Raw genomic sequence first — 72,089 nt, forward strand, 5'->3', positions numbered from 1 at the left:
CCATTGTGTAGTTTGTCTTTTTATTCTGTTCTTGTTGTCTTTAGCTGTGCAAAAGCTTTTTAGTATGATATAGTCCCATTTGTTTATCCTGTCTTTTATTTCACTTCTCTGTGGAGATAAATCAGCAAATATATTGCTCCGAGAGATGTCCGAGAGCTTACTGCCTATGTTTTCTTCTAAGATGCTTATGGTTTCACGGCCTACATTCAAGTCTTTTATCCATTTTGAGTTTATTTTTGTGAGTCTCACCTTTAATTCTTATAATGCTCTTCCACAATGCCACCTCAAATTCCAACACTTTTTGGTGCTAGCATGGCAATCATTCTATCTGAATTACTTTTTAAGTTTTTCCTCTAGGGATGCCACAATCTTAACATTAGTTGATAAAATTTTAAATCTTTCATTTTATGAATGGTACATATTCATTATTGAGAAAAATAAGTCTCAAAAGTCATAGGTAAACACTTATAACCCTACCATCTAAAGATGATATAATTTAGTAAATTAAAAAAGTGATTTTTATATGATTAAATTATATATCTTGATTTCTAATCTGCTCTTTAATTTTTTTTCACGTAAAAAGCTCATAATTTTTTTTTTTTTTGTATTTTTCTGAAGCTGGAAATGGGGAGAGACAGTCAGACAGACTCCTGCATGCGCCCGACCGGGATCCACCCGGCACGCCCACCAGGGGCTACGCTCTGCCCACCAGGAGGCGATGCTCTGCCCCTCCGGGGCATCACTCTGTTGCGACCAGAGCCACTCTAGCGCCTGGGGCAGAGGTCAAGGAGCCGTCCCCAGCGCCCGGGCCATCTTTGCTCCAATGGAGCCTTGGCTGTGGGAGGGGAAGACAGAGACAGAGAGGAAGGAGAGGGGGAGGGGTGGAGAAGCAAATGGGCACTTCTCCTGTGTGCCCTGGCCGGGAATCAAACCCAGGACTTCTGCATGCCAGGCCGACACTCTACCACTGAGCCAACCGGCCAGGGCCAAGCTCATAAATGTTTGATGTATCTTTTTTCTTTTCCTTCCTTTTTAATTACATTTTGTTACCAGTTTGGTTTGAATTTTTTCTTTTTCCTTTTAATAAATAAAGTATAGTTAACATAAAATATTATCTTAGTTTCAGGTGTACAACATAGTGATTTGATATTTAAATTCCTTACAATGTGACCACTATATGTCTAGTAGCCATCTATCAGCATACAAAGTTATTATGGTATTATTGACTATACCTCTTGTACTGTATATTAAATCCCTATGAGTTATTTATTTAATAATTGGGAGTTGGTAGCTCTTAATTCCCTTCACCATTTCCACCAATCTCTACCCTTTACCCTTTGGCAACCATGAGTATGTTCTTTATTTCCTTTTAAAGGACAATCTCAAAATGCCTTCACTCATCTTTCCATTGTCTTTCCTTGCCTGATTCATTTGCTATGACTTTTCTACTTAGACAAAGAAATAAACAAACAAACAAAAAGACCACAGACACACAGACATACCCACACACCACTCCAGACCAGAGAAAGACTCCATCGTGATGCTCTGACTCCATCTGCTTTTTTTTTTTTTTTTTTTGTATTTTTTTCTGAAGCTGGAAACGGGGAGAGACAGTCAGACAGACTCCCGCATGCGCCCGACCCGGATCCACCTGGCACGCCCACCAGGGGCAATGCTCTGCCCCTCCGGGCGTCGCTCTGCCGCGACCAGCGCCACTCTAGTGCCTGGGGCAGAGGTCAAGGAGCCATCCCCAGCGCCCGGGCCATCTTTGCTCCAATGGAGCCTTGGCTGCAGAAGGGGAAGAGAGAGACAGAGAGGAAGGAGGGGGGGGTGGAGAAGCAAATGGGCGCTTCTCCTATGTGCCCTGGCTGGGAATCGAATCCGGGTCCCCCGCACGCCAGGCCGATGCTCTACCGCTGAGCCAACCGGCCAGGGCCTCCATCTGCTTTTTTAGCTGCATCTTTCACTTCCTCTGTGTGTGTACCTCTCGGCCACATGGGATTGTTCTCTGTTTATTGAATGTGTCACATGCCCTTTCTTGTCAGAACCTTTGTTTGTCCTGTCTCTGTCATGCAGGGAGAACCTTTCCTTCCATCTCCTCTTGTCAAAAATTCTTTATGGTTCAGCTTAAAAGCCACCTTAACTTTGAAATGTCCCCTGGGTCTTCCAGCTCAATTACTTCTCTCCTTGCTTTTCTTTTAGGTCCTTTTCAGAGGAGACATTATGTGTCCTTGATTACAAGTTACCTGAGGGCAGTACTCCATCTGCATCACCATGTATCTACCGAGCAGGACTTTGGTGTGTCGTTCCATGATTGCTGACACATTAGATAACTGAAGAGCCAGCTAGCTGGATGGATAAATGGAAGGATGGATGGATAGGCAGACAGACATAGGGGGACATTGATGGTGAATACAAAATTTACTTAATGCTAAAAATTCCGTAAAAAGAAAGCAATGATTTCTTGATTCTAGGCCTCCTTACATTTCTAAGGTGTGGGATAATAAAGCAATGTAAATTGAATGAAAATGCCATTCAGGAAAATTTTTAATCAATTATTTCTACCTTTAGACTGAAAAGGATCTGACCCGATTGTTAAGTTGGCATTAAAATGATTTAAATGTTATGACACAATAATACTCAGAGAAAGTGGGAAAATAAAAACATTCATAATGGTTTGAGTGGAATTTAGATTGATAGTGACTAAAAATATTGCCCTAGAAGATGTTAAAGGCATATTATATCACTTTAATTTGACTTTTGAGAAAGACTGGGAGGTGGTTGAGGAATTAAAAATAGCAGAACAAAATAAAACAGAATATAACTGTGCCAGACTCATTCTGGGGGAAGCTTGGACCCAGCACAGGGCTGCATCCCATCTCAATCCAGAGACTCTTAGGGCCTTGCAGTGTTTCCCTCTTCAAAACCCTGTGCAAACACGAATGAAGTTAATCTAATTAACTTATTAGCTTTTTAAGCTAGTGGTACCAATTAGTCACCTCATCAGACTCTGGCTCGGGTCTCATTCACAGTGCTTAGCTATAAAGGGGCTTTCATCAAAAACCCCAGGAGTGCAAAGCATGGCATTTGCGTGTGATTTCCAGAGAATGGCAAAAAGAACCATGTGCAGGGCAATTATGGGGAACCCTCTCTGGGAAAACCTTAATCACAGGGACCATTCTCATCACCTCTTTCTAGTAGAAAGGAAATCGCATATTAGGTTTCATTCCCAGAAGTATGAATATGAACCCTTCCCTTAACCTGGGAGCAGAGAGTCATGATAAATCTTAGACTTAAATTTCTGGATGCCCCGGGGGAGAAAGCCCCACCAGCAACAGGGAATCAGAGAAGGCCTAGCAGTTTGGGTGGTATTTATATATATACCAAAAATAAAGGGGGATTCAAGCAAAGTGCAATGAGAATAGTGATCACAAAATACAGCCCCGAAGGAAGACTTCCAGAGAAACAATGGGGAAGGAACAAATAAAAAGAAAGTTATAAATTCATCTATTTGCTCTTCCCTGACCCTTGCTTTTACTCCTCTTCACTGCAACTACCCTGGGAAAGGCACAATACTTTGCCCTGTCACAATATTGAGAAAAATTGAAACGGGGAAGAAAGACCACCAGATGCTTTATTGTCTTAGACGTTTCCACGTAATTAGCTGGGGATAAAGGGCCTCTGCATGGTTTCATTGCATTGAATGAACTTGGATATTGCTACACAGTAGTGTGTTTTATGATTCATGCTCTGTTATCCTATGGCTTTTTGAAAACGGCCAGCTACTTTATCACTGCCGGCCAAGCCTGGGCCCACCACTTAAAATGCAGCAATGCAAAGTTAACTGTGCATGACAGATGTCCATGAAATTGTTTAACACACACATACACGCTCACACAGAGCACAAAGCTGGCTCCGGCCCTCTTACGAGTCTTGCTGGCTCAATGTCCTTGTTAAACATAAATAAAAAGTATAGGGCTAGGAGAGAAAGAAAAAAAAATCGTGAGACAATAAAAAAAAAGAGAGCACATTTTGGACTCGGGTTACATTGGATGCATTTAGAATTTCAAAAGGCCCTTGAAAAAGTAAGAAATAATGAAGTCATGAGAAAAGCAAAAGACTGGGGTACTCAGGGGGTAGGTTGGGAAATTAAGAATTTGAGGACATCTTCTTTTCTCTCTAAATTGATATCACCAAAGTGTTGATGCTCTCTCTTCCTGCCGTCTCCACTCCCATGTCCCATGTGCCGTGGAAAACAATGTCTTAATCTGGCCCCTCCTCTGGTTTATACCTTGACATCCCACATTCTAACCTTCCCCGTCTTTAAGTTCACGCATCTTATATTTTACTGCACTGAACACCCCTCTTTTGAGTCAGTATACCAAGTTCATTTATACTTTTGCAAAAAGAATGCCCTTTTACAGAAGAAAGTCACTCTTTACCTTACTTTTGTAGAACAAATTTTATACTGTGGCATACTGAATTGTAACATATAATGTAAGCGCCTGTCTATTACCAGATCTGAAGCTCTCTGAGTGCTGAGCCTGGGGCTGGTAGAGCAGCAGACATAGTAGATGCTCCACCAATGCTCAGTGGTTGGTGGAGGTGAATAAAAACCATGTGCAGGGTAGGTGGTGGAAGCGCAAACTTCCGGTAATTTCCTTGAGTAGGCTTCCTTCACCTTGATGTTCTGTGTGTGTTACCTCTGGCAGTGAGATGTTTTAGTTCTCAGAAACCCTGATGAGTTACATTTCAGGAGTGGAAATTGCTCAGAGGGGGTAAGGGGCTCAAAGGGTCAGGAAGTTTGTAAGAGCTAAAGTGAATTGGCATAGAGGAAAAATCCCAACCCCAAACATCCCTGTTCCAGGACTGGCTGTGAGGGAACACCCCATGTGCTATGCTTCTATGTTTTACCCTTTCTTTCGGAACCTTTCAGTCACACTTACCCCACCTAGGGGTGTGTCTTAGTCTGTTCTAGCTGCCCTCACATCATACCACAGGCTGGGTGGCTTAAACCCCTTTGTTTCATTCAGTTATGAGTGGCTGGCTATACCTCACTCGTGTGATTATTGGTGAACATAAATGCTAGAAACTATTTTTAAGTGTACCCAGGGGTTATAGATTTGCATTTTTGTTATGTACTTTTGGGATAACAGCGTATAACACTCTCTAGAGGAGGGAATCCAATGATGGAAATCTTAAGCACCATAACAGGCCTGTCTATAAGTTTGTTAGAGACGGGGAGGCGAAGAGAAGAATGATCCCAGGAGGCAGCCACCGTGTCCATGCATGGGGCTCTGCTCTTTTCTAAAACTCTTGGCATTCACAACCAACCAGCAACAGCCAAAAAATAGAAACAGGCAAGAGGCTCTATCTACTCATAGCACAGGAGTAGAAACAGGAAAATATAAGTAGAGACCTAATATACAACGAAGAGGCTACATTCAGAATTTCTAGAACTTTCGGAAACAAAAAGCAAAGAACACACTATAAAACTGAGAAAACTTTAGCGCAACTTTTATTGTGAGGATTTTGACTTTTTATTCCCCATTTTCCCTCCCTCTTGTTCCTTAACTTATGGCATTATGGAGAAAGGCAACTTCTCTTCAGCTGGCTGGCGGCCAGCAGGCAGGCCCAATTCAATCAGTGGGGCGCTGGGTGACAGGGAGGTAGAACCCCAGCTCCCTCCTTCCTGAACGCTGAGTCTCAGCACCGCTTTGCAAAGCCCTTTCGTCCTTTGTGCTCTGCCAGGCTAATCCGCGATTTACAAAGAGCCTCTTGACAAGTTGGAATACTCCTGTACCCAAGAACCACAACTTGAGGGCAGGGGCTCATGGACGCCTTCCTCCAAACCCGTGAGGTTAATTTTTATGTTTTTGTTGACATGTTATCCTATGTTTATACATTTTTTAAATGAGAGATTAATAATGTCTCAAAAGAGTGAATATGTAATGTTGTTCTTTTTATCTGAAGTAGTTTAATTTGCCTTGTAAAGTACTTTCTGGTATGTTTTTAAGATTTTATATTAAGGATTGTTAATATTAATATATGATTAGGAACACTCAAGGAAAAAAGAAAAAAGCTGAAGTCTTTCTTTAGCTTCCATAACATTAAACAACGCCCCACTTAATATTTTCCTTACCATTATTAACTAAATCAAACCCTATGGCCCCTTAGAAAACTGTCTACCCCTCTGAAGGAGCATAAATTATCTCACTAGTGACAATTAAATCTGGGGGAGAAGAAAGTGTGTGAGGGCCCTAGATGTGCCTATGTTTGTGTTTATGTTGTAAGTGAAAATTGTGTGGGGGTGTGACTGCATATTATACGTGACTTGTGAGTGTGTGTGGCTGCATTTTGTGGACTGAGTATGTGTTTGGGCTGGGTGAGAGTGTAGGGACTGTGGTGTGTGTGTGTGTGTGTCTATGTGTGTGGACTGTGGTTGTATATGGGCTGGGTGCAAGTGTAGGGACTGTGTGATATGGGTGTGTGTGGACTGTGGGTGTGTGTGGGCTGGATGCAAGTGTGGGGACTGTGTGATGTGAGTGTGTGAGTGAGTGTGTGTGGGTGTCTGTGTGTGTGTGGACTGTGGGTGGCCTGCTCAACATTTTGGTGGATGTTTCATTCCCACCCCTTTTACTACGACCCTGGTCAGGCCACTTTTATGCCCGTGACAGCTTCATGAAGCACAAAACATGGACCAATACATGGCATGAAATTGGCAACAAAGCCGAGCAAAAGGAGGAACAATTCTCTGGCAGGATGTGTTCACAATATGGCTGATTGGATCTGGAAGCAGATGCCAGCAGCGGGTATTGTCCTGGTGACTGAAAAGACATGACCCCTGAGAAACCGAAGACAAGGAGGCTCTCCTCCTGAACCAAGGGGGAGGGGAGAAGAGGTGAAACCAATGAATAAATCAGGCAATGAAAACCGGGGAGAAAAGAAAATGCTAACGAGGACTTTTTATGGGGAAAAGGGGGCAGTTCAGTATGCAATTGCTCCCGCTCCCCAGCTAGCTGAACACTTTCTCAGACAATGGCTTTTTAACAGATGGGAGACCCAGTGAAAGAAGCCAACTTTTGCGCAGTGGAGAATCCCTGTTTGTTTAGTCTGCTGCTGGGCAGGTGTCTGGAGAAAGGCGGGCGATCCAGCAGGTTAAGTGTCCAGTGCCAGTTTAATGCAGAGCAGCCGGGATGTCAGAGGCGGCTGGTTTTAATGGGGGAGACTGGGCTCCTTGAATGGTTTGTGAAATTCTGAAGGAAGTGGACTGGAAGCGGCCTCCTGGAGTGCCAGCCCGTCCCCTCCCCCCTGCGTGCTCCCTCACCTCTCTCACCAGCCCAGGGGCCAAACACCCTGTTAAGAGCTAGCTGTCCATCAAGGAAACGATGAAGGAAGGATGGGAACAAGGCACAGCCTGCATTCTCAACCCAAGCTTCATGTTTCCAAACACTTTTTTAACACATGATAAGGGCAATGAAGTGGGCTTAAAAGTGAGATGTAATCACATTTGCATCCAACTGGTTTTCTGAAATTTTCAGTGTACTAGGAAAGCCTCTGCACTGTCCGACGGATTCTGAAGCTGTGGCTACTCGATCACTGCCTCCGAGTTCCGGTCTGGGCGTCCACAGGTGAGCCCGGCCGCCCGGGGCAAGCGAACCTGAGCCTGCTGGGGGAGCGTGGGGACCAGGCGGGGCTGTGGCGCGGAGTCAGCACACCCGGCCTTCCTCCCGCCCGCTGGCCTTGCTCTTCCCGAGAGTCTCAAGAGGGTGCTTTTCCAGAGATGAAATAACACCTGCAGAGGAAGAGTGGGAGGTGTTACACTTTGCAAAAAGGAAGTGTTTCCTCCGTCACTATAGCACGTACATGTAACGGAGCCTGGAGGAATACCCAGGTTAGGAGCCTGGGGCTCCAGCCTTAATCAAATCATGAAGGGTCACTAGTGTGTGTTCAAGGACGCAAGGAGGGACCTAATGGGTGGCGGGGATTTTAATCCCTGTTATATGTGAGATGTGAGTTTATAAGATGAGAACACAAACTCCACCTCCTTTACTACTTACTACTAGATAATTCTCATAAAGCGGTATGTAATTCACTGTTTTCAATCACTTTATTCTTCACTTACCATGTGTGCCAGGCAATATCATGTGGGCCAGTATTTGCATCACTCTGAAGCAGGATTCACTAGGATTGGAAGCTTGTAACTGCAGCTGCTCCGGTCACAGGCCTCCAGAAGGCAGGGCTGGACCATTCATAAGACAAAGGACACTTTGAAAAGGCTGGAGAGAACAACCACTGCATTAGAAAATTGTAAAGGAAATAAACTCTTCATTTCATGTAATAAGAGTTTAAGACTTTGTTTCTGTGCTTGCTTCTGAAATTCATCTTGTTTTTATAAGATTTAAAAACATATCAGCTTCTTTTGTGTAAAGTTATTAGTTTTACTATTAACAATTTTTAAATATGTTGAAGGTGTCTGACATAAAAATCAAGTACCTCGCTGTCATTGTTATTAAAGATATTTGGGAAGCATCTCCCCTGGGCAAAGAGCTGGGCTTGAAGAATCACAGGACACAGCCCTGTTCCAAGGATCTTTGACAGTCTATCTCAATATATACAGCATTCTTTCACATTTTCTTTTGCAGTGGTTCAGATATCACAAGAAAGCATGATTCAAGGTGGTTGGGTTATACACAAGGGATAAGAATACTAGGACATTTTGCTGCAATATTTTGTGCATCTCTAAATGCTATCCTTAAATAACAACAAGAACAACAACAAAGTTACAATTGCCATTTATCAGGAACATACAGTGTCAAAGCACTGTGCATGTGCTTTAAATGACCATAAAAGTCTCCCTGCTGCTCTATGAGGTTGCTGCTCAGATGAGTCTCATTTTATAGATGGAGTCTGAGTTTACAAAGTTTAAGAAACTACTAGTCTCTTAATAAGTGGCAGAGCTTGGATTAAAAGTTTAGTTCTGTCTGACTTCAAAAGCCATACTCTTCACCATTTTATCCTGCTGTGTGCAAATAAGGATGTTATTATCTGTTTAAAATTTATTTATTGTGTACCCACTGTGTGAAAAACAAAGCAAGTAAAATCACAGACATGGTTTTAATTAAGCAACAAATTTTAAGAGGGTCTGTGGCGAAACACAAAATGACCAAATCTTTATGTATTTTGTCAAACATGTGAACCTTGGATAATAAGAGACAAAAACATGGATAAATATATATGCCAGTTCCTATGTCTAGACAGATATGTATGTCTAAGAGTTTCACAAGTTATGTCAGAAGGTTCAAAGTGTGTGCTTTTACAATCTCCTTTATCAACAAAGCAATGGCATACAAGTGTATTTTATTCTTTGGTTATTCTTTTAAAGACTACTCACAAGCGATTTAGAGTCAAAGTTATTAGTGGTTGAAATGCCAAAACTGAACTAATACTGCAATCCTCCAGGTAGGCCCTGTCATCAAGCACCAGCCTGACTCTGCATTAATAAAAGGGTTTTCAGCAGAGAGGGGAGGTTTCAGGGAGAACATGCCATTCTTATTAAGCTCCCTAGTCACTGGCCTCTCCATGGTTTCTGTACCTCATCTGACATGCAGAATCAGTGGAAACATAATTCAACTTGAATGAAAAAAATTATTTTAGATTTCCATAAAGAAAACAGAAATGATTTTAATCAAAATCCAGTTTGAGAAGGAACTCTATTCTGTTACATAGCCGAGATTTGCACAAATGTTTCTACCAGTGCTTTGTAAGTACTTATTAAATATTTGTTGAAAGAATTAATGCACACCCATCTTTTTTTCCCCTGCTAGTCTATATGCTACTTCAAAGCATGGGCCGGCCAGCTTACTCCTCTTTTTGGTTTCAACCATCTGCTGTATAGTACCTGCTCAATAAGTATTTGTTGAATGAATAGTTTAATCTCCATTTTATTATAGACAAGGAAACCAAGACAGACAAAGATTAAGTAAGCCTTGTTTTGTTGCACTAGCAGGTGGTGGAGAGCCAGGATTGGAATCATGGTTCCAGAGTGCAAGTTCTTAACCATAACAGTAATGCATGGCAGGTGAAAGATGTCCACAAATTCCTCTGACATCCTCTCATCTAGAGGTGTCATCTTGGCCTCCTTCCTCTTGAATCTGGATCAGTTCTGTGACTCCTTGGATCAAAAGAATAAAGAGGAGATAATATTGTGACAGTTTCTGGGCCCAGGATTTACAAGATTGGCTGCTTTTACCTCCTGTCTTTTTAGGCTACCTGAGCCGCCACATGAAAAGTCTAAATACCTTGAGACTGCCATGTTGGAAAGTGCGCTTAAGTGCCCAGCCCGCTACCCATCTCCACTAAGGCACAGACATTCACCCACTATAGCCCCTCTGGCAGCTGAATATCAGCAAGTGACCTCAGTCAATGCCATGTGAAAAACAGAAGACACTTCCAGCTGAATCTGGGATTTCTGATGAAGTTGTGAGATACTAAAAATCAGTAACAATGAGGATGGTGATACCACCACCACTACCATGGATAGTGTTGAAGCCATTAAGCTTTGGGGTACTTAGTTACATATAACAATAAGTAACGAGTAAGGAAGTATATAATTGAATGGAAAGGTATGGAAATCCACAGACCTCAAGGTGGAAGAATACCTCTGTGAGGAAAGAAAGAAATAAAGTTATTATCCTTGTTGGAAGTTACTATATACTGCTTAGTCGCATGAGTTGATTTACACCATGCTTTCTTAACACAGGCAAATACAGTGAATATGAGTGATTTATCTTGCTAAGAGTTGAGCATGTGAGTAAATCTGGACTCATTTTGCAAATAATTGATTGCTTAAGTGATAGAGGCTGTAACAGAGAACTGATCCTCAATTTTAAGTTTCTAGATGGGTGTATAATGATGTCTCAATTTACCTGCAATTTTATCTATTTTACCCTCAAATTACAGTGATTTCATGGGATGACATCAGGTTTTGTTTGAAGAAAAGAGTCCCATGTTCAATGATATTTAAAAACTTGAGAATTTTTTTATTGTACAATAAAAAAACAAAACAAAACACAGCCATCACAATTTAGGATAATAGGCTTTATGACTCAGACAATGTTTCCCCCCCCCACCAAAATTATTTGACCAGAATAGTATTATATAGAACAAACTTAAGGAAAAGCTGCAAAGCTGCTTTAGACATCATATATTCTGTATTCAATAAAGTATTCTAGACATTTATTCCAAGAAGACATAAAGATGAACAACAGATTGAAAAAAGATGCTCAATGACACTTACCATCAGGGAAATGCAAATCAAAACCACAATGAGATATCACCTCATACCTGTTAGGATGGCTGTCATTCAAAAGTCAACAAACAACAAGTGTTGGAGAGGATGTGAAAGAAAGGGAACACTTGAACACTATTGGTGGAAGTATAAGTTGGTATAGCCACTAGGGAAAATAAGAGAGAAGGTCCTCAAAAAGTTGATTAACAGTTTTAATCACCAGATTAAATAGCAATATGGAAGCTTAGTGAATTTGTGGATGCTAACGAAGTTAGAAGAACTAGCTGGATAGATTCAAAATCTTTTCTTAAAATTGGAATGTTGAACTGCAGGCATTGAGATGATACTATGCAGATATAAGTAGAAATAATCTATATGCTTAATTTCCCAGAAAACTATATTGACTAACTGTAAGATTGGGGTAGACTTGGCTTGACAGTAGGTAAAAGATAACTTTATAATTTGCAAAATTTGTTTATGCAATATTATTTTGCATTTATAAAGAAGTCCAGATAAACAGATCTGATAAATATATGTGCACATATCATAAATTTAAGTAAATTGAGGCAAGAGTTTAAGTTATTTGTTAATTCCAGAAATTTCATCAGCTGTAGTCAATCATGGTATTTTTGTTTGTCTCAGGTGAACAACCTCCCAATCTCAAGCCTTGCCATTTTCTCCCTCCGCGAGTCCGTCTCTCAGAATAAGAACTAGTTACTCTTTTTCTGTCTTAGCATGTATCAACTGCTGTCAAAGTTCCACAAATTTTTGTGTTGATCAGTGTAGATTTTGGTTATAATTTAAAAAACCAAAATTTCAGTGGATTAAAATAATATGAGGTCATTTTTTTTTCACTCACGCAATAACTTAAGGCATGTATTCCTTGTTGGGTAGATCTCCTATTTCTTTTTCTAGCTTCTGACCCCAATACTTCTAGCAAAATTCTGGAATGAATTATTGAGCAGATAATTCAGAGAGTACATTTATTTTTATATTTCTAACATCCAGCAAAGTGACTGGCCTTTATTCATTGACTTAGATATTTACTGAGTGTCAACTTTGTGTTAGCCATTTTTCTAGGCCCTAATAAAACAGACAAACAAGACAAAAAATGTTACTGTTTTTTTCAAAGTTGGTGTTGTAGTGGGGAGAGACCGATAATGAACACACTATCAATGAGTGAAATAATTTTTGATAATAAAAGTCCTACAAAGAAAATACAACTGAGCAATGTGGTAAAGATTGAACTTGTGGGAGCCACTTTAGATTGGTAGCCTCTTTTGGAAAGATGAGATTTGAACTGAAACCTGTTAGTATGAGGCTGGTCGTACAAAAATTTGGTGAGAGATGTACCCAGCGGAGACAGCAGTAGGTGCAAAGGAGCCATGCAGGAATGAGCTTGGTATGCTCAAGAGACATGAAAAGGATAGGAGGTGAATTTGTAGAGGGTTGAGGTCTTACAGGGTCATATAGACCGTGCTAAGAAGTGTGGATTTTATTCTCAATGCAATAAGAAATTAATAGAGGGTTTTCATCAAGGAATGGCATCATCTGATTTACTTTCTTTCAAAGCTGGCTCTGGCTGGTGCACAGAGGATAGGTTTTGAAAGGGTTGAGAGGGAAGAGAGGGGTTGCAATATTACAGGCAAGAGACCCTGGACTTGATTGAGGATAGTGACAGTGGAAATGCTTAGAAATGGACAAAAGTGGGGTTTCTGGAGGGAGCATTGACAGGACTTGTTGACAGATTTGGATTTGGCAGTGAACATCTAAATGAACGATGGTGACACTGAGGGGGGAAGACTAGTACAAGTTAAGGTAGAGTGGGGTGATAGAGCCCTAATTTCAATATGTCAATTTTGAGATGCCAATTAAATATCTAAATGGAACTTTCAAACAGACAGATAGATACACATCTCTCAAGTACAGTGGGAAAATTAGAACTGGAGGTATCAGGTTTGGAGTCATTGACCTATTTGTAAGGTGGTTACAGCAGTCTCTAGCATCCCATTCAAATAGGCAGAAAAGAGCCTTCAGTGCCTTTTCTCTTTCCAAGATACAGGAAAGTCTGTCACACTTCTTATGCTCATTGGCTAAAATTGCATTACATGACTGGGCCTAAACTAGTCATTGGCAAAAAATAAATAAATAAATAAATCACCATGGCTGGCTTCGTTTAATCAGAACTGTCCCTAGGCTGGGCCTGGGGCCACACTCCCCATCATGTAAGGCAGTGATTTTCAACCTTTGTTTCTCATGCACTCATAAACTAATTACTAAAGAAAAAGGGGCCCTGACCTCTTCTTTAGTAACTAATTTATTTGTGCCATGAGATGAAAATGGTTGTATTTAGTCAGGGGCACTGACCTTAGTAATTAGTATGTGTTTGTGCCAGGAAAAAAAAAAAGGTTGAAAATCACTGATGTAAGGTGATAAGCGGAAGGATAGAGGTGTGATCAGAATCAAAGGAAGGAGGAAAAAGGGCATGGATATTAGGGAGGCGACCAACATTCTAGTTAAAGCCCAGTTCGGTTTTCTCATCATTGAATGGGGCATTGCATTGCCTCAGAGAGTGTCTGCGAGATCAATGGAGACAATGATGTGGAAACCATAAACCAGTATAAAATAGTTAAGTTAGCCTGAACCAGACTATTTCTAACATTTCTCGATTTCTCTATTTTACTCAAGGGCTGCCAATGCTCTGGTGATATTTGTTATTATGTTACTTAAATATTTTTTCAAAGCTTTAAGAAAGAAATTGAAGATGATTAAAATAGTACAGTTGCCCTTGGCCCATTTTCTTCCCATCAATAGATTCACATATGTTTTTCCTTTACCATGCATTGTTTATGTTTTGCTCTTTTCTTGTATCCACAAACTTCTATTCATGAAATATGGTATCATTTCAAAACTAGGTATTTATGGGAAAGAAATGTTCATTAATAAATGCTTGCTGAACTCTCAGAAGCATTCATTTGTCCATTGATAGACAGCAACATGTAAGAAAGTGATTTACCTGAGGTCAGCTGCTGGCAGAGCTGAAATGATGATTTCATAGTTATTAAGGACCTATAAGGTGGTATGTGCTGATTAGAACATATGATAAATGTCATCCTTGACCTAGAATACAGGAATCACTAGTTCCGATGATAAGTGTAACGCACATTGTATTCTATTGTACTTGCGTTTAGATGTGTAACTAGGCTTTTTAATCTAACTTTTACATTTACAGTAAGACAATGCAGTTTTTCCAAAGAAAGTTTTATTCCATTTTGCTAGGCCTATATTTGACCCAATTTAAAAAGATAAGTGTTGAGAAAATTAAAACTGTGAATAAAATTATAATGAACCAAAGTGTGGGGTGGATGAGGTTGGGGTTTGGGGTCTGCTTGTCAGGATGGAGGACAAAGCTCTTATATTGTTCTTGTATCATCTTCTTTAACTCTTCAGCAACTATCAGAAATGACTGGTGTGAGTCCTTAATAGAAAACTCCTTGGAATCTGTTGATGGTGAAGGAGAAATCACTGACTTTAGGCTCAAGGTACACTGACTTCCAGTGTCAAAGGCTGTCCCTCAATTTTTACGTTTCTCTTTATCATAAGTGCTTTTAGGGCAAGGCACATGGCTATATTGTTTACCACCACTTTGCTTTTAGACCATTGTTCATTTCACAAGTATTTAATGTGTGCCTAACATGTGCTAGGCTCTATATAAAGGTTTTAAGTAAGTAAATATGATATTTCACTTTATGGAGTATATTTGTTGGCAAGGAAGACAGTCATTCAACTAATAATCAAGTCTGCATGTAAAATCTATGGGGCCTGGGGCAAGAAGGCAAATGGAAACCACATACCAAATATTTAAATATTTAAAAGTGATAAGCCATGCCATTGGCCCTGTTCACAATCCCATCCAGAGCCTGAAGCTCACACCCTGGTGATGACCCTTTGACCTACAGACTGAAGAAACCTTCTCTCTCTCAGTTCAGCCCTGGCACCCGTGACTCTGACTGGTAACAAGGAGCTTCTGGAATAGGACAGGAAAGAAGGTGGGATGGGTCCTGGCATCCTGGGTGGTGACCGTACCCGAGACTGGTGTACAAACGGACATTGTCCCGCTGCCCAGGGAGGTAGGCCAGGAAGTCCTATCTCTCATGCGTCACTTATTCATCTCTTTTCAGAAAGTTCTAAGCATCCCTCTGCTAGAGACAGGAGAAGGAGGGAAATCCTGAGTACAGTCGTTTGGGAAATCCTGTCTGCTTTGGGGGTTCTGGGGCTGACAAAATCAAACAAAGGTGGCCCCTCCCTCTCCACTTCCCTGGGCCAAGGCTGAGGTTTCCTTTTCATTTGTCCTCAGCCCAGATGCCCTGGATTTCATGGTTTAGTTTGCTCAGCACATCTTTCTTCCATAATTCACTCAAAAAATAGACCGAACCCTCAGTAGTCTTTCTTTGGAGGCCAAAAAGGAAAACAGTAAGTGTATTTTGTTATATGTTGTGTGTGGTTCTCTAAAGTAAGGGGCCTAAGGACAGAATCCCTGTTACCTGGGTTTAGGCAGGGTTGCCATTAACCTTTCACATACACGTGTAGTTACAAGCTACGATACACGCTATGAAGGAAGAAGACAGAGTGCAGGGGATGAGTCTGGAGAGGAACCCATTTTGAGGAGTGGTGTGTATGTATAGGCATCAGGGAAGGCCTCCTGGAGGAAGTTAGAAGCTTAGACTGGCACGTATGCCAACACTGATGCCTAATAGGAGTGATGTTCTCAATTCAACTAACATATTTCACGAAAAGTTAAGGAGATTACAACTTAGGTCTTTACCAAATGTGGTCATGTTTTGTTTCTTTTTATAAAAATGACAAGTGTTCATTACATAAAGAATCAAGTAATAGAGACATGTAAGGTAAAAAAAATGACTATTTCCTATTTGTCTACCTTGCCATTAATTTGAAATTAACAATGAGATTTAATTTTCTCCTGGATTTTCTATATGTACATAAAAATAACCACTGATTATATTATAATCTATACTGTTCCAAGGTGAGGTTCATTTCATCTCTATGAAAATTAATTATAAATGCCAGTTGACTAATCACCTACATTCTAACACCCCACAATGGGCTCTGTAAAGGACTGAACATGTCTAACTTATATTCCTTCCCATCGGGGTAGATAAAAACTGGATAATTAACTGTCTTTGGCTATGGTGCAAAAATGATTGCAATTTAGTTATTGTTCCCTTCTCTGATTTATTATTATTACTTTTATTGCTATTATTTTCTTTTTCCCATTTTTCAAATGATGTCTGAGTTTACTATACTTATCCCCTTCTAATGCCTGGGAACCTTGTGTTTTTTCCTTTTTCATTTGTAAACATACTTCAGTCCATTTATGGAGGGTTGAGTCACACCAAATAATGAACTCTCTCTTGGTCTTATAAGGTATTGTTACAGCCTTATGTTGGCCCCAGGACTGAATTCAGAGAGTCTTAAGCTTACATTCAATTTTTGATTCAGTCATTTACTGATGGTGTGAACGTGAACAGGCAACTTTATTTCTCAGTGTCTTTGGAACATAGGACATCAAAATTTGCTCTGTACTCCCTTTAGTGGTACTATGAGATTATATTGAGATAATGTGTGAAGGAACTTTGAGTGTAAAGTTTGTATTAGTACTTGCTAAAAAAGTTTTCATTTAACTGACAAAGTACTGTTCTCTCTGTTCTTTTTTTTTAATATTAATATTTTTTTATTAAATTTAATGCAGTGACATTGATAAATCAGGGTACATATGTTGAGAGAAAATATCTCTAGATTATTTTGACATTTGATTGTGCTGTATACCCCTCCCGCAAAGTTAAATTGTCTTCTGTCACCTTCTATCTGGTTTTCTTTGTGCCCCTCCCCTCCCCTAACCCCTCTCTCCTTCTTCACCCCCTCCCCCCTCCCCCAACCCCCCCGCCCCTGTTGCCATCACATTCTTGTTCATGTCTCTGAGTCTCATTTTTATGTCCCTTCTATGTATGGATTCATCTCAGTTTTTTTTCTGATTTACTTATTTTACTCCGTATAATGTTATCAAGGTCCATCCATGTTATTGTAAATGATCCAATGTCATCATTTCTTATGGCTGAGTAGTATTCCATAGTATATATGTACCAAAGTTTTTTAATCCACTCGTCCTCTGACGGACACTTGGGCTGTTTCCAGATCTTCGCTATTGTGAACAATGCTGCCACAAACATGCGGGTGCATTTCTCCTTTTCGAGCCGTTCTATGGTGTCCTTGGGGTATATTCCTAAAAGTGGGATAGCTGGGTCAAAAGGCGGTTCGATTTTCAGTTTTTTGAGGAATCTCCATACTGTTTTCCACAGTGGCTGCACCAGTCTGCATTCCCACCAGCAGTGCAGGAGGGTCCCCTTTTCTCCACATCCTCGCCAGCACTTATTCTCTGTTGTTTTGTTGATAAGCGCCATTCTGACTGGTGTAAGGTGATATTTCATTGTGGTTTTAATTTGCATTTCTCTAATGATTAGTGATGTTGAGCATTTTTTCATATGCCTATTGGCCATCTGTATGTCCTCTTTGGAGAAGTGTCTATTCATCTCTTTTGTCCATTTTTGGATTGGGTTGTTTGTCTTCCTGGTGTTGAGTTTTACAAGTTCTTTATAAATTTTGGTTATTAACCCCTTATCAGACGTATTGTCAAATATGTTCTCCCATTGTGTAGTTTGTCTTTTTATTCTGTTCTTGTTGTCTTTAGCTGTGCAAAAGCTTTTTAGTTTGATATAGTCCCATTTGTTTATCCTGTCTTTTATTTCACTTCCCTGTGGAGATAAATCAGCAAATATATTGCTCCGAGAGATGCCGGAGAGCTTACTGCCTATGTTTTCTTCTAAGATGCTTATGGTTTCACGGCCTACATTCAAGTCTTTTATCCATTTTGAGTTTATTTTTGTGAGTGGTGTAAGCTGGTGATCTAGTTTCATTTTTTTGCAGGTAGCTGTCCAATTTTCCCAACACCATTTGTTAAAGAGGCTGTCTTTACTCCATTGTATTTCCTTACCTCCTTTGTCAAATATCAATTGTCCATAGAACTGTGGGTTTATTTCTGGGTTCTCTGTTCTATTCCATTGATCTATATGCCTGTTCTTATGCCAGTACCAGGCTGTTTTGAGTACAATGGCCTTGTAGTATAACTTGATATCAGGAAGTGTGATACCTCCCACTTTATTCTTCTTTTTTAAGATTGCTGAGGCTATTCGTGTCCTTTTTTGGTTCCATATAAATTCTTGGAATATGTGTTCTATATCTTTGAAGTATGTCATTGGTATTTTAATTGGTATTGCATTGAATTTATAAATTGCTTTGGGTAATATAGACATTTTAATGATGTTTATTCTTCCTAACCATGAGCACGGTATATGCTTCCACTTGTTAGTATCTTCCTTGATTTCTTTTATCAATGTTTTGTAATTTTCCGAGTACAAGTCTCTAGTCTCCTTGGTTAAGTTTACTCCTAGGTACTTTATTTTTTTGGTTGTAATTGTGAAGGGGATTGTTTCCTTAATTTCTCTTTCTGACTGTTCATTGTTGGTGTATAAAAATGCTTCTGATTTCTGAGTATTGATTTTATATCCTGCCACTTTGCTGAATTTATTTATCAGGTCCAGTAGTTTTTTGACTGAGACTTTAGGGTTTTCTATATACAATATCATATCATCTGCAAATAATGATAGTTTTACTTCTTCTTTTCCAACTTGAATGCCTTTTATTTCTTCTTCTTGTCTGATTGCTGTGTCTAGGACTTCCAGGACTATGTTAAATAAGAGTGGTGAAAGGGGGCACCCCTGCCTTGTTCCTGATCTTAAGGGTATTGCTTTTAATTTTTGCCCATTGAGTATGATGTTGGCTGTGGGTTTCTCATAGATGGCTTTTATCATGTTGAGGTATGTTCCCTGTATTCCCACTTTGCTGAGAGTTTTGATTATGAATGGGTGCTGGATTTTATCAAATGCTTTTTCTGCATCTATTGAAATTATCATATGGTTTTTCTCCTTCTTTTTGTTTATGTGATGAATCACATTGATTGATTTACGAATATTGTACCAGCCTTGCCTCCCCAGAATAAATCCCATTTGATCATGGTGTATGATTTTTTCCATATATTGTTGGATCCGGTTTGCTAATATTTTGTTGAGGATTTTAGCATCTATATTCATCAGAGATATTGGCCTATAATTTTCTTTCTTTGTGTGGTCTTTGCCTGGTTTTGGAATCAGAATTATGCTCGCCTCATAAAAGGAGTTTGGAAGTCTTCCTTCCTCTTGAATTTTTTGAAATAGTTTGAGAAGGATAGGAGTTAGTTCTTCTTTGAATATTTGGTAGAATTCCGTTGTGAAGCCATCGAGCCCCGGACTTTTCTTTGTTGGGAGTTTTTTGATAACTGTTTCGATCTCCTTTGGTGTAATTGGTCTGTTTAAGTTTTCTGATTCTTCCAGATTGATTTTTGGAAGATTGTACGTTTCAAGGAATTTTTCCATTTCATCTAGGTTGTCTAGTTTTTTGGCATACAGTTCTTCATAGTATTTTCTTACAATATTTTGTATTTCTGTTGTGTCAGTTGTTATTTCTCCTCTCTCATTTCTAATTTTATTTATTTGAGTCCTCTCTCTCTTTTTCTTGGTGAGTCTACTTAAAGGTGCATCAATCTTGTTTACCTTTTCAAAGAACCAGCTCCTAGTTTCATTGATCCTCTGTATTGTTTCTTTAGCCTCTATGTCATTTATTTCTGCTCTGATCTTTATTATTTCCTTCCTTCTACTACATTTGGGCTTTACTTGCTGTTCTTTTTCTAATTCTTTTAGATGCAGGGTTAAGTTGTTTATTTGAGCTTTTTCTAGCTTCTGAAAGTGTGCCTGTAGTGCTATGAACTTCCCTCTCAGCACTGCTTTCGCTGTGTCCCATAAACTTTGAGTTGTTGTATGCTCATTGTCATTCGTTTCTAGGAATTTCTTTATTTCTTCTTTGATCTCATTCTTAATCCATTCATTATTTAACACCCTGCTATTTAGTTTCCATGTGTTTGAGAATTTTTGAGCTTTTCTGCTGTGATTCATTTCTAGTTTCATGCCGTTGTGATCGGAGAAAGTGCTTGATATGATTTCAGTCTTCTTAAATTTGTTGAGAGCACTTTTGTGCCCTAACATGTGGTCTATCCTAGAGAATGTACCATGAGCACTTGAAAAGAATGTATATTCTGCTGCTTTAGGGTGAAAGGTTCTGAAGATATCTATTAAATCGAGTTGATCTAGTGTTTCCAATAAGTCTGCTGTTTCTTTGTTAATTTTCTTTCTTGAGGATCTATCTAGTGATGTTAGTGGGGTATTGAAATCCCCTACTATTATAGTATTGCTGTTGATCTCGCCCTTTAAATCCATCAAAGTCTGTTTTATATATTTGGGTGCTCCTATATTAGGTGCATAGATATTTATAATAGTTATATCTTCCTGTTGGATTACTCCCTTTATCATTATGTAGTGGCCTTCTTTATCTCTTACTATATCCTTTGTTTTAAAGTCCAATTTGTCTGATATAAGTATTGCTACCCCAGGTTTTTTTTCATTTCCATTTGCATGAAACATTTTTTTCCATCCTTTTACCTTCAATCTGTGTGTGTCTTTTGTTCTAAGGTGTGTCTCTTGTAGACAACATATGTATGGGTCCTGTTTTCTTATCCATGCAGCTACCCTATGTCTTTTGATTGGATCATTTAATCCATTTACATTTAAGATTATTATTGATATGTAGTTGTTTATTGCCATTTTCTTCTTTAAAGGTGTATTCCTTTTTCTTTTTTTTTTTTTTCTGTATTCTTTTCCCACTTTATCTGTTTACACCAGGCCCCTTAATATTTCCGGCAGCATTGGTTTGGTTGTAATGAATTCCTTGAGTTGTTTTTTGTCTGGGAAGCTTTTTATTTCTCCTTCAATTTTAAACGATAGCCTTGCTGGATAAAGTAGTCTTGGTTGTAGGTTCTTGTTCTGCATTTCTTTGAATATTTGTTGCCATTCCCTTCTGGCCTCAAGTGTTTCTGTTGAGAAGTCAGATGTCATCCTTATGGGGGCTCCTTTGTAGGTGATAACTTTTTTTTCTCTTGCAGCTTTTAATATTTTCTCTTTTTCGCTTAGCTTTGGTATTTTAATTATGATGTGTCTTGGTGTAGGTTTCTTTGGGTTTCTCTTTAATGGAGTCCTCTGTGCTTCTTGGATTTGTGAGAGTTTCTCTTGCATTAATTTAGGCAAGTTTTCAGCTATGATATGATTGAACAAAGTCTCTATCCCTTGTTCTTTTTCTTCTTCTTCAGGAACCCCTATGATGCGGATGTTATTTCTCTTCATGTTGTCACAGAGCTCTCTAAGAGTTTCCTCTGACTTTTTTGAGTCTTTTTTCTCTTTTCTTCTCTGCTTTCATGCCTTCATTCCAGTTGTCTTCTAACTCGCTGATTCGATCCTCTGCTCTATCTATCCTGTTTTTAATTCCTTCCATTGTGGTCTTTATTTCTGATATTGTATTTGTCGTCTCCAACTGATTCTTTTTTATACTTGCTATTTCTTTATTCAGGTTTTCAAACTCCCCCTCCATTGTTGTTCTAAGATCTCTAAGCATCCTTACAATCATTATTTTGAACTCCGCATCTGGAAGTTTGATTATTTCCATATCACTCAGTTCATCTCTTGAAAGTGTCTCTTGTGGTTTCATTTGGATTGCACTCCTTTGTTTTCTCATCTTCTTCTTCTTTTTTTTTTTTTTTTTTTTTTAGTTTCCAAACATAAGTCTTTTCTTTTTTTTTTTTTTTATAATTTTATTTTTTTAATGGGGTGACATCAATAAATCAGGATACATATATTCAAAGATAACAAGTCCAGGTTATCTTGTCGTTCAATTATGTTGCATACCCACCACCCAAAGTCAGATTGTCCTCTGTCACCTTCTATCTTGTTCTCTCTGTGCCCCTCCCCACCCCCTATCCCTCTCCCATTCCCCCCCTCCCCCCCGTAACCACCACACTCTTGTCAATGTCTCTTAGTTTCAGTATTATGTCCCACCTACGTATGGAATAATACAGTTCCTGTTTTTTTCTGATTTACTTATTTCGCTTCGTATCATGTTATCAAGATCCCACCATTTTGCTGTAAATGTTCCGATGTCATCATTTCTTATGGCTGAGTAGTATTCCATAGTGTATATGTGCCACATCTTCTTTATCCAGTCATCTATTGATGGGCTTTTTGGTTGTTTCCATGTCCTGGCCACTGTGAACAATGCTGCAATAAACATGGGGCTGCATGTGTCTTTACGTATCAATGTTTCTGAGTTTTGGGGATATATACCCAGTAGAGGGATTGCTGGGTCATAAGGTAGTTCTATTTTCAGTTTTTTGAGGAACCACCATACTTTCTTCCATAATGGTTGTACTACTTTACATTCCCACCAACAGTGGATGAGGGTTCCTTTTTCTCCACAGCCTCTCCAACATTTGCTATTACCTGACTTGCTAATAACAGCTAATCGAACAGGTGTGAGGTGGTATCTCATTGCCGTTTTGATTTGCATTTCTCTAATAGCTAAAGAAGATGAGCATCTTTTCATATATCTGTTGGCCATTTGTATTTCTTCCTGGGAGAAGTGTCTATTCATATCCTCTTCCCATTTTTTTATTGGATTGTTTGTTTGTTTGTTGTTGAGTTTTATGAGTTCTTTGTATATTTTGGATATTAGGCCCTTATCTGAGCTGTTGTTTGAAAATATCATTTCCCATTTAGTTGGCTTTCTGTTTATTTTGTTATCAGTTTCCCTTGCTGAGCAAAAACTTCTTAGTCTGATGTAGTCCCATTCATTAATTTTTGCCTTCACTTCTCTTGCCATTGGAGTCAAATTCATAAAATGCTCTTTAAAACCCAGGTCCATGAGTTGAGTACCTATGTCTTCTTCTATGTACTTAATTGTTTCAGGTCTTATGTTTAGATCTTTGATCCATTTTGAGTTAATTTTTGTACAGGGAGAGATACTGTAGTCCAGTTTCATTCTTTTGCATGTGGCTTTCCAGTTTTCCCAGCACCATTTATTGAAGAGGCTTTCTTTTCTCCATTGTGTGTTGTTGGCCCCTTTATCAAAAATTATTTGACTATATATATGTGGTTTTATTTCTGGACTTTCTATTCTGTTCCATTGGTCTGAGTGTCTATTTTTCTGCCAATACCATGCTGTTTTGATTGTCGTGGCCCTATAATATAGTTTGAAGTCAGGTATTGTAATGCCCCCAGCTTCATTCTTTTTCTTTAGGATTGCTTTGGCTATTCGGGGTTTTTTATATTTCCATATAAATCTGATGATTTTTTGCTCTATTTCTTTAAAAAACGTCATTGGAAGTTTGATGGGAATTGCATTAAATTTGTATATTGCTTTGGGTAATATAGCCATCTTGATTATATTTATTCTTCCTAGCCAAGAACAAGGTATATTCTTCCATCTCATTATATCTTTTTCGATTTCCCTTAACAATGGTTTATAGTTTTCATTATATAAGTCCTTTCCATTCTTTGTTATGTTTATTCCTAAGTATTTTATTTTTTTTGTTGCAATCGTGAAGGGGATTATTCTTTTGAGTTCCTTCTCAGTTGTTTCATTGTTGGCATATAGAAAGGCTATTGACTTCTGTATGTTAATTTTGTATCCTGCGACCTTACTGTATTGGCTTATTGTTTCTAGTAGTCTTTTTGTGGATTCTTTGGGGTTTTCGAAGTATAGGATCATATCATCTGCAAAAAGTGATACCTTTACTTCTTCTTTTCCGATATGGATGCCTTTTATTTCTTTGTCTTGTCTGATTGCTCTGGCGAGAACCTCTAGTACCACATTAAATAAGAGTGGAGAGAGTGGACAACCCTGTCTTGTTCCTGATTTAAGGGGGAAAGCCTTCAGTTTAGTGCCATTTAATATGATGTTAGCTGATGGTTTATCATATATGGCCTTTATCATGTTGAGATATTTTCCTTCTATACCCATTTTGTTGAGAGTCTTAAACATAAAATTGTGTTGTATTTTATCGAAAGCCTTTTCTGCATCTATTGATAAGATCATGTGGTTTTTGTTCTTTGTTTTGTTGATATGGTGTATTACATTAACCGTTTTACGTATGTTGAACCATCCTTGAGATTCTGGGATGAATCCCACTTGATCATGATGTATTATTTTTTTAATATGTTGTTGTATTCGATTTGCTAGTATTTTGTTTAGTATTTTAGCATCTGTATTCATTAGAGATATTGGTCTGTAGTTTTCTTTTTTTGTGCCATCCTTGCCTGGTTTTGGGATGAGGGTTATGTTGGCCTCATAAAATGTGTTTGGAAGTATTGCTTCTTCTTCAATTTTTTGGAAGACTTTGAGTAGAATAGGAACCAAGTCTTATTTGAATGTTTGATAAAATTCGCTGGTATAGCCGTCAGGGCCTGGACTTTTATTTTTGGGGAGGTTTTTAATGGTTTTTTCTATTTCTTCTCTACTGATAGGTCTGTTTAGGCTTTCTGCTTCTTCTTGACTCAGTCTAGGAAGGTTGTATTTTTCTAGGAATTTATCCATTTCTTCTAGGTTGTTGAATTTAGTGGTATAAAGTTTTTCATAGTATTCTACAATAATTCTTTGTATATCTACAGTGTCCGTGGTGATTTCTCCTCTTTCATTTTGGATTTTGTTTATATGAGTTCTTTCTCTTTTTTCCTTGGTAAGTCTTGCCAAGGGTTTGTCAATTTTGTTGATCTTTTCAAAGAACCAGCTCCTTGTTCTATTAATTTTTTCTATAGTTTTTCTGTTCTCTAATTCATTTATTTCTGCTCTGATTTTTATTATTTCCTTTCTTCGGCTGGTTTTGGGTTGTCTTTGTTCTTCTTTTTCTAGTTCCTTAAGGTGGGAAGTTAAGTGGTTCACTTGGGCTCTCTCTTGTTTGTTCATATATGCCTGAAGTGATATGAACTTCCCCTCTTATCACTGCTTTTGCTGCATCCCATAGATTCTGATATGTCGTATTGTCATTTTCATTAGTCTGTATATATCTTTTGATCTCTGCACTTATTTCTTCTTTGACCCATTCATTTTTTAAAAGTATGTTGTTTAGTTTCCACATTTTTGTGGGATTTTTTTCCTCTTTTTTGCAGTTGAATTCTAGTTTCAAGGCTTTATGATCAGAAAATATGCTTGGTACAACTTCAATTTTTCTGAATTTGCTGATGTTGTTTTTGTGGCCCAACATATGGTCAATTCTTGAGAATGATCCATGTACACTGGAGAAAAATGTATACTCAGTCACTTTGGGATGAAATGTCCTGTAAATGTCTATCATATCCAGGTGCTCTAGTGTTTTAAGGCCACTATGTCTTTGTTGATTCTCTGTTTAGATGACCGATCTAGAGCCGTCAGCGGTGTATTGAGGTCTCCAAGTATGATTGTATTTTTGTCAGTTTTTGTTTTAAGATCAATAAGTAGCTGTCTTATATATTTTGGTGCTCCTTGGTTTGGTGCATATATATTAAGAGTTGTTATGTCTTCTTGATTCAGTGTCCCCTTAGCCATTATGAAATGGCCATTTTTGTCTCTGAGTACTTTTCCTGTCTTGTAGTCAGCATGATCAGATATGAGTATTGCTACACCTGCTTTTTTTTGGATGTTATTTGCTTGGAGTATTGTTTTCCAGCCTTTCACTTTGAATTTGTTTTTATCCTTGTTACTTAGATGAGTTTCCTGTAGGCAGCATACAGTTGGATTTTCTTTTTTAATCCATTCTGCTACTCTGTGCCTTTTTATTGGTGAGTTTAATCCGTTTACATTTAGTGTAATTATTGATACTTGTGAGTTCCCTATTGCCATTTTATATCTTGCTTTCTGTTAGTTCCGTGTCTTGTTTGATCCTTCTCTTTCGTTTTTCTATCTTTTGTTTTTATTTGGTTGTATTCCATACATCTTTCCTCTGTTGCTATCTTTTTTATCTCTTGTGCTTCTGTGGTGGTTTTTTCAATGGTGGTTACCTTTGAGTAATGAAAAGGGTCCCTACCCTGTTCATTGTAGCGAACTATTTTGTGAGTACTTTTGCACTCCATCGTCCTTTGCTACTGTTAATCTCCGTCTTCTCCCCCTCTTTCTTTTTGTTGTTGTCACAGTTTAAATTTGGTTTTATTGTGTTCTTCTTGGAGCTTTTACTTGTGGCTCTGTTTTTTTTTGTTCTTTGTATCTGATTGGAGAACCCCCTTTAGTAATTCCTGGAGTGGGGGTTTTCTCATGATAAATTCCCTCATCTTTTCTGTATCTGTGAATGTTTTTATTTCTCCTTCGTATTTGAAGGATAGCTTTGATGGGTATAGTATTCGTGGCTGAAAGTTCCTCTTTTTCAGGACTTTAAATATTGGGGTCCACTCTCTTCTAGCTTGTAGCGTTTCTGCTGAGAAATCTGATGATAATCTAATGGGCCTTCCTTTATATGTTGTATTCTTCTTTTCCCTGGCTGCCTTGAGAATTTTTTCTTTGCTGTTGGTTTGTGTCAATTTCATTATGATATGCCTTGGAGTAGGTTTGTTGGGGTTAAGAAAACTTGGAGTTCTGTTTGCTTCTTGAACTTGAGGCTTTAGTTCTTTCCACAGGCTTGGGAAGTTCTCATCTATTATTTGATTGAGTATGTTCTCCATTCCATTTTCTCTCTCTTCTCCCTCTGATATACCTATTATTCTTATGTTATTCTTTTTGATGGAGTCAGATAATTCTTGTAGGGCTATCTCATTTTTTTTAATTTTTGAGTCTCTTTCTTCTTCTCTCTGTTGTGCCTCAAGTTGCTTGTCTTCTATTTCACTAATCCTCTCTTCTATCTGACCTGTTCTATTAGCTAAGCTTGTTACTTCGTTTTTCAGCTCGTGAATTGAGTTTTTCATCTCTGTTTGATTTGTTTTTATAGTTTCAATTTCCTTGGACATATATTCTTTGTGTTCATTGAGTTGTTTTCTGAGCTCCCTATATTGCCTTTCTGTGTTTTCTTGTATATCTGGGAGGATTTTTAGGATTTCTATCTTGAATTCTCTGTCATTTAGCTCCAAGGTTTCCAATATATTAAATTTTTTCTCCATAGATTTTTCCTCATTTAGCTGTGTTACCTCTCTTTCTTTTTTATCCATGATATTCAATTTTCTCTTCCTTAATGGCATCTGAGGGTGGTTTTGTTGATAGTATTAATGAGATTTAATAAAGAATAAAAAGTTAAAAAAATAAAAAATAAATAAAAAATCGAAAAGAGTTGTTTTTTTTAAAAAAAATTAATAATGAAATAAAGAAAAATAAAATAAAATAAAAATTTTTTAAAAAAGGAAATTATTCCCCCCCTCCTTTTTTCCTCTCCTCTCCTCTCCCCTCTTTCTTGAGAAAATCTTGTGGTGGACTGTGAGTTATAACAAACAATGCCTGTGATGGAGGGCCTGAATTGGGGAAAAGTAATAAAGGGGCAAAAAAGAAAAAAAAAAAAAAAAAAAAAAAAAAAAGGAAAAAAAAAAAGAAAAAAGAAAAAAAAAAGAGCGTATGGACCCACAAAAAGCAAATAAGGAAAAAATTTGGGTCAAGAATAAAATGATTTGCTTTTAGGTGTTGGTTGTCTAAGAGTTATGATGAGAGGAATAAGAGGAAAATGGAAAAATGGGGGGACAAATTAAAAACTTACTATTGTATTTAGTGGAACAAGAACTAGATAATATGGAGAGCCAGGGATGGGAGCACTGCTAGTGAGTTAAAAAGGTGAAGTAAAAACCCCCCAAAATGCCACAAACATAGGTTTGAGTCCCAGATAAGATAATTTGTTTGTTATTGAGGTTTGAATGAGAGGAGATGTAAAGGAGAAAGGAAGAAACTAATATAGAGGGAGAAAAGAAAGAGAGAGAGAGAAAAAAAAGAGGGAACCACTAAAAGAAGAAAAAAGAAAGGAGAGAGAGAGAGAGAGTTAAGGGTTTTGGAGTGCAACCCTCATAGAGAGAAAGGAAGAGAAGAGAAAAGATAATGGGAGATGTAACACTTATGGGTAGTGTAGTTCAAGGAGAGGAGAGAGTAAGACCAGTAGAGAGTTAATCGGCCAAATTGGAGGAAGAAAAAAAAGTATCAAGAATGAAGATAAGAGAAACAAACGAACAAATATAATAAAATGTGATAGGTTATAAAGTCTGCAGATTATTCTTGATTTTGAGAGGTTATCTTCTTGCTTTTTCTTTTCTCTCCCTCTTCCTGGTCGGTGACTCTGTACCCCGGGTTCTGCCCCTTTGGCACGCTCAGGTAGAGGCTTGCAGTTGATAAGTCTCTATGGCAATGTCATGTATTGTGCTTTAGTCTCGTGGGAGTCGAGGCTCATTAGCATTTATAGGCTCCGACAGTGAGAGAGTCCGTGTTCCTGGAGCCTTTCTCCTAGTCTTTCCTTCCTCAATTAGTAGCCTGATAACCCAGCTATGGGGTTGCTGCTGCCTCTGCCTGGATAGTAAGAGGCTCAAAGAGCTGGCAACTCCCCACTCTATTTCCACTCAGCACAGGGCTCTGGGTAAGGCTCAGTCAGTCAGAGCTGCTAGCATAATCAGGCGGGCTTTCCGCCCACTCAAAGACCACTGGCTCTGCCACTCTGTCCGGTAACACAAGCGGGCGCCCACTTCTGGGGGGCGCTTGGAGGAAACTCTCACTCACTGTCTGCGACCAGGATATCCAGCCAGCAGTCTCACGCTCTGAGTGAAACCCCCAACCGCAGGGAAAAGTTGCAGCGTTGGAATTGAGTCTCGCTCCGTCCCCATGCGCGGCTTTTGCAAGGCGCTGGGGCGGCTCGAGATTCCGCTTTGGCCCACACAAAGGCCCCTGACTCTGCCCCTCTCTGCGATAACACGGGCGCACACTGCGGAGGCACTCGAAGGAATCACTCACTCCTTATCTGCGCGCGCAAACCAGGATATGAGGCCAGCCGCGGTTCCCTCTGAGTGAAACCCTCACCAGCACGGAAAATCTCCACCGTTGGAAGTAGTTCTCACTCCCTCCCGTGCGTGGCTTTCCCAGGGCGCTGGGGCTGCCCAGAGACTCTGTCCTCAGCCCACAGAAAGGCCTCTGACCCTGCCTCTCCGTGGGGCAACACGGGCACCCACTCTCGGGGCCTAGGAAGAAATTCTCGCCCACTAACTGCGCACCGACCAGGAGACCGGGTAAAATGGCTGCTCCGCTTGTCTTTCTTTGTTTGGGTTTGGCGCGAGTGTTAGCTTGTATTGCCCGGGTTGCCACAGGATCAGATTTTCCTCGGCTTGGATCTGTGTGCCACAGCCTGGTTCGGCCGTTTGTGCCGCGGCGGCCTGGATCTATTCACCCCCTTTGCCCGCCTCAGTTTCTATATTCACAGTTACCAGAGAAAGCCGCCCTGTTTAGGTTAGTGAGGAAGGCGGAGCATTTCTTACTCCCTTTTTCCTTCGGGGTTTGGTTATATATTTAGCCAATTTTTCACTCAATCATACCTTTGGGTGTATTGCGAAGCATCTGGAAGCTCCAAGTATAGGTTTTTCTGTTTCTGGTTGAAGATCTTGTTAAGTTTTGGGGGAGATTTATCGGTATCGCTTCCTACCCCGCCATTACTCTGACGTCATCTCCTCTTTTTTTTTTTTTTTGTAGAGTTGATTGAGTCTAGGCTTGGTGTTGTCTGCCTCCAGTTTTCAGTTGTGTTATTTTTAGGTCTTCGTGGGTTGGTATCAGCTATTATTTGTAATCCACTTTCGGATTTGGGCAGCTTTGAAGTCTTGATTTGTTTGTTTTCTTAACAGGTGATAGTCTTGTTAACTGATCTCAGCAGGGGGCTTCCTTGAAACTGTATCCAGGAATGCTGTGGGTGTAACTTGAGACGCTGAAGGTCTCTTCCTCCAACTAATCTCACTGGGGGCAGGGTTTTTTCTCTCAGCTTCAGTAGGGGGAGGTGTATCTCAGATCTCCATGGAGACCTGAGTTACTGCCCCTCCTCCCCACTTCTTGTTTTCAGCTGTGTCTTGTTGTGCTGATTGGAGCTGGATAGATGTCCGGAGATCTCTGATCTGGAAGCACTTCAGCTCTGTTTTGTGAAAGGTTCAGTCCCTCCCCCAGCTATGGCCACCTCCAGCACAAATGAGTCAGCTTTTTTATTTTGTTTCTTGCATACCTTAGCCCCTCACAGTCTGTCCCTCTCCCTGTCTTTTCTACTTGGGAGATAAGCTGGTCTTTTCAACCCACCTTGCTCCCTGGTCGCCAGGTAAGTGGCTGTGAGCAGTAGTTTCTGCTCTTTTTCCTCTGTGAAATCCTCTCTGGGCTCTCAGCCTCACCCCCCTCCTTCCCTTCCTGTAAGCAGAGGAGATTCAGGCACTCCTTACCAGGATTATTGTGGCTTCCTCTTTGCTCCTTGGTTTTTGAGAGCTGTTCTTGCAGTTCAGTGTTGGTTTTTCATGCTGATTTTTTCTAAATTGATTTGTATTCCAGTTTGGTGTTGAGAGCTGGGTGTCTGTGCATCCGCCTACTCCGCTGCCATCTTCTCTCCCTCTCTCTGTTCTTGAAATGATCACTTTCAGAGTCTTACTCCCTAGGAAGCATGTCCTGAACTACATAATACAGAGGATAGAAAAGTGTACCCATAGGAGACTTGACTTGAGGTCCTGAATATACACACACAAGAAAAGTGCACCCATTTTAATTAGTCCAACATGAATCTACTTTTTTTTTTAATATGGAAAAGTTTTCTACATAATTTTGTATATAGCATTCTTTATTTTAGTATATATTTTTTATATTTATATATAAATAACCACCATACAAATATTTCTCCAATTTCAAACCTACCTTCTGTGTGGAAATTCTGATGGCAAGAAGAAGGGAATCTGCATTTTTAATCAGTTACTGCTGACTTTTTTATGGGTGATATATAATTATGGTCTATTATCTACAGTTTGTTGCAAGTAATGCCTAGGAAAGGTTCTAGGTGATTTATTAGGTGGTAATTTAGGTCCATGAATATTATTATTTTAAATTAATGACAATAAAAACAACCCAAAGGTTGGCATAGGAAGAGGTGACATCATGTTTGATGGACCTTCTTGAGAAGGTTCCAAATACCTCATAGATTTGGGGATTTTGTTTGAGCAGCTTTGTTGACCACTTTCATAATCTCTGAAGCTGACGTCAAGATGAGTTATCATGCATTTAATGTGTAGGCTGTCCCCCCACCCCTGCCATCACCCCTAATTATAAATTATACAATCTCAACCTCTACAGCCAGCATTTAATATATCTAACTTTATTGCTTTCCATTTTATGAAAATTAATTACAGTTCATGTTCTGACATTGAAAATAAAGAGTAAGCACTAAATCTTGTACACAACAATAGGAAATTAAGGGAACACTCTTTATTATCAGAATAACTGGGTGCTTGTTTTTCTTCTCTAAGGCACTGAGCGGTGAGATAAAATCAGATTTAAACATATTTCACGCTCCTTAACTTGTGCCATTGCAACATAAAAGGCAGAATAGAATTATGGTATTTTAATTAAAAAACTCCAAGTCCTTTTGTTTTCTCTAGATGGACATTACGTTGTGCTGGGTAGCACCACAAGCTGTGGACTCTGCCCCTGAAGGCTCTGGCTAGCTCGGGAACTAGGAGGTGTAAGAAGTGAAACAACTAGTCTCTTTATCAATAACGGGCCGAAGTTAGTGGGTTTTATAAATGCATCCAAAAGAAAAACCAATTCGGTAGAGAAAAATGTCAGTATAAATGGCCAAGAGCTTGAAATGTACAAAATGTGCTTCTTGTGTTAGTCTACCTTTGGCCAGAGATTTCTCATGTATAGTACCCATCTTTATACATACTTTACAGTTTGTAAAGTATTTTTCAATATCGTTTTATTTACCATTCACAATAATACATTAAGAAAGTTTTTTTTTAATATAGATCAAGCAACTGTGTTTACTTCACATAATATAGCACAGTGGTTTACAATTTTCTCCCCTTATTTTAGCCATAAATTTAAAATTATTAAAATTTTATTTAAAATATTAATTTTAAAATTATTATGATAAAGACCATTATAAAAAGCACATTAAAGTTGATGTGAAAAGATAGAAGTGACCAGATACTTGTTTATTTGGTCTCCCTCAGTCCTTAACTACATTCTCTGAGACACTCTTATGGCAATCCATGGAAAATAGTTTAAAAATTGATGGCATAATTTAAAGTGTTCAATAAATGTTGTTCAAACAGCACTCACTAAGCATTCTCTGTGTACAGCCACATAGTATCTGAGAAAGTTCTGTCCTTTTTTCCCCTGGTCCCGTCTCCTTCTGATAACAAATAGATGGCATGTCTTTGTGAGGCTCTATAATAAACATGACATTGGCAGCTGTTCTTGCTTTCTTAGCTAAAACTGAAATGTGAGGTTAAAAATCTTTGACAGGCCTTATTTCCACCATTATGAAATATGCTGCCCTAGGTATTTATACAATTTAGGGCAGTTCTTTTATGTGTGTTGAAATTTACCAGTATTGCATCTTGGCTTTTTTCTGTTCAGAGGTTTGTTGATACCTGCCAGTTCAAATAAGTCAATATTACTGTATTTTATGAATCAAATGGTGGTAACCACAAGCCCTTCTGCCATGTAGCTGATCATCCATGTGATCCTTCCACTGGAAAATACATTGTGTTGTAATGTTTTTTATTTTGTGTGTGTGTGTGTGACAGAGACAGAGAGAGACAGAGAGAGGGACAGTCAGGAAGGGAGAGAGATGAGAAACATCAATTCTTCATTGCAGCACCTTAGTTGTTCATTGTGCCTTAGTTGTTCTCATATGTGCCTTGACTGGGGAGTTACAGCAGATTGAGTGACCCCTTGCTCAAACCAGCGACCTTGAGCTCAAGCTGGTGAGCTTGCACTCAAATCAGATGAGCCCGTGGTCAAGTTGGTGACCTCGGGGTTTCGAATCTGGGTCCTGCGTGTCCCAGTTCAACACTCTATTCACTGCACCACCATCTGGTCAGGCCTGTTGTAGTGTTTTTGAACTGCAAAAATTTGAATAATAAAATTTTTTTCCGCCACAGCAACATTCATGTTTTTTGTTTTTTGTTTTTTTTTTCCTGTATTTTCCTGAAGCCGGAAACAGGGAGAGACAGTCAGACAGACTCCCACATGCGCCCGACAGGGATCCACCCGGCACGCCCACCAGGGGGCGACGCTCTGCCCACCAGGGGGCGATGCTCTGCCCCTCCGGGGCATCGCTTTGTTGCGACCAGAGCCACTCTAGCGCCTGGGGCAGAGGAGCCATCCCCAGCGCCCGGGCTATCTTTGCTCCAGTAGAGCCTCGGCTGCGGGAGGGGAGAGAGAGACAGAGAGGAAAGAGAGGGGGAGGGGTGGAGAAGCAGATGGGTGCTTCTCCTGTGTGCCCTGGCCTGGAATCGAACCCGGGACTTCTGCATGCCAGGCCGACACTCTACCACTGAGCCAACTGGCCAGGGCTCTGCCACAGCAACATTCATTGACATACAACTGACATTTGTATAAATGGTATGAGTCAAAGATTATGGCTACAAACTGTCCAATGACCATAATTTTATCTCCCCGTTGGAATCTCAATTGTTACCCTAGATAAATAAGTCTGTAGATTTAAATTTCATTTAACTAATTCAAATAAATTTGTTTTTTTTCATTGTCTGTCTACCAAGGGTCAAATGCTGTGTTAGTTGCGAGAGTACAGAGTGAGCAGAAGAGACACTGTGCCTGCTGTGAGCTTAGAGTCTAGTGAGGAAGCCAGATAAGTAAGCAGAGAACTACTTGTAGTTGTGGGGAGCATCCTTTGAAATAGCACAAGGTCCTATGTCAAGACATTTAATCCAGTCTTAGAGAGTGATATCTAAAAGGAGTGATTTTGAATATAAGACAAAACTGGGAGGGAACTTCTGGAGTAGTAAAGTGAGAAGCTGGCTAAGTCCTTTTTCCAAGAATCAATGATAGAACTAAACATGTTTCAAAAAACAACTGTTTAAGGGCTTTAAAAATCAACTAAAGGCATGCAACAAATTTAGAAATATTTATTTAAGAACAATAATGGAATCTTGAGTACAGTGGGATTTTAGCCCTTTAGCCCTATTGTCATAAAAGTTATACCAGGTTAGAGCAAGGTGTAAAAACTACTGGAGGGGGATGACTTGATTGAAGTAAGTGCATACCAAAGGGCATTGTTATGAACAGTAGCCATCTTGGTGGCAACCAATCAGGAAAAGTAAGCTTCATAGCTAGCTTGAGGTTGGGGTAAGAAAAAAAGAGCAGCGGACTAGATAAACTTCAGCAGGGATATCTAAGGAAGTGAAGTAGCTATAGTGAGCCTTGATAACCTCTCACATATCGTCAGGGGTTTGGAAGGGTGAATGCTTGTAAAAGGTTGTATACATGCACAAGAATGCCTGGAGATGGCCTAGCTATCTACTGGTTTGTGGCTCAATGCAAGGTCTAAAGCAGAGGTCCCCAAACTTTTTACACAGGGGGCCAGTTCACTGTCCCTCAGACCGTTGGAGGGCCGGACTATAAGAAAAAACTATGAACAAATCCCTATGCACACTGCACATATCTTATTTTAAAGTAAAAAACAAAACAAAACGGGAACAAATACAATATTTAAAATGAAGAACAAGTAAATTTCAATCAACAAACTGACCAGTATTTCAATGGGAACTATGGGCCTGCTTTTGGCTAATGAGATGGTCAATGTGCTCCTCTCACTGACCACCAATGAAAGAGGTGCCCCTTCCGGAAGTGCAGCAGGGGCCGGATAAATGGCCTCAGGGGGCCGCATATGGCCCACGGGCCATAGTTTGGGGATGCCTGGTCTAAAGCATGCTCAGAAGAGACATAAAAGGACCTGATAAAATAACAAAAGCAGGACAGACTTATAAACTACCTGAGCTTTAAAGGCATTTCCTAACCCACATGCAGTTTCATTAGTAAAGGGTAAAAACCTTACTGAGTCAAGGTGTTTAAGCACAAATTTTGACCATTCATTGACTGATGACTGAGCTAGGCTGATTGATAGATAACTCTGAGGAAGACAGGCATAAATATAAAAACAATGATAAAAATAACAACAAACTCAACAGAGATATCAATATCTGCACACTGCAGAGAAGGCAGACTCAACAGGATTAAAGGCACTGAACAAACAATAACTCCCTGGGAGGATTCAAAATCAAGGTTTCTATAATTTTTAAAATGCTTAATTTTCCACAAAAAATTTATGAGATGTAGGAAATAGGAAAAGTACGACCTACACACAAGAAGAAAAGTCAATAGAAACTGTCTCTGAGAGTAAGAGTATCTAGGTATTGGACTTAGTAGACATAGGCTTCTAATCAGTTATTGTGAATATGCTAAATAAAAGTAAGGGAAACTCTCTAAAATAGTACAGAGAGCAGTTAAGGTCTACTCTCTTGGAAAATTTCAAGTATGTATACAATACAGTTTTATTAACTAGAGTCCACATGCTGAACATTAGATCTCCAGAACTTATTTATTTTATAACTAAAAAGTTTGTATCCTTTGACCAATTTCTGATTTTCCTCATCCTTTAAACCCTAGTAAAAGAAAAAAGAAAAAAAAGAAAAGAAAAAAAAGCAGCTATGTGAGATGATGGATATGTTAATTAACATGATTGGTTCAATCATTTTTATAATGTGTACATGTATCAAACCATCACATTGTATACCTTAAATACAATTTTCATGTAGTTTTTTTTTTTAATAATTTTATTTTTTTTAATGGGGTGACATCAATAAATCAGGATACATATATTCAAAGATAACAAGTCCAGGTTATCTTGTCGTTCAATTATGTTGCATACCCACCACCCAAAGTCAGATTGTCCTCTGTCACCTTCTATCTTGTTTTCTTTGTGCCCCTCCCCACCCCCTATCCCTCTCCCATTCCCCCCTCCCCCCCGTAACCACCACACTCTTATCAATGTCTCTTAGTTTCACTATTATGTCCCACCTACGTATGGAATAATACAGTTCCTGTTTTTTTCTGATTTACTTATTTCGCTTCGTTAAATCTCAAGCTCTTTATTGGTATTCTTTACTTGATGAGCCATTGTTTTCATTCTTTTCCATAATTATTTTCCAGCTTTATTAAGCTATAATTAAAAAATAAAAATTGTACAAAATATGATCCAATGAAATTAAAGAAGAGTCAACAACAGATAGAAATTTTGGAAGTCTACAACTTTATGAAAAATTTAAAAATATCTATATAACTTATGGGTCAAAGAAGAAATCACAAAGGAAATTAGAAAATAATTTGAATTGAGTGAAAATGGAATTACAACATAATAAAATTTATAAGATATAACTAATACAATATTCAGAGGAAAATTCATAGTTTTAAACACCTGTATTAGTGAAGAAGAATGATTGCAAATAAATAACCCAAGTAACTAGAAAAAGAAGAGCCAACTAAACTCATAGCAAGTTGAAAGAAAGAAATAAAACATTTATTAAGAAAAGAAAAAACATAAAACAATAAAAGAAATCAATAAAACCAAAAGTTTTTAAAGAGTAAATTAAAAAAATAGTTAAACCTTTATATAGATTGAGCAAGAAAAAAAGATAATATTTGAAGAAGTAAGGAATAGCCTGACCGGGCCGTGGCACAATGCATGGGGCATCAGACTGGGATGCGAGGACAGAGGTTCGAGACCCCAAGGTTGCCAGCTTGAGTGTGGGCTCATCTGGCTTTAGCAAAGCTCACCAGCTTGGACCCAAGGTCGCTGGCTTGACCAAAGGGTTACTTGGGCTGCTGTAGCCCCACAGTCAAGGCGCATATGGGAAAGCAATCAATGAACAACTAAGGTGCCGCAATGAAAGACTGATGATTGATGCTTCTCATCTCTCTTTGTTCCTGTCTGTCTGTCCCTATCTATCCCTCTCTCTGACTCTCTCTCTGTCTCTGTAAGAAAAAAAAAGTAAGGAATAAAAGAGGGGACATTACTACTGTCCTTAAAGAAATGAAAATAATTAAAAATAAATCATCTGAATAATTTTATAACAATAGATTGGAAAACTTAAGTGAAATGGCAAATTCTTGGACAGACACAAACTACTAAAACTGACTCATAAAAAATAGAAATTTTGAATAGACATTAAAACAGGAACTACACCAAAAGTATTTCTACAGAGAAAACTTCAGGCCCAGTGGTTTTATAGATAAATTTTATCAAATATACAAAGAATGAATAGTACCAATTCTTTACAAACTCTCTCAGAACATATTGGTGGAGAGAATACTTCCCAACTCACTCTTTGAAGTCAGATATACTCTGTTATCAAAGCAAGACAAAGACATTGCAAGAAAACAAAGGTACAAATCATTATTCTTCTTGGATGTAGACATAAAAATTCTCAAGAAAATATTAGCAAACTGAAAGCAGCAACATATTTAATAGATCATATACCATGACCAAGTGGAATTTATTCCAGGAGTTCAAGGCAAAGTTCACAACCAAAGATTAATTTCTGTGTAATTCATCATATTAATAGAATAAAGGACAAAAGTGACACAATCATATCTCAATAGGTACAGAGAAAGAATTTGACAAAATTAAATATCTATGCATGATAAAAACCCTTAACAAATTAGGAAAAGAAGGGACCTTCCTCAATCTGATAAATAATAATAAGTCTATGGCTAATAACATACTTAATGATGAAAAACTGAGTGCTTTCTCCCTAAGATCAGGAATAAGACAAGCATGTCTATTCTCACCACTTCTTTTCAAAAGTATACTGGATGTTCTACCCAGTAAAGTCAGATAGGAAAAATAAACAATAACCATCTAGTTTGGAAAGGACAAAGTAAAAGTGTCTTTATTCAAAATTAGATGATCCTATATGTTGAAGGTCCTATGAATACACAAAGAAACTAGCTATCAGGTAGAGTTGGCCAACTGGTACAAGAAAAACTAAAAGTAATAATCAAGCCTTTAATTATTTACTGTGACCTAATAAGTGAGAGGCAAAACAAGGCAAGGAACAAGCTCTCAGTGTTCCATTTTCCTCCATGAATGGTACTGGAGGGGGTCAGGTGGATGCAGATGGGAATTTATCTGAAAGGGCCACCTCTCTACGGATCTATAGGATGGGAAAAGAAGGAAGAAGAGAGAACTAGGAATAGATAGGTACTGTGTCAAAATAAGGCAAAGTGCCTCATCCCAGACCCCCAGTAAAGATATGTCTGAATAAAGGTACCTGGCCTAGTAATGCAGATATGCATATTCACATGGCTGAACAGGATTGGGGAAACTGAGTCCTTGACTGCGGGATTGAGAAAGCTGCAATGCTCTGGCTTAGAACCAAGTCTGGTACGGAATGGGATGCTTTCCCTTGCATGAGTCCTGCCAGACAAGGTCTTGTGATTACTATGGTCATGCCTGAAGGTTCACACATAAATTTTGGCCTGGAGCTAGGCTCTTTGGGAACTACTACAGCTAATAAATGAATTCAGCAAAGTTGTCTGATGCAAAATTAATATAAAAAACTCAATTGTATTTCTAGGTAGTAGCAATAATTCCTGCAAAAATGAAATTAAGGAAATGACATTAAAAATAACATCAAGAGTATTTTGAATATATGTATCCTGATTTATTGATGTCGCCCCATTAAAAAAATAAAATTATTAAAAAAAAGAAAAAAGAAAAGAAAAGAGTATAAAATACTTAGGAATAATTTAACACAAAACTGCAAAAATTATAGAACATCACTGAGAAAAATTTAGAAAGATATAAATAAAAGATGAGATATTCCATGTTCATTGATTAAAAGACTCAACACTTAAGATGGCAAGCTACTCCCTCCACATACATCCCCACATTGACCTATAAATTTAAAGCAATATCTGCAAAATTCCAGGAGACCTTTTTTGTAGAACTTGAAAATCTAATCCTAAAATTTATATAGAAATACAAAGGCACAGATTAACCAAAATAATTTTGAAAAAAAAGCAAATTTGGAGGACTTATACTTCCCAATTTTAAAACTTACACTAAAGTTCAGTAATCAAAATAATTTTGTAATGGCATATAGGTAGACAGTTTAATGGAAAAGATTTGAGAGTCCAGAAATAAATGCTCACATTTATGATTAATTGATTTTTGACAGAGGTACCAAGCCAATTTAATAAGGGAAAGGATAGTCTTTCCTCCCTTTTTTTTTTTTTGTATTTTTCCAAAGTTAGAAGTAGGGAGGCAATCAGACAGACTTCCTCATGCGCCTGACCAGGATCCACCTGGCATGCCCACCAGCGGGCGATGCTCTGCCCGTCTGGGGCATTGCCCGGCTGCAGCCAGAGCTATTCTACCATCTAAGGGGGAGGCCATGGAACCATCCTCAGCACCCGGGCCAACTTTGCTCCAATGGAGCCTTGGCTGTGGGAGGGGGAGACAGAGACAGAGAGAAAGGAGAGGGGGAAGGGTAGAGAAACGGATGAGCGCTTCTCCTGTGTGCCCCGACTGGGGATTGAACCTGGGACTTCCACACGCCAGGCTGATGCTCTACTGCTGAGCCAACTGGCCAGGGCAAGGATAGTCTTTCAACAAACAATAGTGAAGGGATTGGATATCCACATGCAAAAAGATGAACTTAGAATCTAACCTCACACAATTCAAAAACATTTCAACTCAAACTGGATTATAGACCTAAGTGTAAAAATACAATTATAAAACTTTTAATGAAAATGTAGGAGTATATCTTTCTGACCTTGAGTTAGGCAAAGAGTTTTCAGATATAACAACAAAGCATAATTCATAAAAAAATTGACGCATTAGACTTCATCACAATTAAAACCTTTTGCACATCTAAAAGGAGCTATTAAAAATTGCAAAGACAGGGAGAACATTTTAGCAAAGCATGTGTTTGATAAAGGACCGAGCATATAAATTACTCTTACAACTCAATAACCAGATGACAAAAAATAAAATAAAATGGACCTAAATGTTTGAATAGATATTTCATTAAAGAAGACATGCAAATGGCTAATAAGCACATGAAAAGATGTTCAACATCAGTAGTTACAGAAATGCAAATTAAAACTCTTATGAGATACCAGTTCACATCTACTAAAATAATTATAATCAAAAAGAGACAATACTAAGTGTTGGTGAGGATGTGGAGAAATTAAATTCTACACATTGCTGGTAGGACTATATGATGATACAGCCACTTTGAAAAAGCAGTTGGGCAGTTTCTTGAAAAGTTAAACATAAATTTATCATACAACTCACAATTTTACTCTGAGGTATCTAAACCCAAGAGAAATGAAAACATATGTCTACATGAAGACTTTTACATGAATATTAATAAATAATAGTATTTATTATAATAGTCTATTTGAAAAAATTGAAATGTTTTAAACTGGTGAATACATGAGTAAAAGTGGTACATACAATGAATATTTCATTTAGTAGCATGAAGGAACCAAGTATTGATACATGTTACAACATAGATAAGCTTCAAAAATATTATGCTGAGTGAAAGAAGTCAGACATACATTATCACATGTTGTATGATTCTATTTGTATGAAAAGTCTTGAAAAAGGCAGAGACAGAAAGCAGATTGTTAATTTTCTGGAGTAGTACAAGGCATCTTGTGAGATAATCAAATGTTTTAAAATGAGATTTGGGTAATGGTTGCCCAATTCTGTGAATTTACTAAAAATAATTAAATTATATAGGTAAAAGAAATAGAAAAGGAAAAAAGTAGGCATTGATTAGGTGTAGATAGAGAAGGGAGAAGAATGATGAGCAACAGAGAATAGCACGCAAAGTCTCAGAGGGAAAAAAAGCACCTTGATGAGTTTGAGGCAGTAAAAGAAATTCAATATTAGTGATGCTTCAAGTGCAAAGAAGATAGAAAAAGTAAGATAAGCCCTGGCTGATTGGTTCAGCAGTAGAGTGTTGGACCAGCGTGTGGATATCCAGGGTTCAATTCCCAGTCAGGGCACACAGGAGAAGCGACTTATCTACTTCTCCACCCCTCCCCCTCTCCCTTCTCTCTCCCTCCTCCCTTCTGTTGGAGCAAATTGGCCCAGCACTAAGGATGGCCCTGTGGCCTCGCCTCAGATGCTTAAATAGCTCGGTTGTTGAGCAATGGAGCATTGGCCCCAGATGGGCAGAGCATCTCCTCCTAGGGGATTTGCTCGGTGGATCCCAGTTGGGGCACATGCTGGAGTCTGTCTCTCTGCCTCTCCACTTCTCACTTAAGAAAAAATAAATAAATAAAAAAGAAAAAGTAAGATAGACCAGATATGGGCCTTGTAAGCCTAGTTATGAAGAGAGAACTTTATCGTAATAAATTACAAGGGATCCTCCAATGATTGTGTATAGTTAGATTTTACAGTACAAATTAAAGAAATAAAGAAATAAAATGATTGTAATAATTATTTAAGTAACTGTTTTAAAAATAACTGAATCTAACATAAGTGGAGCTTGAGCTCCACAGTTATTGTGATTTTTCAACTTTGGAAAAGAAAAAAAAGTCATTTCTTTTCATTGAGTATAAATAAAAGAGCTCCAAAAAAGTGGAATTAAAACTACAAATTTTAGTTCATATTTTGTTATCAAAGATAACTAAGTTTTCTATTGTGTTAGCTGTTGGCTGTGGATCCAAAGCTTATATAATATTCACAAGAAGTAAAGTTAAACTCTTTATTGTGCTGAAAAACTGAATCCCCAAAATTAAAAAAAAGAATATTTTAATGAAAGGCCCATTTGAAAATATCTACCTATTCAACATTGATGATAGTGACTAATAACTTTGCCAAAAGAAAAGGAATAACATCTATATCTTTATAATTTCATATGTGTATTATGTTCAGCATATAATTACAGAGAAGCCAAGTTAGGGCATTTTGTCATGTGGTGAAACTTGGATTTAGGGTGTTGGGTTTGAACTCTTTGGTTCTTGAAAACTTAAAATTCTAAGTGGCATCTATAGAGCTTTAAAATTTTTTTACTTTCAATACCTAGTTTTACTCTCAATCTGAATTTTTAAGTGTGAATTTTATTTGAATCTCAAAAAAGAAAAAGAAATGGACAGCATACCTGAATTAGTGAAAAAGAGAAACTCTATAAAGCTATGAATCCTGACATCAAGATATAGAATCTATTGTTCTCCCCCTTCGCCCCATCACAACCCCCCGCCCTGAAAAGCACTACTGTCACCCGACTGGTGGTTGTCACATTTCCCCTAAGTCAACGTTCATTCTCAACCCCATCTTGGCTTTTCTTTCACCTATGATCTCTTGTCTCTCTAGAGTAAAGGCAACCAGGCTGAATAAACGCAACAGGGTATTGCATGATGGGGACCAGTGGTTCCCAGACACTGGGTTAAGAGGCCACCAAATTGATTTCACTTGAGAGCAAATTCAGATTTGAACCCAGTTTTTCAGAGGTGAAAGAGATCTATTGATTTTCGTCACAGTCAGTTTAAAACTGAAATGATCGCCATTTTAACTGTGTCAGACTTAACAGATCTATTGGAAATGAGTATCATTGCCATTGGAAGCAGTTTTTCTTTTGACTGAGTTCTATCTTGTATACCTTAGATGGAAAATAAAGTAATAGGACAGTGAAAAGGAGCTGGGAAATTCTGTGGCAGCTGTTATTTACCTATCCAAGTAAAGGAAGCAGGCCAGGAAGGGAGAACAGTGAGTTTGCAGAAATGTCTACAATCCCTAAGTCCAAACAAGCCACCCAACCACAAGTAGACCAGTCTAGGAGCCTGAAATCATTTCTGTAAACATCTTCCTTACTCCAGGGTCTCTGAAAAGAAAGAGCCTGCTTAGGGTGGATGGATGAGGCAACTCTGAGTGTTTAGGTTCTAGGTAGTTTCTTTGAAGAATTCAGTTTGAAGTTTAATAGTGAACTTTAAGTAATGATGCCAAATGAAGATATATACATATTAGACTATTTCTGGAAAGTATAAATAATATTGATGTTTTGAACAACACAGATTTCATTCATAGAAATTACATTTCTTTTTTTTTTTAGATTTTATTTCTTGGTTTTTGGAGAAAGAAGAGAGAGAGAGGGGGGGAGAGGGAGAGGGAGAGGGAGAGGGAGAGAGAGAGGGAGAAGGAGAGGGAGAGGGAGAGGGAGAGGGAGAGGGAGAGGGAGAGGGAGAGAGAGAGGGAGAGGGAGAGGGAGAGGGAGAAGGGGAGGAGAAGTGGGAAGCATCTATTCGTAGTAGTTGCTTCTCGAATGTGCCTTGACCAGGCAAACCTGGGGATTTGAAGCAGTGACCTCAGTGTTCCGGGTCGACACTTTATCCACTCTGCCACTCAGGCAGAAATTATGTTTCTATGTTAGTTTTTGCTCCTCTAGGAAATGCCAGCATAAAAAAACTTGATATCTCTTCAGTTGGTTGGTGTGCAACATTGGTCATTAGTCTAACTATATGAGAAAGCTTTTTTTGGTTTTTTGCTTGAGATTTATATTTTCATATAGTCAGATTTACCTAGAGAAAATATTTATTGTCATTATTTTGAAACAAATGGAATTAATTACATTTCTAAAAATGTTAAGCTCTATTTCCTTTAATATTCCAGTGATATGTCATTCCAATAGCTTTCAACGCACATTTTATCCAAGTGCTGAATCTGTTCTGTCAGGTGCTTTTTTTTGTGACTATAAGCTACCCTCTCTACTGTACCTCTACTTTCTCTTTTCTTTATCATTGTCATAATTACCACCATTATTTCTTTACCATCCTTCATTTTTGAGTTCCAACTTTATAAAAGATATTTGTATACATGTGTGTGTATGCATATATGTGATACATTAACATAGATCTGAAATTCTGCCATTGCTATGATCACTGTGAGGCTGGTGTTGCAGTGATGGTGGGAAAGGGGAAGAGAAAAGAAATCTATTATAGTCTTTTCATCCATCAGACTTTGTTAAGTGATTTATTTATGGTATCTCAATCTTCACAACAAAAATATGGAGTTCATATAATTATTATTCTCATTTTACTGATGAAGAAATGGAGATTTAAAGAACTAAGTAACTTGTTGAAAGTGAAATAGCTAGTAAGTGGATTGGCAGCAAGTCTTTTAAAATAGTAAATCTCTGTTCTTCTTCAAAACTGTGATACTCCCAGGTAAACCTGTAAGGCAGTTTGAGTACATATGATGGTCCAGTTCTGACATTAAAGGATATATCCACCTAGCAAGGTAAAGATGCTTATAAATCAGCATTGTCCCATGTTGTAGTGGCTACATCACAAGAGTGTATATATTACTGGTTGTGGTTGAGGGCTCTCATGAAGAATCTACAATTGATTTTTTTTTTCCAATCAAAAGTTATAGTTTGAACTGTCTTGTAAACAGATCTGTTATGGAAACTATATAAATTAAAACAGAGTTTAACAGCTACATTTAACCAGAAGTTACAAATGTATTCCCAGGAGTAAATTAACAAGCATTAAAAATGTCAAAGCCCATCTAAAGTTTTTTATCAATGACTTAAAAGGCATTTCTCGATCATTTAAATGGTGCAATATATCTTACTCCCTTATGTACTACTTTCAGTTTATGGTTAGATTCTCATTACTCTGAGTAGGTGCAGAGTCTCTTGGAGTAATTCTCCTACATGAATAGAGTAAAGAGGGGAATGTTTAAATCAGATTTTATAGAGAATGATCGGGTGAAGGAGGTGTGCAAAACCACCTATTAAAGCCAGTTAGATAGGAGGTGAGGATGCCATGGCATGGTGAAAGATTCCAGGGAAGTCCATTTGGTTCTTTATTGGATAAAAGTCAAGGTAGAATTTATGAGGTTCATAATTTAAAAATCAAATAAGTAAAAAGATATGAGGTCTGTTAGCCAAGGCCAAGGTTCCTCAGCCTGGTCATGCTTTAGCATCACTGTGAGTTTGTTAATACATCCTGAATCTCTGCTACACTACTCATTGGGGGTTTTGGAATCAGTGTGTTTAGAAAGCTCTTACCTCAAAAAAAAATATGCAGAGGACAAAGAAAAAAGAGAAGCAAAAGGAGGACGAGAAGGCAAATAATAATACAAAGAGGGTAAAATATTAAAAGCGGGCAAACCTAAGTAAAGGGTAGCAGTGCTGCACTGGATGGAGCCTCTGTGAATTGCTTCACGATTCTGTGCATCTCCCCAACTCCATGTAGTGACTTCACACTGGTAGCCTGAAATTGTCTATGATGGGAATATTTATACCACAAAAGTCGGAAACTGCAACAAATCAGGGCTTTTGTTTTTTCTTCAAAGGCTTAGTCATCAACACACCATTGGGTATATGGGTACTCTTTTTAAAGACTTTACCCTCTATAAAACCAAACCAAAATAAAAAGACCCCCAGAACACTCTTCTAGTGATGCTATTGCAGCTTGCTAGGCATCCTTCTGAAAATTGGGATTTGAAAAATACTCCACTTGACAGTAAACTTCCTGAGGGCAGGGACCATCTACTTATATTTCAATTATATACCCAGATCTCTACTCCGTGTGTGTGTGTGTGTGTGTGTGTGTGTGTGTGTGTGTGTAGGATATAACACATATCTTGGTGCAGATATATGGTGGCCAATAAATATTTGTTGAATAAACGAATGTAGTTCTCATATTAAAATACTTTATTCTACCCATGTGCTACCTTAATTTGGGATGGGAGGCAGAGACCATGCAATAGAAGAAGATGAAAATGCATAGTTAATATTCTGTACAAACTTCCATTAGCTCCTGTGGGGAGAAAGTATTTAGCAAATGGAAAGCATAAGGTCCAAAATTAATCCCATCTTAACCTCAGGAAATGCATAAGGGAAGGAAATTCACATTACTGATTACACACAGCTACCTGACAGATAGAAATGAGATAATAAGTAGATATTGACTTCTGTTGAGGTGAACATCAAGATCTATTGACCTGAGAGGTAAATATTGACCGAGGTGAAGTCAAGGTCAATATTTGCCTCAAAGAACAGGAAATCTTAATGCTCAACAATATATAAAGGTTATATGTGAATTTTTACATACATTTTCCAGGCATAGCATCATGAAAGGTCTATCTTTTCTCAAGCAATTCATTAGTCTGTTTTAAAAGTTTAAGTTCTATCAAATGGTAACATTAAGAAATAAGAAATTCCACTTCTTTCTCTATTGTTGACTTTTGCTGAGCTATTAGTTAAGAAGATTTGATATGGTCTGCTTCTGGTACAACAAAGGTTAATAAGAGTTTAATAGAATTCAAGCCATCCCTTAGGAAGGCACAAAGAACATCTTAAGCGACATTTTCCCACAACTATCTTTGCCAATCATGAGTCAAAACCTTTCTTTCTGGGCTTCTGGTCAAGATGGTAGTATAAGTAAATGCGGTCCTTGCATCTTCCCACAACCACATCAAAATTATAACTAAATTATGGAACAACCACTATTCAGAACTACCTGAAATCTAGCAGAATAGAAGTCCTATAATGAAGAATATAAGAAAGAAGCCACTTTGTGACAGGTAAGAGGGGCAGAGACAAAGACTGGGCTGGTCCTACACCCATGTGTGGTGGATAAATATCTTCCCATGTGGGAAGAATATCTTGGCTGTGGAAGTGCCCCTTGCGGAGTGAAGGCCCCCAGCCCCACACCAGGCCCCCCAGCCAGGTTTCCAGTGTCAGGAAGAGAAGTCTCCATAACTTCTGGTTGTAAAAATCAGTGGGGATTGTGGCTAAGGGAGAGGAAAAGCTGTTAGAGTCCCTGGCAGCTTCTCTTAAAGGACACTTGCACAGACATAGTTGGATTCACTCACTTTCAATTCCAGCACTGGGGCAGCAGCTTGAACATCTCCATGGTTGTATGAGAAGGAACTGAATTGTCTGGCATCAGAACAAGAGCTGAAGGGGCAGATTTCTTTCAGATAGAACTGCTGACAGAGGCTATTGTTCCATTGCTGTGCCTCCCTCATAGGGCTGGCAAGTCAGAGCCATATCTGAGATTGCATCAATCTGGCTATCACTGCTCATCTTCTCTGATGATTCCCTGAGACTCCCACTCCACCTATCTTGGGGCCTACCCTAGCTATTTCCAGTAGCTTTTCCATAAGAATGACCTCTCTTGGCTCATGCTTCAGACTTCCCTAAATTCTCTCAAATAAGCAACATCTAGCTTCAACGAGCCCCATACCTCTTGCTAAGTGACCGCAGGCTTGACACTAGCAGCAGCTGGCCTTGGTTTGGCCTTGGTTTAGGCTTGGTTTGCAGCTTGGCTTCTCCTGGGTACTTCCAAGCCTAGCACAAGTAGCAGTCACCTGAAGATCTCTTTATATCTCATGCTCATGGCCTCAGGCTAAACAAAGGTAGTGACTGACTTTGGCCCCAGAGTCAGAGCACGTGGTAGACAATTTCAGATTATGTCAAAGCACCACCCAAACATTCCCACAGGCAACATACTCATAGGGCAGACTTTGAGGGCACCAGAGTCCTACTGAAGTAAAGTTCTGCTCCATGGGGTGGGACCCTGCACCACCGATCCTTTACAGTAGTTGCAGCCGTTCCTTGCAGTCAATTGACCTGGGGGTAAATCCCTTTCATTGATGTAGTTGAGCCAACAATAATCAAGGCTCGATTACAAAAGGAGGATGTAAACAACCTACATGAAGGGTGAGTGCCCAGCTTGGGTGAACAGGGAGGCTGCACCACTGGAACCTAAAAGACACCTGCAACATTAGACCACTCTACCAAGTCTTGGAGACACAAAAGCTTTACCTAACACATTAGAAACAAACACAGGGACACTGTCAAGTTGGGGAGACAGAGAAACACATCCCAAATGAGAAAAGAGAACAAAACTCCAAAAACAAACTAAATAACATGGAGACAAGCAATCTACTAGATGCAGAGTTCAAAACACTGGTTATAAGGATGCTTAATGAACTATGGGGATGAGTAGATGAACTTAGAGAGAACTTCAACAATATAAAAAAGGATATAAACACCATAAAAAAGAAATAGTCAAAAATGAAGGATATACTAATTGAAATGAAGACTAATTTACAGGGAATCAATAGTAGAGTAGATGAACCTGAGAATCTAAACAGTGATTTGGAATATAAGGAAGGAAAAAAAAAAAACAATCAGAACAGCAAAAAGAATCCAAAAATAATGAGGATAGGATAAGGAGTCTCTGGGACAACTTTAAGTACACCAACAGTTGCATAGTGTAGTGTCAGAAGGAGAAAGAGCAAGAAATGAAAACCTATTTGAAAAAATGACAGAAAACTTCCTTAACCTTTTGAGGAAAGTAGAGATATAAATTCAGGAAACAAAGAGAGTCCTAAACAAGATAACCCCCCCCAAAAGACCCACATCAAGACACATCAAAATTAAAATGCCAAAGGTTAAAGACAGAGAGAGAATCTAAAAGCAGCAAAAGAAAAGTAGTTTCCTACAAGGGAGCTTCCATAAGACTGTCAGCTGATTTCTCACAGAAACTTTGCAGGCTAGAAGGGATTGGCAAGAAATATTCAAATGATGAAAAGCAAGGGAAAACCTACAACCAACATTGCTCTACCCAGCAAAGCTATCATTTAAAAATCAAAGGACATATAAAGAACTTCCCAGACAGGAAAAAGTTAAAGAGTTCATTACCACCAAATCATTATTATATGAAATGTTAAAGGGTCTTCTTTAAGAAGAAGAAAAAAAGACAAAAAATATAAACAATAAAATGACAATAAATATATTCCTATCAACAACTGAATCTAAAAAACAAAATAAAGAAGCAGAACAAAAACATATTCATAGATACAGAGAACATTTTGATGGTTGCTAGATGGATGGAAGGTTGGGGTTATGAATGAAAAAAGGTGAAAAGTTTGAGAAGTACAAATTAGTAGTCACAAAATGGTTATGGGAATGTAAAAGTACAGTATAAGTAATAAGGTCAATAATATTCTGATAGCTACGTATGGTGTCAGGTGGGTATGAAATTTATTAGAATGATCACTTAGTAAGCTATATCATGTCTAGTTACTGGTGTGTACACTTGAAACTAATATAACATTGTGTGTCGGCTATAACTGAAAAATAAAAAAAGAAAGAAAGAAAATTCATGAACTTGTGTGACCTGCTAGTTGTCATGGTTTCTGGTGAGTTCTCATAACTGAATCCAGGTTTCTTAGTCAGTTTTGAGAGACTCTTCAGTTCTCTGTCCCTGCCCAAACACAGACCAAATATAATAGGGGAGTTTAGAAGAGGGTGATCCGTGGGATGTTTGTAAGCAGAATCAACCTTCATTGCAGCAAAAGGAAACTTAAAATCAGGAAAGGAAGCCTCACCCAGGGGCGAAGATCTCATCACTGTGCTCTGACATGCTCACATACGGGGAGAGGGGTATGGCCTGGCCACTTCGCCCCTCTGTGTTTGCTGTGCTGCCCTGTTCAGCTCCAGCCTGCAATCAGCCCTTCCTAATTCCCAAGGGTGTTGTGTGAGTAACATCACTGCCTATGTGCACTAGGAGCAGAGCACTTAGAGAACAATGTTTTCCAGAGCCTGGCTGGCCTCCCCTTCCCCAGCGCCAATGATGGTTTGCCTTGGTTGCCTGGCATTTCTCTGTTAGAGATGGAGCTCTCTGCAGGGTTTCGTGCCATCAGTTGTGGCCCGAGGACACTGGCAATCAGAGGCTGAGTTGTGCTGCCTGTGGAGCCAAGAGGGCTTGCTGCTTGCCACCAAAATGTTTTTCCTGCTGTTCCTGGAGCAGCGGTGGGATATCCTGCCGGTGGTGTTTGAAACTTGGAGACAAGGCCCACACCTCCTGGAATTTTCCTGGGAGATCCTGCTTCATGCTGCTCTGGTGGTTTCTATAGCAAAGAACCAACACGCTTTAAGAAGAAAAAGAGAGCTGGCCAGGAGGTGTTCTGACTCAAATGAAGTCCATGGAAAAATCCGGAAGAAGACTGGACTGACAATACAAACCTACAAAGAAGCACTCAAGACCCCTGTACGTAGTGGTGCCCAGTGTTTCCTGGTTACAGATCCTGTGCTTGGGGGCACTGAATAAAAAAAAATGAACACACTGTCACTTCATATGGAAAACTCCTGGAGAAAGTTGAAGAAAATGAACCCGTTCAACCTTCATTTTGTGAACTGATAATAGCTCGCCCTCAACAACAGTTACAGTCATTTGCAGAGACATTAGAATCCCACCAATTCCAAGTGAGCGATGCAAACACATCTTTTTTTTTTTAATTTTTATTTATTTATTTCAGAGACAAAGCAAGAGTCAGAGAGAGGGATAGACAGGGACAGACAGACAGGAATGGAGAGATGAGAAGCATCAATCATCAGTTTTTCGTTGCAACACCTTAGTTGTTCATTGATTGCTTTCTCATATGTGCCTTGACCGCGAGCCTTCAGCAGACCGAGTAACCCCTTGCTTGAGCCAGAGACCTTGGGTCCAAGCTGGCGAGCTTTTTGCTCAAACCAGATGAGCCTGCGCTCAAGCTGGCGACCTCGGGGTCTCCGCATCCCAGTCCGACGCTCTATCCACTGCGCCACAGCCTGGTCAGGCAACAAAACACATCTTGAAAACATCTGAGAACAATGTTTGACACCTTCAGAAGAAAATCATGGATGGGGTGAATGACAACATTCATCTCCAGCAGAGCCGAGAACTGCTCTCCCGAGAAGGTAAGGAACTGAAGCGAAGAACTCAGGAGCTGACAGGACCAAGGGCTTCACTGGAGCACGCAACCTCATGGATGCAATAGGAACTGAATGAGAGAGAGTGCCTCTGAAATTCTCTGGTTGAGGCTGTACTGAAAGTCATCCAGGTGGCCCAGCTGACAATAGAAGTTCCCACAGAGGCTGGTACCTTGGAAGCAGAGGAAAAGAGTGATGCGAGATGTGAATATCACTCAGTCTCTTCATCAGAAGTCAATCTGAAGAGTCTCGTTTTTGATGCTAACTTAAAAGTATATGAAAGAGAAAAAGAAATATTATCCAGAAAACCGTGTGAAAAAAATCAAGCGAATGATGTGTTTATGGGACAAAGTAACCGTCTCCAAACAGAGCAAGTATTCTTAGGAACTGAACATTCACAGCTCATGAGGCTTCAGCTAAAACTTCAAATGCTGCCAGAATTGCATGAAGAGTATGACAAGCAGCTTCTGAGAAAATCAAAGAGCAAAGGCACCACCCAGAAATTGAGAAGAGATGTCACAAGATGTACGGTAACATGATCCAAACCTACCAGAAGCTCAGCCTCTACCAGGAGATGGTAGAAGATACGAAAAAGAAATCGGAAAGAACCATCTGCTCCTGTCAAAACCAGATTCTCTTCTATGAGCAAAGAAGCTCAGGAAAGGTAGATGGCAGCTCTGTTGGCCGAGAGACAGCTCAGCAATCCAAGAAAGGAAAATGAACACATCAGACAAATGCTGGCTCGTGTTCAATTCAAGTCCAAGCCTTTCCCAAGGGACATTTTGCTCCTGATGTTCCCCATGCAACCCACAGAGGTCCATAAGTACCTGGGATCTCCTGGGTCACCAGGTACCCAAGAAGGAGGAAAGTCATGCTGAGAGATCCACAGGATTGAAGGTGCTATGCAGGTTGAATTCTTCTTACACAGCAGCTGGGTCTGAGCACCCACCACTGTGGCAAGACACATATGACTGTCTTCTCTGCATAAAAGTAACTTGGATTTATCTCTTTCAGTCTTTGCAGTCTAACTTCTGTTATTTAATTGATGCTATAATGGCTCATATTTAATTTAAATAGCATTATAATGTCAAGTTAGTAGTTTTTCAAATATAGATTTATTTAATATAATTCTTATGAATATATTATTTTCATATCATTAAACCATCTAAAATTAAATTGTATAAGTATTGTATTTTTATTTAAATAAAAGGTCCATGTTTACCAAAATCATCATTTAAATTTGAAATGAATAGAGACTTTAAAACAATAAAGATTTCCTTCTGTAAACAATAATTTTTTTTTTTCTGTAACAACACATCTTAATCATAGAGTCCTAAGGATTTAGGACTACAAGGGCATTAATCTAGTCATTAGATCCTAATTATTTCCTGGCTTCGAGATGGCCTCTATCAAAAGATGTCCCTGGGCTGGTAATCCCTGGTCACCATGGATCTCTAAATGAAGTTATTTTGTAGGCTCTAGTGGTAAGGAACGGGGATGACTCTGAAGGATTGGAGCATTTTAATTGCTCTCCAATTCTCTGTTCCTTGGAGAAGCCTCTACCACTACGACCAGAAATTTGAAACCATCTGGAACCTAATGCCCAACAACTGCCAGTTTCCCTAGAAACAGAATGTACAGGCCAAGCTAGGACGCAGCTCCTTCTCCACAAACTCAGTGACTCAGTGGTCATTGGTATCACTTCCCAGATTACCATTCCCTAGTGCTTTCTCTACTGGCAGAAGTCTCACTTAGTTTTGAGGTATTTGAATGGAAGCATCCTTACCAAGCTTCTTTCGTTATACTGCTCTTGTGTTTTTTCGACCTAACTTTCAGACTAAGAAACAAAATCAGATGGCCCTCAAAGTGAAGAAAATGTCAGTGCACTCTGACGACACACACTTGGTGTCCCAGCTCCCTTTCAGTTCTTCTGTTAAGCCTCTGGAGGGTAAAGACCCCTTCGTTCCTCTCGTAGCACCTGAGCACCAAGGGGAATGGACTTTCAACAGAGAAGTGCTGTGGGGACAAGAGAGTGAGCCAATGTAAAGCTCTCCTCACTGGCTCCTTATTCTTTCCTGCTACCTCAAGGCCTTTGCAGAAATGTTAGGAGGATGGCATTTAACTGCACATAGAGTCAATGCAAGGATTTAAAAATCCCCACCCATGCCCCCCTCTTTCAGGAGCCAGGCTCTAATATATGCATTGCCTGATTTTCATACATGCTGATTGCTTAGCGATTTATTCTACAAGTGCCAAGGAGAAGAGTCACCCCTGGACTAAATGTAAAATCTTTATTCTCCCCAATGTCTAAATCATTGTTTTCTCGCAACGAGATCATGTGGCACACATTATTAATAGCTCTGGTCTCTCCACCACTTGACACAGCGCTCCAGCTGTCATTCTGCTCCCTGGCTCGTATGATTCTTGCACTGGTGAAGTGCCAGGCCCGGGCCTAGCCCATCAGTCACTGTCACCCACCACCCAGTGATGAATAGCTTGGCCGTCGCCGTGGCGAGGCCCGGGCTCTGATTCACACACGCCTGACTTTTACCAACTTCAGCACGCCAGCTGAGGCCTATCCCAGCTGAGGAAGGCCGCAGTGACCTGGAAATGGCACCGCCTCCGCTCCCCAACTCTCCCTCACTCCTCCCCCCTCAGATTAGTTAAAAATGAAACAAATCCTAATGTGATCATGTCACTAATTATGCATTTAATTCAGTTATAAGGAGCTAATGGCTCCCTCAGTGACAGCTTTTACTGCTAAAAGGCAATTCATTCCTGAAACGGAGAAATCTAATTACACAAAATGCTTCATCCTAATCCTTTCAAAGAATAATCTTATTTGTAGACATTAACATCCCAGATGCTGCTGCTGTTTGTCCATTATGACAGTGTTTGTCCTGAATAATGTATAAATAGCTCTTTCTGGACAGTTGCATGTCACTAAATCAATACAATTTGCTGCCTTCTGTTACATTAAGTCTGCCTGGGCAGGCTGGAGAAAATTAACCTTTTGTTTTCCCCCCTCCCCCTTCCTCAAAAGGCCTTCAGTATTAGAAATGAGAAAAGGATCAAAAAGAGGACTGGGGCAGAATTGAAAGGGGACAGTGGGAAGAGAGGGACTGAAGGAGTGGAAGGGGACAGGCAGGTGTGAACGAAGCTGCAAACAGCTCAGGAATGGAATGTCAGGTAGAGAAATGCCACGAGATGAACTACAAACGAGAGGTGGGAGAAAATTGCAAACTTCCACAAAGACTATTGCGAAATTGCTCCAGATGTGGACCTAGACGGATCAGCTTATGTGTTGCTCCTTGGTCTCAGACTTTTTTTAAATTTTTTTTAACATTTACTTGTTCATTTTACAGACTTCTGAAGTCTAAACGATGCTTTCTTTGAAACGGTGTCTTGTTGCAATATGGAGAGTTCATGGAGTTTGGGGTGGGAAGGCAACTGATAACCAGGGAAAATTATAATGACATGAATCAGTTGACAGAGATATCCTTGCTCAGGATACCATTTATATGGAAATCATTCAAGGCACTGGGTAATAACAACTTATATTTGTGTAATTTATGGCTCAACAAAGGTTATACTCAGAGATCATTTCCTTTGATTTACAGTCTTGAGAGGTAGACATTAAGGTTCCCATTCTAAAAGTGAGGAAATAGAGGCTAAGTGACTTGACCAGGATGATATACCTGGGACTACCTTCTAGCTGTTGGTTTTGAGTTAAATCTCTCCACCATTACACAGCTGACTCTCTGCATAGGCTAACCCTCTGAGTGTTCAGGAAGCTTTCCTGGCAAATGTGGCTTATTTTAAGTCAGCCTCAAAATGTGTGTATGTATGCACTGTCTCCCCCTCCACATTCTTTTCCATAGAAACATAGATAGGTAAGCTTTAAAATGCAAGTAGTCAAAGATTGTAAGAGTATTGAGTATGTGAATGTAATCTGATTTCTAAATATCATGAGTTCTCTCCAGGATATTAGATACAAAATTGACAAATAGTAGTAAATATTTTAGGCTCTGTGTGCCATGCTGTTTCCGCCAGACTGCTCAATTCTGCTATTGCAGACAAAAACAGCTATAGACAATAGGTACAGTGATGGATGTGGAAGACATGTCAGGCTGAATTTGGCCCCTGAGCTGTAGTTTGCAAACCCCTGGATTAGATAGTAATATTATCAAAAAAGAAAAAGTTTTATTTGAGCAGTTCTACTCGTAAATTTTATCTTTGCTCCCAATGCATTATTCTTGCTCCCAGTCACTGCTTTATTCTTCTTAATGTCTCAGAAGAATACAAACATCTGCCTTCATATGAACTCCTAGAAGTTCATAAAGAGAGGCTCTTGTGAATAGAAGCAAAATTGACAAGTTGGATGAAAATGCTTTATATCCTCATTGCCCCTGCTTTATTCATATTTAGTTCACTCAGATTGCTTTTGGGTACCTGGCCTAGCATTCAGTTTCTAGCATTGGCTGTTTTATTTTAGTGTCAGGAGTGGGAAGAGGAAAGAGGGATACAGTATTGCTATTTAGGTTGGATTCCATTATTTGAAAACACCCTGCTAAAAACTTGTTTCAATGCAATTCAGCTAAGAAAATAAGTCATTATAAGGCAGGCCTGATTAAAAGAAGATTTAGCTTGGTGGACCACCAGAATATTATGCTGGAGTAGAGTGTCATCTCTAAGATGGTTCAAAGGGCAATCACATAAAGTGTTTTCAGGGTAGAAAAAACAGGTAAGGAAACTAGTCAAGAAAAAGGCCAAATCAAAGATGTAGACATATATACTTGTTTATTTGTTTCTCAAGCTCATGCTACATATTGAATGACATCATATCCTTCTGCAAATAATTTCTTAATTATCCAAAGCACACAGCACAGACTTGTTTAGTGGCCCTCAGCTGGCATGAGTCTTGCTGTACCCAGAGAGCTATTTTGGGTAGCATGTCAATCAATGTTGAAAAAGAAATAAAGCATCTAATGTTGATCCTGAGAGCAAAAATCAAATAAGAGGCCCAGAGAAATGACAGAATAATAAAGCATTCAAGCCTGTCTTTTATGAAATCAAATGGGGCCGCCCTTCAGGGGAGGGAAGCCGGGACTGCACAGCATTGGAGGTTCTTGTGCAGGAGTTCAGGGCAGTCTTCGCTCTTTCTTTCAGTATAGCTCGTTCCCTTGTGTTGTATTCCTTTACTGCTCTATTACATGTATGATTTTTCTTGACTCCTATCTCCATAAAAAAATATATTTGAGATAATCTGGTTTGAAAGTAAATCTACACATGGCACCATAAGGTCTACTCTTGAGAAAGAAAGGCTTCAGTGACAAATTCATATATTAACTCCTCCCTAGGGAAGTCTTGATTTTACGTATCTTCTGAGCGTGGGTTCCTGGGTTTCTTTGCAATGAACTCCAGCATCAAAGAAACTATTACTAAATCTTTGGTTTTGAAGCATCTACATTTGTCAGACTTTTAAATATAGTTATTATCAGTCAAAATGATCATATTAATAATGCATTGCTACTGGAATATGAGATTTTAGAAGTACTTAACCAGTCAATAGAGCCAAATGTTAACCCTAGACAAAGTAATCTATTCTCTAGAAACAGGCAGAGCTTCTCCAATGGTATTGGGATTTATCGTGGAAAAGGAAGTAGGATGAGATGCAGAGCAGGAAGTATTATTTCTGGAAAGTAATTTATTTGGGGGTGCCCCTTTAAAGCATCAGGGCCAATGTCACTGAAGAGGGCTCAGATTAGCTGATCTGGTTGATTGGACCTTAATCCATCACTGCTTGAGCCCCCTCAAACGTGTTATCACCTGGGATTTGTCTGGCTACATATGATTTCACACATCTGTCATCTAAATCACAGATCCAAATGCAAAGTCCAGCACTAGGAAACGTCACAAGCATTTGTGAAAATCCTTGGAGGAACTTAGGACCATAAATCAATGGATGGATTACAGTTCAATAGTACGACCTTTTTCATTTATGATGAAATGATGTTGTTCACACGAATACTTAGGTATAATGGTGATGAAGCTTTAAAGATGTATTTGAGAGTAAATCTTTCTGTTTCTTCCTTAGAGCTGTCTCTGATGACTATCTCCCAGACAAGAATCTTTTTAATTAAGACCAACATGAAAAAAATAAAAAAGGCCCAATGAAAGCTTACTTGAGACTAGCTTTACTAGACAAGTTTTTTTTGTTTGTTCGTTCGTTTTGTTTTTGTTCTTAGTAGTGATAAGTGTAGTAGAAACAAATATTTCTTCAATGTTTGTTATAACTGTGTACTCTGCTAAACAGTTTTACGGATTATTTCAGGAAGCTGAGACCCTGAGAGAGCTAAATCACATGCACAGTGTACACAGCTATGTATTCAATGCCAAGAGTCAGGATTTGAAGCTAGGTCTTCCTGATTCTAATCTTGTGCCTCAGCACAATGCAAGGAAAGCCCTTATCAGACTGCTTGATTTTACAAGCAAATTGAAAGGGTTAGAATTTTCAAAATACATCTTATAAAGTGAGAGGTTTCTGAAGTCAAATATTCTATTTGTTAGCTCTAAGTATTGCAGAAAATATCTGTGGGAAGAGAGTCCCTTGAGAGTGCTTTTAGTCTTTTCTTTTTGAAATATTTTATTTAGAAAATTAAATTTAACAGGGTGACCTTGATCAATGAGTACATAGGTTTCAGGTAAACATTTCTATAGCATTTGAACCATTGATTATGTTGTATACCCATCACCCGAAGTCAAATCATTTTTACATCACTGTACATTTGTTCCTCTTTACTCCCTTCCCCCCACTCCATCCCCCATATCCTTCTCCCCCTGGTAATCACTTCATTTTTATCTATGTCCATGAGTTTCAGTTTTATATCCCATCTATGTGTGAAATCATATAGTTCTTGGCTTTCTCTGATTTACTTATTTCACTCAGTGTAATGTTCTCAAGGTCCACCCATGTTGTTGTAAATGGTACTATGTCATCATTTCTTATGGCTGAGTAGTATTCCATTGTATATATGTACCATTTCTTCTTTATCCAATCATCTATTGAAGGACACTTTGGTTGTTTCCATGTCTTGGCCACTGTGAATAATGCCACAATGAACATGGTGGTGCTTGTATCTTTATGTACCAATGTTTTCACATTTTGGGGGCAGATACCCAGTAGAGGAATTGCTGGGTCATATGGTACTTCTACGCTTAATTTTTTGAGGAACCACCATACTTTCTCCCATAATGGTTGTACTAGTTTGCATTCCCACCAGCAGTGAACGAATGTACTTTTTCTCCACAGCCTCTCCAACTCTTGTTATTACCTGTCTTGTTGATAACAGCCAATCTAACATGTGTAAGGTGGTGGTATCTCATTGTAGTTTTAGTTTGCATTTCTCAAATAGCTAGTGAAGATGAGCATCTTTTTGTATATCTGTTGGCCATTTGTATGTCTTCTTGGGAGAAGTGTCTGTTCAGGTACCTTCCCCATTTTTTAATTGGATTTGCTTGTTTGTTGCTGAGCTTTGTGAGTTATTTATATATTTTGGATATTAACCTTCTTTTGGAGCTGTTGTTTGCAAATATCATCTCCTATTTAGTTGAATGTCTATTTGTTTTGTTGTCAGTTTATTTTTCTGTGCAGAAGCTTTTAAGTTTGATATAGTCCAATTCATTTATTTTTGCCTTTACTTCCCTTGCCTTTGGGGTCAAATTCATAAACTGTTCTTTATGGCAAAGGTCCATGAGTTTAGTACCTCTGTTTTCTTCTATATAATTTATTGTTTCAGATGTTATATTTAGGTCTTTGATCTATTTTGAATTAATTTTTGTGCAGGGAGTCAAACTGTAGTCAAGTTTCATTCTTTTGTATGTGGCTTTTCAGTTTTCCCAGCACCATTTATTGAAGAGGCTTTTGTTTCTCCATTGTATGTTTTTGGCTCCTTTGTTAAATTATTCTCCCATATACCGTACATGTGGTTTTATTTCTGGGCTCTCAGTTCTGTTCCATTGATCTGTATGTCTGTTTTTCTGCCAATACCATGCTGTTTTGATTATTGCGACTATATGGTATAATTTAAAATCAGGTAAGTGTAATACCTCTGACTTCATTCTTTTTTTCTCAAAGTTTCCTTGGCTATTCAGGGTTTTTTATGGTTCTACACAAATCTTGTGATTTTTTTGTTCTATTTAAAAAAATGACTTTGGGATTTTGATGGGGATTGTATTAAATTTGTATATTGCTTTGTGTAATATGGCTACTTTAATGATGTTGATTCTTCTAATCCATGCACATGGAATATTTTTCCATTTCATTGTATCTTTTTCAATTTATTTCAATAATGCTTTGTAGTTTTCAGTATATAGGTCCTTCACATCCTTTGTTAAGTTTATTCCTAGGTATTTTTTATTGTTGTTGCAACTGTAAAAGGACTTGATTTTTTTAGTTCATTTTCTGAAGTTTCATTGTTAGCATATTGGAAAGCAATAGACTTTTGTATATTGATTTTGTATCATGTGACTTTACTGTGTTAATTTATGGTTTTAAATAATTTTTTGCTGGAGTCTTTGGGATTTTCTATATTCAGGATCATGTCATCTGCAAAAATGTGATACTTTTACATCTTCTTTCTTGATATGGATGCCTTTTATTTCTTTCTCTTGCCTGATTGCTTTGGCTGAAACTTTCAGAACTATGCTGAATATGAGTGAAGAGAGTGGGCAGCCTTGTCTTGTTCCTGATTTTAGGGAAAAAAACATTCATATTTTTCATCCTTTAGTGTGATATTAGCTGATGGTTTTTCATATATGGCTTTTATTATGTTGAGGTACTTTCCTTCTATACCTATTTTACTGAGGGTCTTAAATGTAGAGATATTGTATCTTATTGAATGCCTTTTCTGCATTTATTTATGGGATCATATGATTTTTTTTCCTTGTTTTGTTGATGTGGTATATTATGTTGATAAATTTATGTATGTTGAACCATCCTTGTGCTCCTGGAATGAATCCCACATGATCGTGATGAATTATTATTTTTTTATGTATTGTATTCAATTTGCTAGTATTTTGTTTAGGATTTTTGCATCTGAATTCATTAGATATATTGGACTGTAGTTTTCTTTTTTGGTGTTGTCCTTGTCAGGTTTTGTTATCAGAGTTATGTTGGCCTCCTAAAATGTTTTGGTGAGTATTACTTCTTCTATTTTTTGTAAGACTTTGAGAAGGATAGGAACCAAATCTTCTTTGAGTGTTTGGTAGAATTCACTAGTGTGGACATCTGGTGTTGGACTTTTATTTTTGGGGAGGCTTTTAATAATTGTTTCTATTTTCACCCTGCTTATGGTTCTATTTAGGTTCTCCACTTCTTTGTGACTCAGTCTAGGAAGAATATATAATTCTAGAAATTTATCTATTTCTTCTAGGTTGTTAAATTTGGTGGCATATAATCTTTCATTGTACTCTACTATGGTCCTTTGCATAGCTATAATGTCTGTGGTAATTTCTCCTTTTTCATTTCAGATTTTGTTTATGAGTTCTTTCTCTTTTTTCCTTAGTGAGTCCAGCCAGTGGTTTGTCAATTTTATTGATCTTTCCAAAGAACCAACTGATTGTTGTATTAATTTTTTCTATAGTTTTTTTGTTCTGTATTTTATTTAGTTCTGTTCTAATTTTTTACTATTTCCTTTCTTCTGCTGATTTTGAGTTGCCTTTTTCTTTTTCTAGTTCTTTAAGATGTGATGTTAAGTTGTTTACTTAGACTGTCCCTTGTTTCTTAATATAAGCCTGTAATGATATAAACTTTCCTCTTATTACTTTTTTTGCTGCCTCCCAGAATTTTTAATATGCCATGTTTTTATTTTAATTTATCTGTATATATCTTTTGATCCCTGCTTTTCTTTCTCCTTTGACCCAGTTGTTTTTCTACAAGTATGTTTTTTTGTGTGTGTATTTTTCTTTTTTCTTTTCTTTTTTTTTTTTTGTATCTCTCTGAAGCCGGAAACGGGGAGGCAGTCAGACAGACTCCCGCATGCGCCTGACCGGTATCCACCCAGCATGCTCTGCTCATCCGGGGCGTCGCTCCAGAGCCAGTCTAGCACCTGAGGCAGAGGCCATGGAGCTATACTCAGCGCCCGGGCCATCTTTGCTCCAATGGAGCCCTGGTTGCGGGAGGGGAAGAGAGAGAGACAGAGAGGAAGGAGAGGGGGAGGGGTGGAGAAGCAGATGGGCGCTTCTCCTGTGTGCCCTGGCTGGGAATCAAACCCGGGACTCCTCCATGCCAGGCCAACATTCCACCATTGAGCCAACCGGCCAGGGCCATGTATGTATTTTTCTTAAGTGAGAAGCAAGGAGGCAGAGAGACAGATTCCTGCATGTGCTCGACCGGGATCCACCCAGCATGCCCACTAGGAGGTGATGATCTGCTCATCTGGGCCATATCTCTGTTGCAATCGGAGCCATTCTAGCACCTGAAGTGAAGGCCACGGAGTCAACTTTGCTCCAATGGAGCCTTGGCTGCTAGAGGGGAAAAGAGAGAGAAAGGAGAGGGGGAAGGGTAGGAAAGCAGATGGACACTTCTCCTGTGCGCCCTGGCCGGGAATCAAAACTGGGACTTACACATGCCAGACTGATGCTATACTGCTGAGCCAACTGGCCAGGGCTTCTACAAGTATGTTTTTTAATTTATACACTTTTGTGGGTTTCCTGATTTCTGTTTTGCAATTGAATTCTAATTTCAAAGCCTTATGTTCAGAAAATGTGCGTGGTATAATTTTAATCTTTCTGAATTTGTGGATGTTAGTTTTGTGGTCAACCATATGGTCTATTCTTGAGAATGCTCCATGCACACTGGAGAAGAATGTATAATCTGATGTTCTGGGATCAAAGGTCTTGCAAATGTCTATTATGTCCATTTGGTCTAGTGTGTTAGTCAAGGCTAATTATTTATTGATTTTATTTTTTTTAAGACTTTATTCATTTTAGCAAATAAGGAGAGAGAGAAGGGGGGGAGGAGTAGGAAGCATCAATTCTCATATGTGCCTTGACCAGGCAAGCCCAGGGTTTCAAAGCAGTGACGTCAGTATTCCAGGTCAATGCTTTATCCACTGAGCCACCACAGGTCCAACTTTCTTTATTGATTTTCTTTTCGGATGATCTATCTAATGCCATCAATGGTGTGTTGCGATCTCCAAATGTGATAGTGCTTTTGTCTGTTTCTATTTTTAGATCAGTTAATAATTGTCTTATATATTTTGGTTTATTGCATATATATTAAGTATAGTGCATATATATTAAGAAGTTTTATGTCTTTGTGATACAATGTCCCCTTTATCATTATGAAATGTTTATCTTTGTATCTGGTTACCTTTGTTGCCTGAAGTCAGCATTGTCAAATATGAGTATGGCTATACCTGATTTTCTTTGGGTATTATTTACTTGGAGAAGCATTTTCCAACCTTTCACTCTGAGTCTACTTTTATGCTTGCAGTTTAGATGTGTCTCTTGAAGAGAGACATATGGTTGAGTTTTGTTTTTTGATCCAATCTGCTACTCTGTGCCTCTTTATTGGTGTATTCAGTTCATTTACATTTAAGGTAATTATTCACACTTAAGGATTTCCTATAGCCTTTTTATGTTTTGTTTTCTGGTAGCTCTGTGTCTCATTTGGTTCTTCTCTTTTTTGTTTTTGTCAGTTGTTTTTGTTTGGTAGTATTCTATACTTCTTTGCCCTGTTTCATTCTCTTCTTTTTTTTAAGCTGTGTGTTTCAGTAGCAGCTTTTTTGTGTGTGGGTGGTTTCCATTAGGTTATTAAGAGAAAAATGTTTATATGTACAAGAGTCTTTTGTCTTATGAGTGCTTCTGCACTGCATCCTTCTTTGTTACCACAGTATTGTCACAGATAATCTTTGTTTTTATTGTGACCTTGTTGGAGATTTACTTATAGTTTTGATATTTGTATCTGGTCAAATAACCCCTTTGAGTATTTCCTGAAGTGTGGGTTTTCTGATGATAAATATCCACAGCTTCTGTATATCTGCAAAAGTTTTTATTTTTCTTCATAGTTGGAAGATAACTTTGATGAATATAGTATTCTTGGCTGGTAATTCCTCTCTTTCAGTACTTTGAATGTTTGGATCCACTCTCTCCTGGCTTGTAGAGTTTCTGCTGAGAAGTTTAATGGTAACCATATGGGCCTTCCTTTATAGGTTATGTTTTATTTTCTCCCTAGCTGCCTTGAGAATTCTTTCTCTGTCATTGATTATGAACAATTTCATTATGATGTGCCTTGGAAGAGATCTATTTGGATTGAGGTAACACAGCATTCTGTTTGCTTCTTGAATTCAAGGCCATAGCTCTTTCCATAGGTTTGAGAAATTCACATCCATTATTTGTTTGAATAAGCTCCTCATTTCCTTCTCCCTTTCTTCTTCTTCTGCTATACCCATTATTCTTACATTGCTCTTTCTGATGGAGTCAGACAATTCTTGTAGAGCTTTCTCAGTTTTTTTTTCAATTTGTGACTCTCTCTCTTCTTCTTTCTTTTTTTTTTATAAATTTTTATTAATGTTAATGGGATGACATTAATAATTCAGGGTACATATATTCAAATAAAACATGTCTAGGTTATCTTGTCATTAAATTATGTTGCATACCCCTCACCCAGAGTCAGATTGTCCTCCGTCACCCTCTGTCTAGTTTTCTCTGTGCCCCTCCCCCTCCCCCTAACTCTCTCCCTCCCTCCCTCCTGCATCCTCCCTCCCCCCACCTCTGGTAACCACCACTCTCTTGTCCATGTCTCTTAGTCTCATTTTTATGTTCCACCAATATATGGAATCATGTAGTTCCTGTTTTTTTCTGATTTACTTATTTCACTCCGTATAATGTTATCAAGATCCCACCATTTTGCTGTAAATGATCTGATGTCATCATTTCTTATGGCTGAGTAGTATTCCACAGTGTATATGTGCCACATCTTTAATGGCAAGAGAAGTGAAGGCAAAGATAAATGAATGGGACTACATCAGAATAAAAAGTTTTTGCTCAGCAAGAGAAACTGATATCAAAATAAACAGACAGCCAACTATATGGGAACTGATATTTTCAAACGACAGCTCAGATAAGGGCCTAATATCCAAAATTTACAAAGAACTCATAAAACTCAACAACAAACAAACAAACAATCCCATAAAAAAATGGGAAGAGGACATGAACAGACACTTCTCCCAGGAAGAGATACAAATGGCCAACAGATATATGAAAAGATGCTCAGCTTCATTAGTTATTAGAGAAATGCAAATCAAAACTACAATGAGATACCACCTCACCCCTGTTAGATTAGCTATTATCAACAAGACAGGTAATAGCAAATGTTGGAGAGGCTGTGGAGAAAAAGGAACCCTCATACACTGTTGGTGGGAATGTAAAGTAGTACAACCATTATGGAGGAAAGTATGGTGGTTCCTCAAAAAACTGCAAATAGAACTACCTTATGACCCAGCAATCCCTCTACTGGGTATATACTCTCTTCTTCTTTCTGTAGCATGTCTAGTTGCCTGTCTTCAGTGTCAGTGGTTCTTTCCTCTATCTGGCCTGATCTATTAGCTAAACTTGTTACCCCAGTTTTTAATCCATGTATTGAGATTTTCATCTCTGTTTCTAAAGTTTCATTCTCCTTAGTGAGGTATACATTTTGTTTTTGAGCTCATTAAGTTGCTTATTGGTGTTTTTTCATGTCTCACGAGTATTTTCAGAACTTCAATTTTGAATTGTTTATCATTTAACTCTAAGGTTTCTATGTGATTGAGAATCTTTTCACAAGATTTTTCATTTTCATTCTGAACTACATCTGTCTTGTGTAGCTATGCTATTTTATTTTTTCTTCCTGATCGCATTTGAGAGAGGTATTGTTAAGAACTTTAATAACAAACAACTAAAAAAAAGTAAAAATTTAAAAAAGATAATAAAAATAAAAAAAATAAAAGTAATGACAAGTAAAGGGAAAAACCACAGAAAACAAAAAGCAAAAACAAAATACCCCACCAAAATAAGAATAAAAAATATAAAAATTAAAAAAAATGAAATTCAAAAGAGAAACCAATTTTAAAAAAGGAAAAAAGAAGAGAAAAAGAGGAAAAATTTGTTTGAAGAAGTTACTGTTTTCTCCCAATAGGTGTCACCGTATTACAAGTTTTAGCTCTGTGAAATTCCTGGGCTGACCTCCACTGAGGTTTTGCTGTCACATGATATAGATGGGGCTGCAGTTGCGTTGGTGGGTGGGGCATGTTATGAGGGCTTTACGGCTTAGCAATGGTGCTTTCAGACCTCTGGGTATTCCTTCTCACATATCAACAGATCAGGGGACCAGATGTGGAGCACCTCTGTTCTTCAGGGGAAAGAGAGGCTCTGGAGAGTTAGCTGTGGGGTCTGTCTCTGCCAGTCTCCTTACTGTGAGGTAAGGGAGGCAGGATCAGGGAGGCTGACCTGGGAGGCTGGGGGCTGTGCTTTAGTTCTCTCTGTCTCTGCCAAGTGTGGGCTAAAGACAGACCACAGAAACTCTGGCTGTAACCCCACACTCTGTCTGCTTTGGTTTAGTTTCTCCCCCTCTGCTCCTCTGTCTCACTGTTCCTCCTGGCAGAAGGAGATCTGGTCATTCTGGACTTACCTCTCCATATCCCTGGCAAGCAAAACCCAGGTAGCCTGAGCTTCCTTCCTCCCCATAGTCCTAGCAGAGAAAAAATAACCCAGTCACTCTGGGCTTCTTTCTGGAGGGAGTGTCTTTTATTTTCTGCCCCCCTTTTCACCCACCCCACCTTTAATCCATTCAGTGCATAGATCTTTTAGGCATGCCTGTGAGCCCATTTGGGGTTCCTTCACTGCGTTATAGTTCAACTTGTTGAAATTTCAAGGGGAGAGATCAGGAGTATCTCTCATACCTCCATTACTCTAAAAAGAAAATCCTGCTTTTGGTTGTAACTCAGATTTCCCATTTGCTCACTGAGCATACTAAGTGTCAACGTGCCATAAAACTGAAATAATAGGTTAAAGGCTAGTGGGTCTAAAGTGAGGCAGCATGTCCTTGGAATCAAAGAAGTAATGCTTTGGATGGTAGAGAGCTTTAAAAATCCCAACAAAGTCATATTTGATCCAAATTTTCTCATCACAGTGAAAAGCAAAGCAAAATAAAGCAAAACAACACAGAACCAGAACTACCCACTTTATGAGCCTGGAGTTGTTGCATTGTAAGCATTAGTTCAGAGTCACCCTGATGTCAGGATCTAATAGGACTGTCCAGTTGGCGATTGGAAAGAGAGGTATTCATTAAGGAATTTTAATGTTCTTAGTTAACTTTTTTGGGAACAGGAAGATTCCTTCCTTACATACTTCTCATAGTTGGGCATTTACTATTTTTATTGATTGAGATTAAAGCTTGACAAACTGAGGAAATTTCACTGTCTGATAATTTCATAGAAGAAACATTTCATGACCTTCATTATTTAATTTCATAAAAATAGTAACTTTTCATGTGAGTCTATCCATGCACTCAATATAAAATTCTTTGAACATTATTTCTTTCCAAATTGGAACACAAACTTATGAAATAATACTTAAAGATGATAATATTTTTTCTTTGTTTTGTCACTTAAAGGTATTTTATTTAATTAAAATAGTTAACATTTATTGAACTTTTATTATGCTCCCAACACCATACTAAGTGTTTTATGTGCATTATCTTATTTATCCTTCATAGCAATCCTATGATGTAGCTATGTTATTATTCCATGTTAGAGATGGGGAAATGGAAGCTCCTTCAGGATAAGTAGTTTGTCCAAAGCTGTATACCTAATTCATGGTAGAGTCAGTATCTGAACTCAGGTCTGGCTGACTTTAAAGCTCTTTCTCTTAATGACCTCTCATCTTTCAATATCTAAGAAAAATTAATTCCTGCACATGAATATGGAAAACGATTGTAGGTCTCATAGGTATTGTATACAATATCTATGTATAGCTGCAAGAAAGCTTGGAGATCACTTGTTGTATTTATTTTTCTAATAGATAAATTAAGATAAGTGATTATGACTACATCAAAATGATGTCAAATGCCTACATCAATCTGCTCAAATAATTCAGTCACATTAATTGTTTAGCATCAAACAGTAAAAAAATGTTGATTAACTTTTTAGTGGTTTATTCTGGCATAAAATAACTTGATCTTAGACAAGAATTAAGATTACAAAACAAATACATTATAAAACTAATGATTTCACTGTTTAAATTCAACTCTGTGCAAGCATGATACTTAGTTATGTTACTGAAAGGGAAAAATACAAGTCTCTCCTTTACACTTTATTTAACTCAGTGACTACACAATGTCAAATAGCTTGACAATTTTGTTTTGACTGAATTGAGTGTAGAGATAGCCAAAGTCTGTCTTGCAGGCTACAGAATTTCCTTTGGATATAGGCAAACTCCTTTCTTTTCCCTCTAGTTATCTTTGAAGTAGTCATGTTTGCTTACATAATAAGTTCTCTAAGTCCTTATGCTTTTGTCAGCTCAAACCTGTTTTGAGTCTCTTGTCATAGAACCAAGAGGTTAGGTAGACTGGAAATAGTCGTCTCTTATGGTATTGATAGATCAAGCCTAGAATGAACATTTTTCACTTCCCTGTGAAAGGCCATTAAGATCTTACACACTCATGATTAAGTAAAATAAGATCAATTCCTCCCTCCCTGCATATGCCTTCCACCCAAAATCATTGGGATTGGGACTGATTTAAGAGACAGAGTACACGCATCTCAATGTTCAGATCTTGCATCGAACTGACAGTGCCAGCATCTATGAAAAGCATTGCCTGACCTAGACACTGAGGTGGTTTGATGTAGAGGCTATTGACAGGGAATCAGCTTGAAAGCCCCAACACGCTTTTTCCGGAGTCACTTTTCATATTGCAACTGCAATTCACACGTATTTGCCCTGTGGCACCATCAGACTTTATGAGGGAGCCAGGAAACCTGGAACTCAGACATTATGGGAAAATAAGAGGAAGTTATTTTATGTTGTTCTATAATGTTATATCATTATCTTTGTGATAGGCTAATTTATATACTCTACAAAAGACTACTTATGAATTAATGGCTTGGGATACCCAATTTGACTTAAAAAACATGTAACTTTAGCTGATGGATTCAATTTGCAATTCAAATAGGAATCTTGTGCATTTTCACAGAGTCTTTAAGTCAATAGGCTTAAATAAATAAACAGAAACTTCTTCAATCAGTTTAATAACATTCTCTTGGCTATAATACTCCAAGTCATTATGACCGGATGTGACATCAGCAATGTAATTTTATTCCTCAATCAGCCCAAGTTATTCTTTGAGCTAAAATATGCCATCTATGTTTACCATTTTGATGCCTTTTTCACCATATAAAATATTTCCAGGGAAGTTCATTGTTCAGTTTTAATTTACTTTCCTTAATCCTGTTTATTAATTTCTTTTTTTGCAAATAGAATTTTAGATTGAATTTATTAGCTTAATTTATGATGAAATCATTGTCTTTTTTTTTTGGTTGTTATTGTTTGTTTTTACACAAGACCTAGAAGATGAATATCTGGAGAAAACCCAGGATTAGACTCAGGATAAAAATAACAGCATCAGCCTGACCTGTGGTGGTACAGTGGATAAAACATGACCCGGAACACTGAGGTTCTCGGTTGGAAATCCAGGCTTGCCTGGTCAAGGCATATAAGGGATTTGATGCTTCCTGCTCCTCCCTGCCCTTCTCTCTTTCTCTCTCTTTCTTCTCTCTAAAATGAATAAATAAATTTTAAAAATTACAGCATCAAATTTTAGCCACCCTTGTGTTTATGGATGTGGATAAGTTGAGCTGGTGTTTCAACTTTGAAAAAATCTGGAACTTAAAAAGACAGTCATGAAATATCTATTTCAATCATCTCTTTCCAGCCCATCCTAGCAGATTCAGGATAAGGGCTCCTGAGACTGGCAGCCTGTCCCATCCCTCATCACTTTTGAATTAATATCATAGTGCATAGATCATTAGAGCTGGATGGCTACCTGTATTTCAAACCTCACTCACTAGAGATAAGTAAACTCTAGTCCAGGAAGGTTAAGCTATTAACCCGAAGCATGTATAGCTCGTAACAGAGTTCACATATTTCCCTTATATCATCTGCCTCCTTGACTGTTTTGGCTTTGTGAAATTGACTTATTTATTGGCCTTGGTTTTTAAATCCATCCATCCATCCATCCATCCATCCATCCATCCATCCATCCATCCATCTTTACATTCATTCATTCATCAAGCATCTTATGCATATCATGCTCTGTGCAGAGCTCCAGAAAACAGTTAAAATCCCTGACTTCATAGAGTTGATATTCTATGGGGAAAGAATAAAATAAATAAATGAATAATAGAATGTTAAGTAGTGATTAGTATTCTGAGGAAAAAATAAAGCAGGGTAAAATGTCAGGAAATGATAGGCTGAGAGGAGAAAACTTAACTTGATCAGAAAGTATTTGTACAAAGACTTAAAGGAGGTGGCGATATTTAAGAGGAAGAGTGCTCCAAGCAGAAAGAACAAGTGCAAAGGCCCTGAGGCAAAGGGTACTCATGCATTGCTTTTATAGAATTTTTTTTTGGACAGACTGATTTGGTTTCTATATAGCCACTGTGCTACACATGCGTCCGCAGTTTTCTGGGAGGATCTGGAGCAGGACCAAATTTTGGAGTCAGATAAAATGTGATATTTCCCAAAGTCCTCGATACTCAGTTAAACAGTGTTGGGAAGATGGACCTATTGTTGGCAGGAGGAAGAGAAAGAGAAAGAAAAATGCCTTTGGGGGATAGATATCTCTTCTGACTACAAGTGATAAGAAGTTCACCTGAACATCTTTCCACTAAATAATCTTAAACTTCAATACTGTGATAAGGGATCTTTATTTAATTTGTTTTCAATTGATCCCAAAATAGTCCTTATTCCTTTTAAGGGTCCTCTGGGTCCCTGAAGACCATTGCACATTGATAACTATCATTTCTCCCCTGATACCCAGTGTATATCTGAGAAGATAGTGAGAAGACCAACCCCCTTCAAAGAGAAGAGGAATGCTACCAGAACTTGGGGTCTGTCCTATTAGGAAGGAGAAGGAATTGAAGGGAAAGAAGGGGAGGGTGGAGCCCAAGTTAATTCTGAGCACAGAAAATGCTCTTCTGACATATAGAAGAAAGTGGAAATTAAAATATTGAGTGACTAGAATTTAGGTTACCCTAATTTTTAATTTTTATTGAGTGATACTTTTTAAAATATACTTTTAATTTTTGCTATGGACTGAATGTGTTCCCCACTCCCAAATTTGAAGCCCTCCAAATGTGGCTGTATTTAGAGACTGATTCTGTAAGCGCTAATTAAGTTTAAATGAGGTCATAAAAGCGAGGCCTTAAACTAATAGGTTTGTGACCTTATCAGAAGAGGAAGATCTCTTTCTACTTTTCCCTCTCTCTCTTTCTCCCTCCTTCCCTCTCTTTCATGTGAGAACACAGTGAGAAGTCAGTTGCCTGCAAACAAGGAAGAGAACTCTCCCAAGAACACGCCATGCTGGAAACTTGATCCTAAATTTCCAGCTTTCAGAACTGTGTGAAATAAATTTCTGTGTTTCAACCGCTAGTCTGTGGTATTCTGTTATGGCAGCCCAAGCTGACGAAGGCAAATTAGTGTCTGGAAAGCTATCTTGTGACAAATTCATATTCATACTGACTACTGAAATATGCCAATCTGAACCCCAAGGGAGCTCTTGGCAATCTGGCAATGTAGCGTTTTCCAAACCTCATGACCTTCTATGTCCTCACATCCACAATTAAATCAAGTTCAGAAACAAGAACTACAGATTTGGCTAGGCTTAGTTCTGCCTTTTTAGTTTTAAATTAGCTTTACTCACATCTTTCACTAACTGGCTATATAAACTCAGGTAAGCCATTGAACTTGTTTTCAATTTCCCCATGTTATGAAGGTTTGTGAGGGCCAAGTGTTACCAATTTCTGTGAAAGCACTTAGAAAAGTCTGAAGTTTTAAATAAAGGCAGAAGCATTCAGTGTTCATAAACATGCATTCTATTCATTGCATTTGAAGGACCCCCCCAGTCAAGGGCTTCCTAGAGCTGTTCAGAGGTAGTAACAACCAGCATTTGCACATTTGTTCACCTGTTCCTGTGTCTTATTCCACTGATTTATGCAAGCCATAAAAGCCTTGACAAGGACACTTTACAGGCTTCAGGAAGAGAGGCTCCCTCATTCAGCAGAGATGGTCAGAACATGCTTTTAGTTGCTTTGTCCCTAGGCTCTGTGACAGTGAGAGCTGTTGTGAAGTCAGGCAGCAAGCCTGGCCAGGCATCCAAGTCCTGCCACCCCTCCATCATTGTCAATAAGCGAGATAGAGAGACCTGTACATCATTTCATTTACTATTGCAATGATTACATAGCTCATTGCCTTCCCATTGTTTCAGTGATAGATTTAATTAACTTCCAATTAATCATAGAGGGTGATATTTAATGCTCAGCCCAGCACTGAGCAAAGTGTCACAGACCAAAGAATATATTCCGAAGGCTTCAGTAATCAAGAGGTCATGGAAGATAGATGTTCTTCACTGACGGAGAGGGAAGATAAATCTCTGTGTCCAGACCACTCTGGCTAACTGTTTTAGGATAATTGTTTTGCATCCAAATGATAACTTTCCATAAGGTCCAACCATGCACAGCACAGGAGAGATAGATGGACGGAGAGAGAGATAATAGGGTTACAATATGGAGAATTTACTTGGCTGTAATTCCCATCTGATGCCAACCAGACTGAGCTCACCAGGGAATTCTTGGATTGTTGAGAGTGCAAGTGCTATTGGGGGCCTAGCATAGGATCTTATGCTGAAGAGGTGCTCTGTAGATCTTGCTCAGTGAACGAGGAAGAAGGCTCAGAATTCTTGGTTA

The sequence above is a fragment of the Saccopteryx bilineata genome, chromosome 5, assembly GCF_036850765.1.
Source record: "Saccopteryx bilineata isolate mSacBil1 chromosome 5, mSacBil1_pri_phased_curated, whole genome shotgun sequence".
In the NCBI taxonomy this organism is placed as follows: Eukaryota; Metazoa; Chordata; class Mammalia; order Chiroptera; family Emballonuridae; genus Saccopteryx; species Saccopteryx bilineata.